General features: G+C 44.1%; 2 long non-coding RNA genes across 6 annotated transcripts; one reads left to right on the top strand and one right to left on the bottom strand.

Annotated features, from left to right (window-relative positions):
• The first annotated feature begins 19383 nt into the window (after positions 1–19383).
• LOC127664740 (uncharacterized) lies at positions 19384–64520 on the top strand. Of its 5 annotated transcripts, none has more exons than XR_007973239.1 (9): positions 19384–19479; positions 22650–22750; positions 26796–27227; positions 44163–44527; positions 45215–46867; positions 47800–48502; positions 50603–50769; positions 60916–61195; positions 61281–64520. It is a non-coding gene; the product is annotated as an uncharacterized LOC127664740 (long non-coding RNA). The 5 variants fall into 5 exon arrangements; XR_007973240.1 differs by lacking the exon at positions 19384–19479 and adding an exon at positions 19612–19847 and having other exon boundaries at positions 44163–44204; XR_007973236.1 differs by lacking the exon at positions 19384–19479 and adding an exon at positions 19613–19847.
• On the bottom strand, positions 33787–62121 carry LOC127664741 (uncharacterized). Its single transcript, XR_007973241.1, has 3 exons — positions 62062–62121; positions 34286–34339; positions 33787–34191 (listed from the first exon to the last, which is right to left on the bottom strand). It is a non-coding gene; the product is annotated as an uncharacterized LOC127664741 (long non-coding RNA).
• Positions 64521–72089: the final 7569 nt, after the last annotated feature.

Raw genomic sequence — 72089 nt, 5'->3', positions numbered from 1 at the left:
TGTGTGGACACACATATTCAGGAAATAAATAAAGAAATGTAAAAAGGTTAAAGAGAGTTTGGCTTTTTTCCTCTCGTGTCCATCTTGCTGTACAATGCCTCCTTCCACACCACAACCCAACTAAAGAAAATTTAACCAGAACCTGAGAGACACCAGCACCACAACCGTAGACTTTTCAGCTTTTCAGAACTATGAAAAAAAAAAAAACCCTTTATACTAAATCACTCAATCTATAGCATTTAGTTATAGCAGTAGAAAATGTTCTAAGCAGAGATATACAGGATATTGCTGAGCAGAGTTTGGGGGGGGCGGTGATTTGGGGTGGGGGTTGGGGGTTTGGATACATTGAGACATCACTGGAAAACAAACAAAAAAAAGCCAGACAAATCCAGTAGGAAGGGCGTGTCTGCAGAGGTGGGGGAGAAAAGACATAGTAAATACCACCTTGGACATCTTGACCTTGAGCTACCTAAACTAAGGTCACAGAGTATGTTTGAGCCCCTCTTTCCATACAACTTCTAGATATCACAACTTCCTCAATCAAGGGTGCAACTCTACCTACTCCATATCTTTCTAACCTAGACCTTGTTCCTTACCTGAAACAATATTTACATTTGAGTATGATCTATCATGGACCAACTGACCTTGTTCCTTGATTCTAGACTAAATCCTTATAGTCTAAACCTGTGAGGACAGCCCCATCCTAATGTTACAACTGACTACAGGCCCGTGAGATGGAAGAGGTGAAGGAATTCTGGGAAAATGAGGTGCTTGCTTGTCTGGAAGAAGAACCTCTCTCTCTCTCTCTCTCTCTCTCTCTCTCTCTCTCTCTCTCTCCAGTTATAGTGATACTCCAAGTGCTCAGAGCATCAGTCTATTTCTTCTGAGTCAGAATCCTTATTGCTTAGCCAACTCTCACATTTTCTATCAGTTGCCAGTGCACACATTTTATAATATATGGATATCTTCTGAACTGTAGTACCTAAGACCTCCCCTGATAATGTTCCAGTCTTTAATTTGTCCTCTCTGACTGAGAAAAGAGACCCACATGCATTAGAAGGCCTAGACCACCGATACTTTGGCTAGGTGAGAGACTTGGTCTCTGCAGGCCCTTGGATGATTCAGGGCTTCGAAGCTCAGTGCCTGGGAGCTGTAATGGGGATCTACAGCAGCAGTGAGCAAGCCACCTTCTTGGGCACATTAGCAGAGCATCAGCCAGCCGGTGTCTACTGTTTCAAGGACACAGATAGAAAGCAGCAGCAAAAACACCAGTACTGCTAGGGTCAGCACAGCACCATTTGCCCGTGGATCAAGATGAAGTTTCTTCGTGGTGCTTTACACTAGAGTCACCACTGCTGGCATCAAACCTCTCATTGCAGATGTTCAGGAAGACGTGTAAAAAAAATTAATAAATCCATTTTTCCTCCTGGCCACTTAGTTCCCAATAAAAACTACTTTGGCACTAATTATTTATTAATAAATGCCAAGGCCGTAATCTCTGGTTCATTCCCTACTAACTCATAACTTATTTAACCTATTCAAACTATTCCATGCCTTCTACATGGTTATTTATCTCTCCTTTAGCCTGGCCTACTTCTTTAATAGATCTTCCTCAGCTTTTCCCTCAGAACTCTTTCTGCATCTCCTTTCATCCTCTCACCATTTCCCAGAATCCTCTCTCTTTCTGACAGTGTCCCACCTCATATTTCCTGCCACAGCTTCATTGCCCACTGCCTTTTTTTTTTTTTTTTTATGGTCAGGTGATGCTTATAAGAGGTCCTCTCTACAAACATGGGTAAAGGATGCTGGTTCCTAGAGTGTGGGTGTCAGCATACTCACACTGTTAGGAAGAAAGAGTACTGGGAATTCTGACCATTCAGTTTCTTGAAAAAGAGAACACTGGGTTTTCTTCCCTGTCTCCCTAAGTGGCCTGGTTCACTACTGGAGCCATCAAAGGATAAAGGAAAGAGGAGAGAAGGAAGGAAGGGTAGGAAAAGAAGGAGGAAATGAGAGAGGAATGGACAGCATTGAGAATACATGTGTGTCTAATTTGCATCCTAATACTGCCACAGAAGAATACCCCAAGAAACCTTCCAGAAATGATTGTGATAGTTTGGTTCTCTTCCACTTGCAGTTAAAATTCATTCCAGTTTGATATGTGGCTCTTATAGAATCCTTAAGAGATGCCCAAAGAGACCTTGGGATGTTGGCCTTAAGTCTAGCTTGGCCATATAAGGGACAGTGTGACATGGTTCCCACCTCTGGAACACCCAGCAGGGCATGGGCATTCATGAATGCTGATGGTTGCTGTGGGCATAAGACTTTTTTGTATAATAATGTACATATTATACATTTCATGTTCCTCATTTGAGAAATGTCCTCTCTGCCAAGGTTAATGACTACTTGATAATGGGAGACAGCACAAGTTCAGAAGGTGAAGGCGTGTCTAATGTCTCACCAAAATGGTAAACACTGAGACCTTCAGGACAGCCCTTAAGGCTGTGGGAAAGAATTCTGAAGACATGAGTTCAAAAGTATATAATTTCTCAACTATGCACAATGGAAGGAATTACATGAGGGGCTTCATGAACCTAAAAGAACAGAGGCAGCTGCACTATGAGCTGACTAGTCAGGAAGATTCAAAGGCAGGAAGATTTCTGAGTTCAAGGTCAGCCTGGGACAGAGCTAGATTGGGCCCAGGCATGGGAGAAATGATAATCTCAGGATGAGATCCCACCCAGCTAGCTCATTGTCTATACTTACAAAGGCAGGCAGATTTCCAAATTCATTGCAATATTTATTTTAAAAATATGTGCTTGCTATTTTTTTTCTAAGAATTAAAGGACCAGGGTCATAGGATTCTGATTCATAGATAATCAAAAGGGAACTGGAATAATGACTGAATTGATATATAAATAAAAGACTAGGCTTTTGGTATGCAAGAGATGAGCTATCCAAAGAGTTTTTGGAATTTCAAGAGAGAGCTGTCTTGAGAGAGAGCTGTCTCGAGTAGAACATAAGCTGTCAGCTTATAACCCACAATTTGACTTTGAGTCATTCTTTTCACTGCTCCCAGAACCCCTCTCCAAACTGAGGTTGGTCCCTGGCATGTTGGGATATGTTAAAGACATATACTTAAAAAACACAAGTCTGAGGATACCAGCCTGGGTAGAAAATGCCAAACGCACCATGACTGTGGCTCACTCCAATAACTCAGTCCATATGAAACACAGCATCACAGGTGCATCTGTAGCTCACTTTCCTCTGCCCACCTTGGGGCAAACCAGAGCTCCCTAGAAAAAGTATAAATCACATTATTTATTCTCTTTTTTTCACCTAGTCTGTGTATCTCCACAGCATCATCATCTCCCATGACCAGGAGGGAATATTCAGATTTGGTATGGGGAGGTGAGAGGGTGAGGTCACTTGAATGGATCTTACTTTCACAAAGATACTAACCAAAATCAAATGTCCCATACACAGAAAAAGAAGTTGTGGAAACTTCACAAAATAGAAACGAGTCTAATTATCAGCAGTCAAATTGTTCAATCCTTATGGACTTTAAGAAGATCTTGGTGGCCGGGGAGATGGCTCAGCTGGTAAAGCATGAGAGCCTGGCTTCAAATCTTTAGCATCCACGTAAAAGTTGGACACAGCACACATCTGTAAGCCTAGCACTGGGGGCAGGAGGAGAGGCAGAGGCAGGAGATCCCTGTAGTTGCTGGCCAGAGAGTCTACTCCAACCATGAGTTTCAGTTTGTGAGAGACTCTGTTTCAAAAACTAAAATGGAGAGCAACTGAGGAAGACAATGTTACCCTTTCTTCTCCTCACACAGGAGCATACATGTGCACATACTTAGAGGCAAAGAGACAGAGAGACAGAGACAGATACACACAGAGAGAAAGAGAGAGACAGAGGGATACAGAGACAGAGAGAGACAGAAACAGAGAGACAGACAGAGAAGAGAGATAGAGAGAGTCAGAGAGACAGAGACAGAGAGACAGAAACAGAGACTTGGAATGCTTACCCAAAATTTTATTTCAATTGTATTAAATTCCTTTTCACCCCCAAAAACTATACATAAAATCCCCTGTAAAATGCAAATATTTATACCTTAATATAATCACTTTACCACATAATCACCTGAACTTGGGCTTTGTGCAAATATGTGAGCTATTCAAATGTAAGAAGAATCCAAGTTACTACCAGTAGGAAACCTGTCGCAGTCTTCATCACTGTGTGATAGAAACATCACATTAGCCTGCACATTCATCATCCAGGACCAAGACAAAGCCAGCACCACCAGGCACAAGGGGCTCTTCTCAAATACATGCAGTCCTCAAAAAAAAACCCCATAAACTCATTTAGAAAATTAATTTGTGGGTGTTTCTCTTTCGAAAGCCCGCTCAGTGACCCCATATTCCCTTCCAACAGTCAAGTGTTGGGAGGAGGGAGAGGCATGAGCTTTTTCCCTGGAGCACTGAATTTTAAAAGCTACTGGTTTTAAAACATTTTGCCAGAAATAACTTAAAGGCTTCCCTAGACCCCTATCCCGTCTCCTGTGGTAATGTAGTCACTCTCTATTAATGTTCCAACTTAAAATAACTAAGCCTGCTTTTTGTTTGCAGTCCAGATTTACACTGGAACACCTCTGGGGAGGAGACAGCCAGGTCATTGACCCCTTCCCCTGCCAACCCCATACCCCTGACTCCGGGGCAGGCATCTGACTGACAGGTAGGAATTGGAACCAAGTCTTTGCCTAGACACTGAAACAACAAGGCTGTTTCTGCAAAGTTCTGCACTGTCAATCACTCTGGGGTCCACCCAGGGCTTGATTAAATAGAACTAACTAGTGAGGCTCCCTCTGTCTCGTGATTTACTTTTCCCACAAATACTTGCTAGAGAAAAGCAATCAGCAAGAACAATTTTAAGGAAGAACAAAAATCACTTGTAAGCCCCATACAAGAGACAAATGGAATGTCTTAAGACTGGTCAAATATAGTGATTCCATACTATAGATTCTGCTATGTCTGGCCATAGAAAGGAATGAACTGCTGATAGACCCAAAGACTTGAACAGACTTTGTGATATTATGCTGAATAGGGAAATTCTCAGTAGATTTTTATCCCATATAATTCCATGTCTGTAGCAGTCTCAAGCTGACAAAGTCATAGACTAGAACACAAAATTGTAGTTGCTTTGGGTGTGGAATGATGGCTGGGACCTGGGTATAATAAAATAATAATGTTAACTAGTTTTCTATAGCTGTGACAAAATGTCTGGGATGATCAGCTTACACGGAGGAAAAGTCAATTTCGGCTTATGAATTGGGAGACTCTAATTATAGTCTAATTTAGCCATGTAGTCTTTGGGTCTGAGGAGAGGCAGGAGGTAGGTATTGTGAACAGGAAGTATTCATGTGTCAAACCAGCTGCTCTCATGATGACCAGGAAGAGAAAGAGGAGGAGCTGAGTTCTTGGTATCTCTGTGACCTCACTTCCTGCTACTAGTCCCCATCTCTTAAAGGTTCTACCTCCCGGTAGTGTCACAATCTAGCAGCCAAACTGTCAACACAAATCTTAAGAGATGCTTATCTGACCCATCAAAGATATGTTGGGGGAGAACTCTATGGTGGTAGTGTAGTTCTGTCCATTTAATTGTCTACACATGTAATAAATTGGCATTAGAACTGCACATGTGCTTTGTACCAACGCCAGCTCCCTGGTGTTCATGCAGAGCTAGAATTGTGTAACATGTGGCCTTTGGGGAAACTGGGTGATGGGTGCCAGAAGCACTACACATTCCCTTTCCTCTGGTTAGAACATTTGTCAAGTGTGCAATTACCCAGAATTAAAAAGTGGGCAGGGGGGATACCCAAGAAGGACAGAGAAGAAAAGGGAAAGAAACAATCTAGGATGGGTGTTGACAATTCCAGAGATAAAAGGTGACAGGAAAGATTTGGACAAAGGCACAGCAGAGTAAATATTAGAGGTCACAGTCAGGCAAGCTGACAGTCAGAGACTGTTTGGATTGTAAATTGCAAATGAACTCAGTGGACAGAGAAGGGGAAAGATCATTGAACTGTTACCCCTGAGTGACAAGGGTTGACATGGAGCAGGGGTGAACAGGAAGACGCAGAGTAGACGTGGCAGCCCCAGCTGCGGAAATGTCCTGGGCGGCAGGCAGGGGAGGGGAATGGGTAGGGGGAAGGGCAGCGGCTCCTCTTCAGGATGTGACACACCTCTGTGCCAGGTGAAGGATGGCTGCACAAGGTGTCTGCAGAGGAGGAAACACCAGGAAAGGGAGTCATGAAAGTTAGCAGGTCGAGGGAAAAAAAAAAAGAGTAATTTAGAGACATGAGCAGAATTACTGATAAAATCATGCTGATGTGATGAAAGAATACCGCAGGTGGGTGAATCCGAAGGAGAAAAGAACACACAGGTTTGGGGAACTCCAGAAAAAAAAATGTAAGTTTAGGGGAGGAATAGTGTGAAACTCACGAGACAGAACTCCCCCTAAATGGATCCGCAAGTATACAAGAACACATTTTCAATCTTGTAGATTCATTGAGCAAAAATCTTTACCAAATATATATGTATATTCTAGTGCCTACCAAATATATATTAAGCCTGCTTTTTACTTCAAATACACATGGCCTTCATGAGTCTCATTCATGCAAAACTAACCGGAAACTGCAAAAGCAGTTTCCTTCTGGTCAGCAGAAGGAAAGAATTGGTGTAAGTCAGTACCGGAGTACTGTATCTCCAGTATCTCCAGGTCCCCTGAGGGTTTGTCTGTGTGGGTGATTACAAACCCTCTGGGCTCTCAAGAGCATACTAGAATCTGGAAGTTAGTGTGGTTCTAAGCTATCAGAATGTGAGGTTTGGTGCTCTCTTCAATGAGTGACAAACTGGAAAGAATAAGATGGGTGGACCCCAAATAAAGGGAGGACAGTAAAGATCACTGGCTAATCCTCACAAATACAGAAGTTACAAGAAAGATCTGTTTCTCTTTGCTTCTGCGAAAATAGCGATTCCTACTGCTTTGGAAGCATGCACTTAAATGTGGGGAAAGAAATGATGTTATCCTGAAAAAGCAACTGGACACAATATCATTTATCTCCTTGGCTCTCTGAGCCTAGCCTCCAGCCTTTGATAAGCACTGAACAAAGAAATGAACAATTAGGAAACCCAAAGTACACAGTGAGCTTTGGTGGCTCCTGTTCCTGCAAGGTTGCAAAGAAGTTAACACTCAGCTGTTGTTACTCAAGTTACTCACAAAGAAAGATACACAGTATCAGGTGGACAGCTTGAGTCAGCTGGGTCAGGCCTTAGCCTCCCTCGGACCTGTCTGCAAAGGAGCAAGTTCTCCCTTCATTAACGCATTTCATTGTGGAATAGACTAAAGTGTGAAGTCCACTCAACGTTGGCACACAGGAGGCTCGTGGAACGGCTTAGCCTGGAGACCTGAGCTCCGTGGGCGCTGATCCCCAGAACCCATGTACAAAGCTGGGTGTGGTAGGACTGTGGAGGTGGAGACCAGAGGATGCCTGGAGTTCCCCCAGACATCTGGCCTTGCCCAGTTAGTGAACGCCAGGTTCAGTGAGAGGTGCTGTCAGAAAAAGTTACACGGAGCAAGACAAAAGAAGACATCTGTCTCTAGTCATCTAGTCTCTGCATGCTTGTCCCCCTCAACATGCATGTGCACCTGTATGCGTGTGTGCACACCTGCATATAAGCACAATGTACTCAAACACATGGACTCTTTCACATGAAAATACACACACACACACACACACACACATACACACACAGGGGGAAAGAGAGAGAGGGGGGGAGATTAGGACAAATACAAAACCATAGGCAGATGTCCTTTTAGTAACTATCAATCATTTAAGACCTAAATAAAGTACATGGGAAGAGATGAGAGGGAGAATAATTTTCATATTCTTTTATTAAATTCTGAAATCCACATACTCTATCTTAAACAAATCCTGAGAGAAATATGTGATACTGTATGGTTTATAGCAACCTTTTCTAGATTCCTTCCTCCTGGCCTGGTGTGGTGCTGCAGACCTTTAATTTCAGAACTCAGGAGGAAGACTCAGATGGGACTCTGTGAGTTCAAGGCCAGCCTGGTCTACAGAGTGGGTTCCAGGCCAACCAGGGCTATAGTGAGACCCTGTCTGGAAACAAAACAATACAAAACTTAGTAAAGTTAACAGGAATGCTGAGATTCCTCCCCCCCCCCCCATGCTTCTGAGCACCTCTTGGTAGCACGAAGGTCAGATTCATTTCTCTCAGTCTTTCCAGAAGCAGTTCCCTGAGTCTCCACACAAGTGGCATGCATTTCTTTTGTTCTTTGCCTCTCCCTGCTGTGGGATATCATCTGATCAGGGTTCATTTATAAAATACCACAGTTCACCCTTTGACCAGACTGCCAGTAACCTGAAATACTATTCTTTCCAGAAAGGTTGGTCATTCCTGAAGTCAGGGGAAACAAAATGAAGTGAATCAGAAAATTTTATCCCTTTACAATTACGTTCTATCCCAGAGGCAGGCTACACCTTACTCATATTCATGCTGAACCTGGGTTGCTTCTTTTTAAACAAAACAGAAAAAAAAGAAGGTACAACATACATGTCTAAAAGCTAGCTGTGTGGTATCTGTCCATCCACACTCATCTGTGAGACTGAGCAGGCAGTTTTGTAGAGAAGTTTTCTAAGCAAGGCAGGTGTCTGAGAGGTGGGGCCGGCACTGGTTTGAGGGTAATAAAGACCTATTTTCCAATCCTGGTTCTGTCTTAGTGACTCAGCGTGCTCAAGAAAGCATCCTCCTGATTGAAAAGTCCATTAAACAGAGAAACAAGATTTTTCCTTTCAAACAACAGAAACAAACCATAAGACATGCTAGAATTTGGATAGGGGTGAACCACTATGGGGTAATGATAGAACCCTTGCAAGGTAAGTCTTAGTGGGAGGACATCAGATTACTGGTGGTGGGAGGCAAGTCCCTTGAAGGGATACTGGGACTTTCACTCCTCCTTTTTCTCTCTTGGCTTCCTGATCACCATGGCATGAACAGTTTTGCTTCCTCGTGTGATCCCAATGTGATACATGATTTCACCACAAGCCCCAACCCAGCAGTGCCAAGTGACGAGGAACTAAAACCTCTGTAACTGTGAGTCAAGACAAACCATTCATGTTGCGTTGTGTTGTATCAGGTGTTTCAGACAGTGATGGGAAACTGACCAATGCATATCACACAGTGGATGCTGCGTCTGACACGGCTCTTTATCCTTGCTATACAAATCTTAGCCAACCAGACCAAAACAAATTCTAGTGCTACAACTGAGCTCACAGATGATCTGCTTGGTCGCTGATCCACTTTTTCCAGCCCTGTCCTCTGCCTCACAGTTCTTTCTGTCTTCTAGGGTCATTGACAGTCCTTCCAATATAAGAGTCTTAAGCTTCCAAATCCATAGAAGAAACAGCACTACATTAATTTTCCCCTGAGTGGACAAGACTCCTGAGCAGTATGATGTCAGGACACAGAGGAAGGATGGCAGCATGGATCCTGTCTATTGGAGGATAGTGACCCAATCAGGATGATTTTTCTTTCTCTATTATTCAAGGCCTTTGTCTTCTCTGCGTTTGCTTCTACCACACTTCCATAATAGTCTTGGTGAAACATCTCTCATCATGCTCGGCCTGCTCAAAAACCCATCAGCTCCCCACTCCATAAGTACCTATTGATTCTTAGGTGTTAGGCTCTCTCTCAACTGTCAGTCAATACCACAAGATGTGTTCTAACTCTGCAATAAAGGATGAAGGCAGGTGCTGCGTCCATAGCCTCCTTGCAAGTCAGAGAGCCTTGTTTTATCAGGCTCGCTAGCCTTCCCCTGACCTATAAAAAAACAGTTCCCATTGTAAGACACCATTACAACAGGTTATAGATTAAAAACAAAAGGTGAACGTTAGAGCTAGTCTTTTTGCTTTTCTATAGGACCTCAGTATGCTTTTGACACTAGCAAAAACCATGGCCTTTGTGGTCTGCAGGCATTCTCCTCTACTCCAATCTCTTGGCAAAGTCAATGCTGCTTTGCCTTTTCAGAGGCAGTAAGTTGAGAGTTTCGCAACCACTTTGCTCCTGTGTAGATCCACTACCTTGATTTGAATCCTCCTAGGACTCTCAGTGCTTTCGTTTGTTTCATTCATATAAGCCTTTGGATCACGTGACAGATAGGTCTGAAAGAGTTACCAAATGAAAACGCAAAAATGCTTAGGTAAACTCAAACTTCAGATAAACTCTTTTTAGAAATTGTGTGTGTGTGTGTGTGTGTGTGTGTGTGTCTAGAAAAGGGTGTCAGATCTCTGAGAGCTGAAGCTATAGGAGGTCGTGAGCTGCTTGCCCTGGTGCTGGGAGTCAAGCTCTGGTCCTCTGAAAGAGTAGCAAGCACTTTGAACCAACCACTAAGCCATCTCCCCAGCCCTCAGATAAACTCTTAAATCATTTTAAATGTCTGTATTAGCTGTTTTCTGTAGCCATTATAAAAGACCAGGACCAAAAGCAATTTAGGAAAAGAAAAGGTGGTGTTGACTCATGATTCTAGAGGGAGAATCCATAACAGTTGGTGGGACGGATGATGGGAGCGGGAGGCCAGAGCTGAAGGCTGAGAGGTCCAGTTCAAGGTCAAATGCAAAGCAAAGAGAGCCCGCAACCTGGAGGTGGGGTGAGGGTCTGAACTCTCAAAGTGATGTGCTTCCTCCAGAAAGCTGCCACCTCCTAAAGGCTTCATGGCATCCCCAGAGAGCGCCAGCTGAGGACCAAGTGTTCATGTATGGAAACCTATGAGGGATATTTCTCTTTTAAAGCACCAGACCGTCCCATGCTATATTCAGAACATAATTATGCAAAAAAGGCCTTATTTGTTTGAAATTCAAATGTAATTGGACATCTCGTGCTTTTTTTTTATCAGGAAACCCTACTGGCCTGTCATTCAAAACTGAGTATGAGATTAATCACCTGGACACCAGAGATGGTTTCAGTGTGGCAGAGCTAAGAAAATCCCTGCTTACAGAAGAGAGGAAAGAGAGAATATGCAAACTCTGATAGCTTGCGTACACAAACTGTCTAACTGATATTGGGAGTGTTGCCTCTTTCCATAAACTCAAGGTGACTAATTGCATCTCAAGTGTTAAGTACAAATCGAGAAGGCAAGGAGGAGGAAATTGTAGAAAACAATGCATACAACAACTGTTCTTCTTTAAGTAAGTGAATTCCCCCACAAGAGTCTCCAGCAATCCTGCCTTATAAGTATGTCCCAGATCATGCATGAGTGACACTAGACAGTATGGATTAATATGCTCCCTAGAAAGTCCCCACTGCTCAGGAAGCCATGCCAGTCCCTAGAGTTGCAACTATGGGTACATTTGAACAAAAAATTAAACAGTGATACCCAACGTTTGGGGATACCCCTGAAGACTGTGGACAACTCCCACAGTATCCAAGAGGGTTAGCCACATAGTTTCTACAGAAAAATTAGAATTTCCTCTTTGTAATATGATTGCTTGGCTGGAGAGGAACTCTTAGGCACCTGAGATGCTCTGTAGAATTGGAAGATGATATTGTATTGTATTAATGTCACTTAATGGTAGCTGTCAATGATAGTGATGAAATAAATATGGAAGAGGAAATTACTGTAATTGATTGACAGTCCAGAATCTTCCACATTCGACCTAATGAGAGAAACCGGTGAGCAGCAGCTTCCAGTGTAAGTTATTAATGCAAATCGCATGCACCACACTGGCATGCTGAATTATGCAATGCTGTGTGAGTGTCTAATCCATTTCACCAGGCTTGTCTTTATCCAGAAAAAAAAAAATATTTCACTGACATGCTGATTAGTATATTAGGAGAGTTTAAGAAGTTTGGTGGTAAAGTAGATGCCATCACGGGGTTATTAATTTAGTTCTGAACAAGACAAACAGGCCTGCACAGCCATCAAAATCACTACATAAGTCTACAAGATAACTTTGTCAAGACCGATGGAAATTTACAGAAAAGTCTTGTGATGTGTGCAAGGAATTAGCAAACAGATAAGGAGCACAACGCGTTTTTGCTTTTTTGTTTGTTTGTTTGTTTGTTTTTCCTAGAAAACTGCTGTCAAGGACTCAGTACCTGTGTGGAACTAGATGCCTGCCAAGACATGGACAGCACTGTTGCACAGATGTTCAGAAACTTGTAGAAACTCCTAATAGACCTAGACGTAGGAGGTGAAAGGAATATGAAGTCCGTATAAGGTTCAGGTCCTCCTTTGGGGACCCTGAGGAGATTGAAGTGCTATCCAAGAGCAGAGCTTCTCTGAGGAGAGATCTGTGAAACTTAAAACTAAGTTGTCAATCGCCCTATAATATCTCAGGAACTCATAGCTCAGAGAATTCTAGACCCTTAAGCTCTTAACTCTCTGCACATTTCAATCTTTAACACTTGGATCAAGGCTAGACATCATGGTCCGTGCCTTTAATCTCAGAACTCAGGAGGCCAAAACAAAAGCAGCTTGCTACATATCCAGTTTCTGGCCAGCCGGGGCCACGCAGACTCACCCGTTTCAAAATGAAACAAAACCTGGATCATTGCAGGAAGTGCCTGCAACTTCTATCTTCTACCACTTCCTGAGATTTGGTTGTTGACAGTGACACATGTTCCCAGGTTGGGAAGCACAGGGCTGAGAGCTTATACTCTGCAGTTTTCCACTAATGATCACGTTTTTAATTGGAAAATAGAGGAGTTTTGCGGAATTCTGCAAAAACGCTGATCATCTCTTATGGACCAATCACTGGGCTAGGTTTTGGATATACACTGTTCTTGCCCCCTTAGAGCTCACGTTTGTCTAGTGGGCAAAACCCTGTGAGGTGGCCCTAAGAGAGTGTCAGAGGCCAGGAGGCTGGGCTGACACAATCCAGAAGCTAAGAAGGCTGACACTGAGGAAAGGGTGCATGCCAGGACTCCATAGGTACCAAGTTTTCTTGTAAGTGATACATTTTTAAAATGTGTATCTTTAGCGGTGCAGATCTCTAAAAGTTCAAGGGCAGCCTTGTCTATAGAGCAAGTTCCAGGACAGCCAAGAATACAGGGAGAAACCCTGTCTTGGGAAAAAAAAAGTGTATCTTTATGGAGTTCAACATGTTTGATATACACAGCATGATATACACAGGACTGGCTAAGTCACACTAATGGACTTATCTGTGGTATCATATGCTTGCTTTTTTCTCTTTTTGCCTAGAGACCAGTTAAGGACTACTCTTTTAAAGATTTTCAGGAACACAATAAACTAGTAGATGCAGTAAACACTTGAATAATAGCTCTCTTGAGCTTATACTTCCTGTCTATTGAAATTTTGCCCCTTTGACCAATAATCCCATCATTCTCCACTCCCCAGGGCCTTTTCCGCCCAGCCTCTGGTCACCACCATTCTGTCACTTGTGAGTTCTGTTTTTCTGATTTTACATATGAGAGAGATCATGTAGAATTTGTCTTTCCACGCCCACTCAGGGCATTTAACAGAATGTGTTGAGGGTTCTTTAATAGAGTTATAAATTTCCTTCTTCGTGGCTGAATGAAATACCATTGCATCAGTAGCACATTTCCTTGGTGTGTTCATAAGTGACTGGGCACTTAAGTTGAATCTATGTCTTGGCTATCATTAAGAGTACCATAATGAATAATAGGGGTGGGGCATGCAGATCTCTCTTCTATGTGTTAATTCTACTTGCTCCAGATGTATGCCCCAGAAGTGGAGCTTCTGGGCCATTTAGTAGGCCTCCTTTTAATTTTTAAAATGAATCTCCATAATGTTCCCCATCATGGTTATACTTGATGTCACCTTTTCTTGACTCTTAATACAAATATATGTCAAAAATTATACTCATGATTTCATTGTTATATATACCAATGGAACTTTCCCCTTTTAAAACAAACCAATTTCTTCCAAATGAGGCAACTTAACAAAAACCATGAAGCAATGAATAAAGGAATTAGTCCTCAAATACACTAGATTGTGGGCTTGGTATGTAAACGACCAGCATTACCGAAAGAAATGTGAAGAGCTTCTGGGAGAAATGGGCCTGGGAGACCCGAAGTAGCAACACAGAGAATAAGCGAGCTGCCTGGGAAAGTTTTCCGGCGTGTTCACATGCATGGGTTGTTGTTTGTTTCTTTTTTCCTCCCCCCTTTCACCAGCACCAGTGCCCCGGGGAACAGAGCACTCTCATCAAGTTTTCTATGGAATAATTGAAGCCCTTACAAGGTTAAGTAAAACACTACAGGTCACCCAGCAAATTAGCAGCCCGAGTAGAATTACAACACAGGCCATCCTTCGCCCAACTCAGGGCAGCGTCCCTGGGCTCCAAAGCTCTGAGTGTGCAGCAGAATGGAAAATGAAACTTTATCTAAAGAAAACTGAGCAAAATTGAGAGCTTCTGCAGAAAAAATAGGGCTACCGCCGGCTTCAAAAAATACAGCCTCACTTCGGGTACCATATGACCCAGTTTGAAGGTGCTGGGAGAGGCTTGCTGAATATAGATTGTCTTCTCCGAAAAGAACCATGTCTCTTGTTATTGCTTGAAATGAAATGTCTCCCATGGACTCATGCTTTTGAGCTCTTGGTAGCCAACTGTTCAGGGAGATTATGGGACCTGTTAAACACAGCACCTGGGGCTAGTTTTGAGATTACAGGTTGGCCTCACTTCCTGTCTGTATCTCCGCTTCCTTGACTGACAACCACTTATAAGCTCTTGCTGCCCCAGCTGTGAGCCATTCTAGGTATTATGCCTTCTCTACCATGACAAACTCTGCCCATGAAGCAAAACATTCTTTCTCCCTTGTGTTGTTGCTATTGATACTTTGTCACCGCAATGAAAACAACTACAGGTCCCTGAATGGCAAACATGGACACACTAGAGATATTGTGATGTCCAGCTCTCACCAGAACAAGAAGAGATATTCCATGACGAGCGAGAATTTTGGCTATAATTGGGCTCTCCCTAACAAGATTCAACTTTCCTGAAACTCAATGAATGGTCAACTTGTCATCCATGGGTTTCTCTAGACTATAGGGAAGCTAGTCTCTTTCCAATGTCCACTCTCTTGGAGATCTTGAGGTCCGCAAGCAAGATACGAGCTCCACACAGCCTGAAACAGAAAAGAAGTGTCCCACCAAAATCTCTATAGGACTGAGCTCCTTTGATGCATGAGAGTCTGCCTCAGGGAACCCCCGCTACCCTACCAGTGCCTTCACACCTTGGCCAACACACCATACCAACTTGCTCCTGCCTCTTTTGGCCTCTTCCTTATCTCATCCCTGGGCCTTAGGTTCTCAGATATTTCCATCACCAGAGCTGCCAACCCATACATGACCCAGCCTTTGTCTCTTTGTTGGATCTTGAGAAACCACTCATGCTTCTTACCCCCACCGAGCTTATGCTTCAATGGGAAGAGAGAGACAAACAAGACAGCATCGACATAGGAATGCTAGTAGGAAAGGAAGTGGCCAACTCTATATTCCACAGTCAGGGAGAGCCTCTCTGAGCAGATTACACTCAAGAGCACTTTAAACTCTAGGACATGCAAGTGTTCTAGGTAGAAGAGACAGATCACACACAAGTATGAAGGAAAATTTAGACTTGAAGGAGAGTTATATAATGCAGCAGTGTTAGATACTGTAGTGCTCCCAATAGGAAGATCAATAATAGTCTTAGTGTAGTGCTCCCTATGGGAACATCAACAACAGTGTTAGTGCAGTGCTCCCTATGGGAACAACAACAATGTTGGGTAAGGTTGATCTTGTGTTTGGAATCGTCTAGTAACCCAGCCTCTCTTCCACTAAATGCCAATAAGTGCCTATTCTAACTGCCCGGAATGAATGAATTAGATCTATTTCTGAGCTTCTCCTCGTACAGTTTGGGGCAGCTTTGGTGCTGCCCTAGTGGGAAAACACTAAAATCACAGCACAGTTCCACAGGACAGAAGAGGACTATGAGCCCATGTCACATTTTAAGCCATGTATTCTTGTCCTCGAGCTACAGAAACAAAATACCGTAAACCTGGAAGTTTAAACAGCAATGGGAAATCTACTAACAGTTCCAGAGCCTAGGATCTCTAGATTAAGGAATCACACCACAAAGCTGGCTCCTGTTGTAGTTTGAAACAAGAATGTCCCTCAAGGTGCCTATGTGAAAGCCTTAGTCCTCAGCATGCAGGGCTCCAGGGAAGAAATGGAAATGTCTGGGGGTGGAGCCTAGCTGGAAGAAGTAGGTCATTAATGGTGTGCCTTTCAAGGCGATAGAGCTAGTCGGGCCTTTCTCTTCCTTTCCTTCCCAGCAGCTACAGATGAGCAGCTTTTCTCTACCAAACACCAAAGCTATAATGTTAGGTGGACAGAAACCATAAGCTACTGGGCCAAGAAACCATCAACTGAGACCTCTGAAACTGTGAGCCCAGACAACTTCATCTTTTCTTTAAGTTGGTCTTCCTCTGGTGTTTTGTCACAGCAACAGAAGAAGTCTGTGTAACACAGTTCCTTATGATGCTTGAAGTAGGGGTTTGATCCATGCTGTCTCTTAGCTTCTCAAGGCTGTGGATGGCATTTTCCACATGCCTTCATAGTGTCTTCCTTAATATGCATCTGCCTCTAAGTCCAATTTTCCCCTTCTATGAGGATGTCAGCCATAGTGGTTTAGGATGTATCCAACTAACTGCATTTCCACAGGCTTTATTTCCAAATAAGTTCACACAGACAGGAATTTAGGTCTTCAGCTTGTTTGATAGATTAGTTCGTTGGTTTGTTTGTTTTGGAAAGAGAAGCAATTCAACCTTTCATACAAGGTAAGGAATTTGGGATTTATTTTAGCAATATTGGGGATTGAATCCCAGCTTTATACCTGCTGGGCGAGCATTCTGCCACCAAGCCACTGCCACAGCCTTTGGACCCCCATGGTGGAGTATAAACAGGTGAGTGATGGACAGGATTTCTGCTACTGAAAGATCTTTCTGCTCTCGATGCGAAGACTGGGTTCAGACTGAAGGAAGAACCAAGAGCATCAGTTCAGGGCTTAGAGGGTAAAAAAGGCTTGATGCACAAGCCCGAAGACCCGAGTTCAATCCCTGAAGCCCACAGTTGAAGGACACTACTCAAAGTAGCCCTCTGACCTCCACGCATGAGATGTGACGTATGGGCATCCATTCTCGTATCAACACACATACACACACACACACACAAGCACACACACAAGCACATACAATAAGTAATAATGAGAAGTAAAACAAAAATGTGTCTTTAAGAATATCAAGTTGTATAAAAGTCCAGGCAGAAGGTGATGGTAGCCTATGAGGTAGTGTTATGATAAGTGTGGTCTGGTATGTCAGTATAGAACTGGATGGAGCTTCTGGAAGGACTGACCAAGGAAACAGGCTGCCCACAATGCAGAGAATGGATCAGTGGCAGTCAGTCTGTGCCCAGAGGTACACAGGGCCTTGAAGACCACCAGCATTCAAACAGAAACCAGGAAATGACTGGATGGCATTGTAGGCCCGCAGCCAGATGCTCGAACATCTGTGTGGGAACAGGCTACTAAGTGTCCACACCGTAAGGAAGCTCTCTGCCACAACTCAGGCCAAGAGGACACTGTGGCTCCCTCTCCTCCTCTCTCCAGCCGCTAATGGCACTCACTAGTGTCCACTCTCGGGGTTTCAGTTCAAGAGCCATGCTGAGGCACAGCCCTTCTGTTCAATTAATATTTCCATCTCAGTGAATGAGAACAAGTTAACACGCCAGTAGCATGGGCTACCTTCCAGGGTTTGTCTGCTGACAGATTAAAAAGTATGTCAACATGGCTCTATATTAACAAATATCCCAGGCAGGCAGAAGACTTTTATTTGCTCTGTCTTGCTTTGCTGCTCCAGTTTATTGATAATGCCGGTGAACCTGTGTCTGCATTTATGCAGATTCTGACCGGTAATTCTGGCCAGGTAGCGCTGGCTAGCCCTGCTGGGATCTTGGGGTCTGAAAGGGTCAGGGAGCTGCAGCTGCAGCAGCTGTCAGTCAGTAGTTGCTCCCTCCTGCTGAATAAATCAGTCAGGAAAGGAGCTATGGCCAGGGTGTGGGAAGTTTCCTTCTTACAATATGGCTGTCATGAGATGGACTTTCTTAATGTACAATGTGCTGCAGCAGGAGGAGTACTTAACAACTTTTCAGGAAAGGTCGATTTGAAGGAGGAGGAGGAGGAGGAAGAGGAGGAGGAGGAGAAGAATCTTACATGATGAAATTTTTATTCACGTGTAAAAAAGAATTATGTATTTTCATTTGCAGGAAAAATTGGAAGAACTGGCGATTGTCATGTTAAGTAAAATGAGCCAGACTCAGAGGGACGGCTCTTATGTTCTCTCTCATATGCAGACTTTTAAAGGTGAACATAAACGTGCAAATCATGGAAAGAGATGAGGAGGGGGAGTGAAAGAAACTGAAAGGGAGAGGGAAGAGTAGAATGAAAGAGGGGAGCTGGTAGGGAAGGAAGAGCAAGCACTGCCTGTTCTCCCTCACACGGAGTATTTTAGGGTGTGGTGTGTGTGTGTGTGTGTGAGAGAGAGAGGGGGGGGGGGGAACCACACAGAAGGACAACTATTTGAGAGGAAGAAAGGGAACAGAAAAATGTGGGGAGGAGAAATAGAGGAAGGAGAAGCAGATAAGATCAAGGTACAATTTTATATAAATTATACATATACATGTACATATACATATACATGTACATATATACATTCATATGCACATATATACACATATGCACATATACACATATGCACATATATACATATATACATATACTACCAAGAGCAATAACCCAGAATGTTTTTAGGAGACTCTTGAATAACACTGACCAGCTCGAAAGAGGGCTTTTCATGCCTGGTATAGGGGTTTCTGTTAGGTGGCCTTTGGTTCTTGAAGGAAACATTGTCAGTCTAGCTGAGAAATCTTTATTTAAACCATGCATGCATATTTATACACAGACGTAAACAAGCATCTCAGGCTTTTGTTGTTGCTGCTGCGGCTCTGTGGGGTTTTTTGTTTGTTTGTTTGTTTCACTGAGTTTAGTTTTGTTTTGAAGGATAGTTAATAGTATGCTTCCTTACGACCTTGTCAGGCATTCTTACTGGTACTTCTCCCTCCTTCCCTCCTGGGTTCATCTTCCCCCCTCTCCCTAGCCAGAGCGCCCCTCCCTTCTCCCAGTCCCCAATCAGATCACTTGCGTGCTCTTACTCTTCTCTTCAAATTTGATTGTTTTAAAGCCAGTAACTCTAGACGTTTTCTTCCTCTCCGCCTCGGGTGTCTGAACAGGGCTAACGGTCCCGAGCTGACTAGGATTCAAGGTCACAGCACAGCCAAGGGTTACACTGGAGCTGGGATTTCCCCGGGACAGCCCACAGGTCAGTTTGTCCATATCACCTGCTTTTTCTCTACAGTCTGTGAGCTGAGAACACCTTTCACATTTTTAAGTGGTTGAGGGGAAAAAAAAAATCAAAAGATTCATATTTCATAACATACGAATCACACTGTGTCACACACGAAAATTAAAACGACATGAAATACAAGTTTCGGTGCCTATAAATAAAGTCGCCTTGGAAAGAGGCCAGGCCCGCTCATTTGCATGTTATCTGTGGCTGCTCTGGGGAAACAACAGCGAAGTTGAGTCCTCTTGTCAGCGGTTATGTGGCCCACAGAAGTCTGAACTCTTGACTGGCCGGCCTGTTGGAGGAAATGCTTGACCATTCCTGCCACGGAGTTTAAGGGAAAGGTATGTTTGACCTTGTTGCATGGCCTCTCTGGATTTTCCGTTTCTCTTCTCCCGGCTCCTTGCGGACGGAGTCTCATTTGTTTGAAAATCTATTCCGAGCTTCTGCACACCAGACAGCATGCTAGGTCTGAGGGTTACAGAGGCACGAAGAGCAATAGTTGGCTCTGTACCGAGCCCAGAATCCCACAGAGGAACAGGCATGAGTCATGGAGGGAGAGCAAATGCAGTGTGAGAAAGATGTAACTGGCAAGGGCCGCAAAGATGAGCTTCAAGGAGCTAAAAAAAAAAAAGGTTACGGATTTCCGGTTCCACAATATCAAATAATGTATGCCAAAGTGTAGATGAACAGTTATCTGGGAATCATGGGAAAGTCTGAAGTTATCAAAGAAAAAGGGAGGAGGAAGAATTTAAATGCCTTCACCAGAACCCCTCTCTGCTGTCTTCTTCCCTCTAGTGTACAGGGATGGAGTGAAGCAAGGTGTAGGGTAAATGAGGTTGTGAGGATGAGGGAGGGGCAGGATGAAGATGAGGGAGAGTCAGAGGACCACGCCCCTCAAAGACTTTGAGATTTCATCTTTACGCTAAGCACAGAGGCGAGAAGTTGTACGAGTGTCTGGGTAACAGAACCCTAAAAGACCCCAGAACAGACAAGTAACTCATAGCGCGTCTGTGCAATAAACAGCCATAGGAATTGACAGGAATATATGCAGCAGTGTAAATGAATCTGAGCCACAGATCATAAGGCGAGAAAAAGAAAAGTCTGGAAGATAGCACACAGCATGACGAACTTCGATTCTTTTGTTTTACATTTATTTATTTATTTATTTTCCCTGAGTTGGGCGTGGGCAGTGTATTCATGCCAAGGCGTAGATTTGGAGGTCAGAGGATGACTGGCAAGAGTCAAGTCTTTCTTTCCACCGTGTGGGCTCCGAAAGTCGAACTGAGGTCCTCAGGCTTGGCAAGAATCAACTTTACCTCATGAGCTATCGTGAGGGCTCATGACCTTTTCACAAAGTTAAGTGTAACCAACGTATAGCACGATACTTTAGAAGCATATTTATCACATCTATATATTTATATATAGAGAGTTGCACGTGTTTTTATGAAGAACACAGTTTCGTAAAGGAATGAGGCTCAGCAGAGCCCACGGTCCACACAAGAATGGGTGTGTGAATGACGCTGTCATTCATGCTCTGCTTCTTGTGAGCAGTGAATGCATCAGGGCAGTAATTGAATTTTAAAATGATAGCTGGGCAGAGTGGCAGCACACACCTTTAATCCCAGTGCTTGAGAGGCAGGGCAGTTTTTTTAACTTTGAGGCTAGCCTGGTCTACCAAGCAAGTTCCAGGACAGCCAGCGCTGCCTATGAAAACACTAGCATGAAAGAAAGAGAGAGAGAAAGAGAGGGGAGTGGGGGGAGGAAGTGCCCATATGAAGTTATTAAACCAATATAGAATGAAGGGTAATGTGATTCAGGGTGGGTTTTTTTTTCCTGTATTTAAACTTTATTACAAAATTATAACGCAGAGCTCTGTAACAACAACAACAATACACACTTGGGCTTGCTTTTTGACACCCGGGTGAAATGGTCCTAATACGAGTCACTTAGAGTCACATTCCCATCTAAGAGATGTCAGCAAATGAGCACAATAGAAATCGACTATCAAACCCTTTACAGCTTGTTCATTTAGGACTGGCTACTCCAACCTAACAACCAGTCAGCTGCCCAAACCATCTCATAAAACAAGACTCAACTGAAAGGTGCGATGCAACGTGTAATGCAAAAGCCTCCCTCTAGTTTGTACGTGGAGCAGGGCAACTGCGGAGAGCCATCAGGGGCCTACTACAGAGCTGGGAGTGTGGCTCAGTGGCAGAACATTTGCCTAACATACAAAGGGGATCAATCTCAATCGTTACTCCTGCAAGATGGAGGGGAGGGGCTGCCATAAATGTACAGCCAGAGCTGATGGCTGTAAATGTACAATCTGAATAGGCAGATGGTGGCAGCGATAAAGACTATTGTCCTTTTGTTCAACCTGATTTACTGTCTATGTTTACATTTGAGGCATCAGTGTAAAAGAAATGCTAACATACCTTGGCCTTACGTTACAGACCTGCATCCCTAGCCACTCTGGGAGACTGAGGCAGGAGAATTAAAAGTTCACTTGCAAGTTGTCTGAGGGACTTAGGTTGCTTCTCAAAATAACAGCTAGGGGTAAGAAAATGGCTCAGGATATAGCTTAGTGATAGAGTCTTTACCTAGCACACATGAGGAGGTGGATTCAATCCGTAGTATGGGGGTGGGAGGAGGAAGAAGGGAGGAGGAGGAGAAGGAGAAGGAGAAGGAGGAGGGGGAGGAGGAGGAAGAGGAGGGAGGAGGACTCACAGCAGCAGCAGCATCAATTCAACATTTCCATAAATATATGGCAGAAAAGAAAATGAATCAGAACAGGGCTTTTTGACCAAAGGCCTGGAAAGGTTATCAGGAGAAGAACAGACTATGTCCAAACAGTGATTTGCATGGATTTGACTGGATGACCTTAGAAGCATTTTCAGCTAAGGAGAGCTCAAAATATTTCTCCTGTAAAAACAGCCAGGTTACGGTGGCCAAGAAGGGAAGTGAGGCCGGCTAACAGGTTTCCTGGTATTTTTACACACGGTCGGTTTTTGTCCTTTCTCAGCCTGAACCAGAGTTTGCCTTGCTTCTGTTGCTCTTATTCCTGCTCACTTATTAGCATATTTAACAAGCAGACGACTCAAACGGAAAAACTCAACTCAACCAGCCCCATTTCCACCTGCCAGGACCTGTCTCCTCAGCCAACAGGCCTTTTCCCTGCCGAAGGAACAAGGGCAGGGGCGTGGCACTGCCTACAAACCAGGCTTCACAGTTACAAGCCTTCCAAGTGAGTATTCTGACTCTGAGGATAGAAAATTTAAAAAAAAGAAAAAGAAAAAAAAATTGTCCCTGCAATAATGTGAATAATAAAAATGGTAATCTGTTAAAATTTCCAGAATGATGATGTCTGTGAAAGCCCTAAAGAGGAACCGGGTAGCTTGCTCAGGTAGTTTGTTCACACATGCGTACTCCAGCCGGGTTGGGGGGGGGGGGGCGCGGGTGAGGCAGGGTGTGAGTCCCACTCCAAAGCTTCCAGAGCACACACAATACAATTGTGTACCCAGCGGAAAAGGAAATTATGTGCTCCGGTAACCCTGAACGGTATCACCACTAACTCATTTCCATTGAAAGTTGAGCTGATTTGCCCCAAGTAACAACAGGTAAACAGATGTGCACTAAGAGTAAAATCTTACGCAGCAGAGTTAGTAAGGACCTGTGCATCATCTAATGAACCTCGATCATGGGACAAAAAGGGAAACTGAGGTTCATAGACTCCCCCACCCCAAGCATCTGCCTAGCCGTGCCAGAACCAGGCCACGCACGTCCCCTTCCTAACCACCTCTGCCTCTGAGCTTTAGTGAAATCATCCTGTTATCTTACTACAGACAGAAAAAGCAATGAGGGAGAAGAGATGGAGAAAAAAAAAAAAAGAAATTGAAACAGAGAAGGAAGGATGAGATAGGCCGTGACAGACAGACATTGCAGGCGAGACTGTCTGCCTCTGGCCTGTCTTTATCTGTCTCTGTATCTGCCTCATCTCATTCTTTCTGAGTCCCACGGGCCAGCTCCTGAAAACACAACTGCTATTTCATTCTTTCCGACCGCCTTCGAAGGGGGCCTGCAAATGAGCGAGACCTGAATGCCGGTGGCACTCTCCAAACCTGGGGGAGGAATTCTCTGCTACCTTACCCATCCCCCACCACTGCGAAGGAGGAAGTAACAGATCGTTTAGACTCATGACCACCCCCCTGACACCTTCATAGAAGCAGAATTTTGGTCCTGGCCACCCCCTAGACCTAAAGGACCTACATGTTAACAGGATGCTTACCTGTCTTGGTTGTACACTGACTGCATAGCTATTGCCAGTGTTTGGAACAGTCTGTCATGTGTGTGTTTCCTGTGTTCACACACCTCCTGGCCCCCAAGAGGAAGACAGGTCAGAGATCTTAAAGATTTAGATTTACACAAGTCTTTTAAATGCTAAAAAAATCCATCCCAGGATATGCCTCGAAGTGGTTACATTCATTTTGAATAGCTCCTTCCCTGAGAGTCGCATCTGGTTTGTCCTCTTTGGGCCAGGTGTCAAGTGTGACAAATTCATAAAATCCCTCTAACAAGATTGGTTCTACAAATTCTGAAGGGACGTGGGTATCCCGTTTTCCCCGGCTACTCCTCAATCAGAGGAAGCATGAGTGGGAAAATTTTAAACATTTTCAACTTGCCCAATCTTGGGGCAAAACAAATTCACCTCTGCCTTGTTGAAATGGAGGATTCAGCTGGTATGCATCAGAAAGACAGAGCAGAGTCATCCTGCCACAGACATGATCCTGCAGACCAGGCTCCTAATGAGCAGTCTGGTGGCACAAAAAAAAAAGAAAAGAAAAAGAAAAAGAAAATCACAATGCAAAACAAATTAGCCGGGGAATTTTTCAGGTGTCAGTTTCAATAAGGGAGGAAGAGACAAAGAGTAAAAATCATCACATGTAAAAGATTCCCAACTCTGAAGCTGCTCGGGGACTGGTGACTTCTAGCCTTATTTTTCCCAGGTGCGTGTCATCCCGCGTGTCACACTGACACAGCGAGAATTTCTTATGAAATAATCCCTTTGCCAACATCAGGGAATCACCCTCCCCTTTGATCAGGACAGACACCGATCTTGAAAGTTGGCCTACTTACATAGCTCCGGTGAGGCTGCTCAAAATAAGATCTCCGAGAGGGAAGGGGGAGGACAGTGTGCACAGACGTAGAGTGAGTACGCCTTTGAGAGGAAGAAAGAGGAGCACATACACGCAGAGAGAGAAGATTCTAGAATGGGCATCTCGTGAATAGATACTACCAGCGTGTGATACTTACAGACATCATGGTATTGCCTCGGTGGGTTTTACTTAACCTCCAGAGATTGCCAGTTGCCTTTCATATTTAAAACTGTGTAACCTACATTTCATGGCACAGGGGCCAAAACAAAAGCCCAAACTTCTATCATGAAGAATCTGAATTCTAAAGCCGGACAATGGTGACACCTACCTGTAATCCTAGCCCTTGGGAGGCAGAGGCAGGCAGATTTCTGAGTTCGAGGCCAGCCTGGTCTACAGAGTGAGTTCCAGGACAGCCAGGGCTACACAGAGAAACCCTGTCTCAAAAAACAAACAAACAAACAAACAACAGAATCTGAATCTCTCTGTGTCTCTGTCTCTGTATATGTCTCTATCTCTGTCTCTCTCTGTTTCTGTGTGTCTCTCTGTCTCTGTCTCTATGTGTCTGTGTGTGTGTCTCTGTGTGTGTGTATGTGTATGTGTGTGTATGTGTGTGTGTATGTGTGTGTGTCTGTCTGTGTATGTGTCTGTGTGGGTATGTCTGTGTGTGTATGTGTGTCTGTGTGTGTATGTGTGTGTGTGTGTCTGTGTGTGTGTGTGTGTGTGTGTGTGTGCCTGTGTGTGTGTGTAGGTACATATGTCTGTGGTGGCCAGAGGTCAACATCAGGGAACTTCCTCAATTTTCTCTGTCTTATTTTCTGAAACAGGGTCTCTCCCTAACCATGAGACTCACTGGTTTAATAAGACTGGTTGGTTAGCGAAGTGCAGAAGTTCTTCTGTTTGCACCTCCCCAGCTCTGGGATCACAGGCTCATGCTGCCGATCCTGGCTTTCTTGCTGGAGCTAGTACTTTACCAATGAGCCATCTCCTCCAGCCCGACTTCTTTCTTCTCGCCACACAAACCACCACCTCCATCATCCTACAACAGCTGGGTACCCATCCCAGCAAGGGCATCTCTGGATTATCACCCACAAAGATCCCAGCCACCTCGGCTGGAAGCAGCTTTTGCTCTCAACTCTAATTGCCTCCTGTCCTGTGGAGAAAAGCTTAGTTTTTTAAAACTCAGTACAGGCAGGGATCCCAGAAAAACCTCTAAAGTTATAGCATCACTTGTTGCAAGAGCAACATTAAAATAGCACACACATGTGCACATTCATACATGCCTATGCTCCATGGGCCTTCAAAAGACACCCTCCTCCATTTTTATTAGACTCTGAATCCAGCATTGGGACACTGTCTGAGGACGGTCCAGTCTGCTTTACCTTTGAGCCAGTTCTACCCTGCTGTAAAGACAAGCAGCCGTGGGTGCTTGTCTCTCCGTCAGGTGCAGGCTGATGGGAACCAGGACCCAGTCGTAAAGACCTGGGTGTTTCGCCTCATCAGAAGTTTGGTGAACACGAAGAATTAGAACAGTTTATGAACATGGAGCAAGACGTCTGGAAAGGAAAGCAATGGTGAGAGGGAACGCTTGGCTCACCGCCATTTCCAAATGCGTTTTCAAACCCGATGACTGTAATGCACCCCATCATGTGGTCCGTTGCTCCTCTGCCTGCTTGCTTAGGCTAGTCAACTGCACTGGGCTTTCTTGGAACCCCTCATTCTTGGGACTGGGGGGCCGGGCCAGGGAATGGACAGCTTTCTACAGAATCCTCTTGCCATAAGAAAGGATTTCTTTTTGAAAGTACATCTCTTCCCATCTGTTTCCTCTCACAGCACAGTTTGGGGTCAGTTCAGGTCTTCTGGCATTCCAGAGGATAATTCGGCCCTTTCCTGTGGATATCCAGACTGGAAAGGGGTTCCTTTTTACCTCTTCGTTCACCACAGAGAAAGAAGCATGGAGTGAGGAGAGTACTCCTGGATGGCCTGTGTCTGAGAACCTGCCACAAATAAATGGGGTGAACGACTTTGGAAGGGCAAAAAAAAAGGAAAAAAGGAAAAAGGAAAAAGAACACCCCCCAAAGGGGAGAGTGTTAATTGAATTTGGTTTCAAATTTTGCTAATTCCTGTGTCTGCTTGTAGTGGCTATTCCTGGTTGTCAACTTGACTATATCTGGAATGAACTACAATCTAGAATTGGAAGGCTCACCTATGATTCTAATCTGGAGGCTCACAGAGATAAGTTTCTGACTTGGATCTTGGCGTGGAGATCTTGAAGCATAGTGGCTATGAATTCCAGAAGATTAAGACAAGGAGATCTCTGAGTTCAAGATCATCTGGGATTAAAGGCATGGAGGCACACGCCTTTAATTTGGGCCACACTCTCTGCTGGAGACCTACAGCCTTTAATCTGGGCTACACCCTCTGCTGGAGATCTATTTAAGGACATTGGGAGAAGGAAGATTTACTCACTCTTCCTTGCCTGCTTGCCTCGTGGGACTGAGCAACTGCTAGATCCTTGGACTTCCATCCACAGCTGCTGTTGACCGTTGTTGGGGAGTTGGACTATAGACTGTAAGTCATTGACAAATTCCCTAACTATATAAAGACTACCCATATGTTCTGTCACTCTAGAGAACCCAAACTAATACACTGCTTAAGGCCAATGAGGCATTAGAGCCCATTGTGCCTGCTGAACAGGACCTCCTGATGTGGGTGGGGTAGGGATATGATGAAGGCCTTTCTTGTGGCTGTTTTGTCTTTTGGTTTGGTGAAAACTGGCTTCTCACTAGTGGAATCCAATGTGGACTGGCAATAGACACCCAGGAGCAAACAATAGCAAAATTTTATATTAATCTGGCCAGACCGTGTGTTGACTATGATGGTGTGTTGACTATGATGGTGTGTTGACTGTGATGATGTGTTGACTGTGATGGTGTGTTGACTGTGATGGTGTGTTGACTGTGATGGTGTGTTGGCTGTGATGGGGTGTTGGCTGTGATGGTGTGTTGACTGTGATGGTGTGTTGGCTGTGATGGGGTGTTGGCTGTGATGGGGTGTTGGCTGTGATGGTGTGTTGACTGCCCAGGAGCACAAGCCCCAGGACCTCTGTTGGGCTCGCAAGCCCCACCCTCCGTGTAAGGGGTTTCCCTTCTACCTCCTCTACTTCTGCAAACCTCAAGCACAGAGAAGCGATCCTCATCACTAAAGCAGTCTACATTTTTGTTTCCATAGACGGTGCTGAAGAAAAAAAGACTAAAAATCGTTTATAGTAAAATAGTCCTGGTCAGGATGTTGGTATGTGGATGTTCTGTGAGCATGTTTGGAACTTGTTATACTAAGACATTGAAAGGGCAATAGGGGGATGAAGAGATGGCTCAATGGTTAAGAGCACTGACTGCTCTTCCGGAGGTTTTGAGTTCAATTCCCAGCAACCACATGGTGGCTCACAACCACCTGTAATGAGATCTGATGCCCTCTTCTGGTATGTCTGAAGATAGCTATAGAGTCCTTACATATAATAATAAATAAATCTTTAGAAAGAAAGGAAGGAAGGAGAGAGAGAGAGAGAGAGAGAGAGAGAGAGGCAATAAAGGATTGATCTACCCAAAAAAAGCCCCAGGGAAAGACTACTCCTATGCAATTCTTTGTATCAGCAAAAAAATTTTTTTAAAAAATGAGTATTTGTTCAAACTAACAGGTACCATCAACTTCTAGATGGTGAAATAGGTTAAACTTCTCTAAAAGCACAAGGATAAGGGATAAGGAGAGACGGCTAGGGCTTGAGAGTGCTTGCTGTTCTTGCAGGAAGCCTGAGTTTGATTCCCAGCACCCACATCAGGCAGCTGACATATGCCTGTAACTCCAGCTCTAAGGGATCCTGCCTCCTTTTCTGGTCTCCGTGGGCACACACATGGTACATGCCCCATGTTGGGCACCAGATGTTGTGGATGCCCTGGACCACCCACTGCCTGACCCTACTGGTCCTTGGTTGTTGGGGGTGAGGTAGCTCAGAATCAATGCCTCAGTAAGCTTGTCTGAACAATACTGTAAGCTCCTCTAATGCCCTCCTCCTGAGCCCCATTGTCCCTAAGAAAGCATCTCTTTTAAATAGCATTTCCCGATTGGTTGGCTTTGTCTGTATCAATAATTCTTGGTCTCTCAGGCAGTCCTCAATTAGGACCTCCTGCAGGAGATGCCTTTGCGGCTGTCCTCCAACCCCAGCATTTATACAGAGGTGGTCGTGCTGTTCCTTTTATAACACACAAGTAAAATTCAAAAATAAAATAATAAAATAAAATAAAAACTTATGAAGTGACAAAAATAATTGGGATTCATAATCTGTATTGGAATGTGCCAAAATTGCATATAATATCTCATTATTAAATTAACAAGATAAACTAGGTATGGTTTATCAAACTCTCACAGATACTAGCTGGTGTAAGGACCGCTAGGAGGCATGAGGACCTCTCACGAAGGCATGAGTGCTTCTTGTGCTTTAAAGGTTGATGCTGACTCTACCCCAACTTCCAAATTGGAAGCTTGTCCCTCAAGACACTGTTATTTGAAGGGAGAGCATCTGAGAATTAGGTCAGAGAGCTGGGGCCCTCATAAATGGGATTCATGATTTTTACAGTTATAAAGCACCTGAGGGAGAGACTGCAGTCTACTTCTGTAGTATGGAGACACAGCAAGAAAGTGCTCTCAGTTCCTGCCGAGAAACACACCTGGCAAGGAGCCTTCTGCTAGGCCGATTCCTTAGCCAGAACTTCAGTGTCTGTGGTTGGAATGTTGTGGGTCCAGAGCCCTAATTACAGTATTTCTTGGGCTATCAATGGCCCCCTTGATGGCCATTCCTTGCCCACTTTTGTCTGACTTAACACCCTTGTGATTAACGTGTAGAACTTCTTAGAATGTATTAACAAAACCAGCCAAAGACTGAAGAGGTTATCGGAGTCTCTGCTTTGCTGTAGCCCCCTACCTGATGTCTCCACCAAACGAGTTTTAAAAGTGCATCGATTTATGACTTTATTTACTCTGTCACAATAAAAATTCCGTCAAGTTCTTACCATGTTGGAATGTTGAATTTAGTACAATCTGAATTTGTATTGCCAGGCCATGGTCACCCCTACTTAGCTTTGGAATAAATTGTCTCTTTCTTAACTTCTTTTGAGGTTATAAATGTGTTTTTGCATTGACGATGTCATCTTTGAAGTGGAGTTAGCCCTGACCAGAGAGTGGGCCAGCTCTCACCCTGGTTATAGATTTACTGGCTTCCAGAACTCTGAGCAATGAATTTCTGTCATTTTTAAATTACCTGACCCAAGACATTTTGTTACAGCAGCTGCATAGTCTATTCAGCCAGCAGAAGCTGGCTCCTCCCTCCAGACACATATAACTAGGAAAGTCCAATGGAATCTGTGGTGAGACAGTAGTCATCTGCCAAGCAAAAAAAGGGATCATCACCAAAGCATGACCATGCATGCAAGTACTATAGTCTAGAACTCCAAAACATGCCAGGCTGCTGATTAAGCCACTCTGCCCAAACTGACTAAGAAAATAGAGTGATCCCCATCTAACTCCATTCCTTCCTTAAAGCTTCCAAGCTTGACCCTCCCCACCCCGCTACCCCCACCTCCACCCTCATCGCACCCCACACTAAGTCCCCTTCCTTCCTAGTGGTTAAAAATAACCCCTCCTTACCCAGGCCTAACAGATCTTCATTTCCTTCCTTCCTTTCTTCCTTTCTTCCTTTCTTCCTTTCTTCCTTTCTTCCTTTCTTCCTTTCTTCCTTCCTTCCTTCCTTCCTTCCTTCCTTCCTTCCTTCCTTTCTTCCTTCCTTCCTTTGTGCCGCACATGGTAGAATTAAGCTTCTAGTTGCCAGAGCTGGGGAGAAGACTCAGAAACGTGTGTGTGTGTGTGTGTGTGTGTGTGTATGTATCATGTATGCATGTATGCGTGCTGTGTACACACAACACAGAGAACACCCTCATTTTCAAAGTCCCACCATGGAAACACTGCCTGAGCAAAGGTTTTAACTGACATCTTTCAAAGGAGATAGTGTTATGTGTATTTCCATCTGGACTCGGCATCCCCCGACAAGCTCTTTCTGACATGTGTGTCATGTCTGGTTCTTATAAACATCCTCTTGAAGAGGGTGAAAGGTCAGCCTAACTTTCATCAGCAAAAGCAAGAGGCCATTAGTGAAGTCTGTCTCCATTGCTGATGTATTTTAGAAAACTCCCAGCAATAGGCCTTTTTTGTTACCAACGTGAAATGTTTTGAGACACAAGACAAAATACACAAAGTCTGGGGACATTCAGACTCACAAAATTGCTGGCCTTGACAGTGCTGTAATGTTTCATTGAAAGTCATTGTGAAGAGGGTCAGCAGGGCAGATAACAGAGCGATAGGTCCCTGCCGAGGTGGAATTTCCACACACAGCTGCATCTCTAAGTGTACCCTGTGGTTACATAGCATGGAAAATTTAAATGTAACCACACTGGGTGATCAGCCTCGCTTTCCTAAGGTCAAAAGCATCATGAATAATGGTATCACCATTCTCTATCATGAGAATATCGTGGAGGATGTTATTCTAATTAAACCACTGTTATTGCCTCTCCAGACGCTATAACACAACCTAAAAGCATGAGGATAGAAGAGTGGGGTGGAAAAAGGAGTACAAAGAATTGTAGACAAGGGGCTAGTGTGATGAGTGGAGATGGGCGTTATCTCACTCAGAAGTGTATCAGTTGTATAATAATCTGCTCTATACTTCCCAGCCTGGGTAGTGTGTGTTCCTTGCCACTCACCCAATATTCTGGATTCCTGAAAGAAAGACATGTATGCAATATTATGTTTAATATGCCTTAACAGCACAATGGCTGGGCCACTCTCAAATTTCCACGTGCTAACACCTCCCCTCATGCTTGTGGCTCAAGGTGTATATGAAGACTAGAGTAGGTCAGGAAACAACCCTAAGTAGTCGGGGCCATCAGAAGTTTCTGAACATCTATGAGCATCATCAGAAGAGGATGAGGGAGAGGACAAATCCACACACTCTCTTAAGCAGTACCCCTGAATCATGTCCTGCTGTCACACAAGCTTTAAATGTCTAGGCAGGACATCCAAAGAGTAGCTGTTCTGGGGTTGGGAAGGTAGGTAAGCTTGTAGAGTGCTTGCCTAGGAAATGCAGGAAGTCCTGGGTTTACTTCCTAACCCTGCATAAAACTAGATTTGGTGGTACTTGCCTATAATCCCAGCCTTGGGGGATGGAGGTAGGGGATCAGAAGTTCAAGGTCTTCCTCAGCTATCTAGTAAACTCAAGACCAACCTGGATTATATGGGACCCCGTTTCAAACAGATCAACCACAAAACACACAAAGGTGGGATTTATCTCTCCAGTCAGAAGTTCCAGTGCTGTTTGACAGGCCAAGTAACAAGAAGGTAGAAGCAGGAAAGAACTCAAAGACATGAACAGAGCTTGCCCTGCCCTTCCAAGCATTTGTCTGTCTTGAGATAGTTTGTAGTGTTCTACCATTGTTCCTCTTGAGTTTTGGTCTGTCTCTGAGATATTTAGTTTGTTCCATTGGTTCATGAGTCAGCTTGTGTCACTCTGGCTTTGTTGTATAGTTTAACACCCAAGGAAGCCTTTTATTTCACTTGTGTTTTCTTTTTAATATAGACTAGGCTATTTCGTTAAAAGGATTTTGCTGCACCTTTCTTCTTTCAAAAATAAATTGAGTACCTAAAAAAATTATATATATATAATGAGAAGGATCATAATCTTTGTAATGTTAATTTGAACATGTTATTGTTATCGTCATATATATTGCTTATTAGAGACTTAAGTTCTATTCCACAGGGACTGGATTAGTCATAATTGAATCAGTTTCTAAATGTTACATTGTTTTTGTTGTCTTTTGAATGACATCTTATTTTTTAATTATTGTTTTATTTCCTAGACGAAGTCACTGTGAACAGACCAGTACAAGAGATGGGGAAGAAAAGCATTGTATTTCTTTCTTAGTTAATTTTATATTGCTATGATAAGATATTATGGCCAAGGCAATTTATAAAAGAAAGAATTTACTTGTGCCTTACAGTTTCAAAGGGTTAGAGTCTGTGACCACCATGGCAGGGAGCATGGCAGCAGGCAGACAGGCATGGCACTGGAGCAGTAGCTGTGACCTCACACCTTGATCCAGCATGAATCAGAGGGAGCTAAATGGGAAACTGCATGAGCTTTTAGAACCCCAAAACCCAGCCTAACCCCAGTGACACATCTCCTTCAGCAAAGACACACCTCCTAATCCTTCCCAAAGAGTTCTACCATACCGGAGACCAAATATTCAAATGTATGCGCTTATGAGGACCATTCTCATTCAAACTACCATATCCTCTAAGTTAATGATTTCTTTCTACCAATAAGGTGAGGGAGTTTTCCTCAGTGGAGACTCTTCAGGGATAATGTCCAGTAGACAAACTTTCTCCTATTTTTCTTATTGTCTTTGATTCCCCCCATTCCTATTTTTCCTTAAACCTTTTTCAAGTCAACTTAGAGCCCCCACCCACCACCTTTGCAGATTCCATGTTCTCTTGGCCAACAAGAGGAGGAATTCAACTTTGGGTTCCTGCTTGCTTCTCACGAATGCCAAAGCTTGTCTGCTCTAAAGTTGAGAAATTTGAGGGCATGAGTAGAAGGGTGAGCTCTAGTGCATGAGAAGAAAACTAGGTTCCAGTTCTGGTTAATATTTTAATCTCCACCAGGCGCACTCTGGAGATTTCCCAACTGGTTCCCTTCATTACTGCCAAAAGCATCTTGCCAAGTCAAGTATTAATATGCCTTGAAGCCATCACAACATAATCTCTCGGGAAGAAAAGACATCTCTGCAGATGAAATGACTTTGATCTTGCCCCTTTCAAGATAATGAGGTCTGGCAAGACGGTGTGATAGGACCTTCTATTCTTGCTTAGTTGAGCTTCTGCAAACCACAGCGCACACCACAGTACCTATAAAAGGCTGTCTGCCAATCCAAATAGACAGTCAGTCCTGGCTCTGCAGTAGTTTTGGCCTAGTTCATTTGGATGTCAAATGGTCCCCTAAGAGGTGGGGCACATATACGGAGGCAGTGAGAGCTGAGTCTTCTAGAAACCCTCCGGGGATCCAAAGAACATTATTGAAACTATGAGACCCAAACCTTCCCTTCTCTTTGTCATCATAAGACCAACATAGAAAAGAGTCCCATCCCATAATTAGTATGTACAGGTTGAATAAGGACAGGGACACTATAATAAAACATCCAGAACCCAAATTATCAACATAATACTAAACTACAAGCAGACGGAACTGCCTATAGTCTTGTTGTCCACAAATCAAAGTCTCTCTAAGTCTGGAAAACACGTTGCCTACAGAAGACATCTTCCCTGTTGACTCATGCCTGTTTCCTGCCCTTCCCTTCAATCACATATTTCTTCCTCATTTTTCCATTCCTTCCACCGATGACTCCCATACATCCTTCAGTGGTAACAAATGCTCCTAGTTAAGAAAAGATAAAACATTGGATTGTTAAGGTTTACGGTAGAATTCAGCTGGATCTTAAAAACCAAGTCCTTTGGGGCCCTTTACTTACCCTGTTTTCACAGCAGAATTTATGACTTCCTCCCTCCTAAGTCACTGTGTGCCACTACAAGGCAAAGGCATTCATCATACTCAATTAGGCAAAAAACCAGAAAAGTCTCAAAGAAATCCAAGTCTGTCCATCCACTCCCCCTCCCTTACACTAAGCTGTGGTTAAAAGCAGCACTGATATTGGAAATGGCTGTTTGAAACTTTACTCTCCCAGCCTTTGTCTTACGCACCCTTGCCATCTCCTCTTTGTCTTCTCTCTCAGACTGTGCAGTCCACAGAAGACCTAGGCCAGGTCACTTTATCCTTAGCTCTCTAACCTACGAGGACAGTAGCTCTCCATATATGCAGGAGAGTTTATTTTGTTTGGTTTGGCTGTTGTAGGGCTGACATGGAACCCAGGGACTCATTGCATTCTACCCTAATGGGAGTTCAATGGTTCTACCATTGAGCTATATATAGCCACAGCACATTGATAGGAACTGGTCAACTCCATGTCTATGATTTTCATGCAGATCTGGGAAGCCATAGCCATCCTACAGAAACTGTTCAACCTGGCTTTGCAAAAGAGATATCTCAAAGGCTGGGAATAACGGCTTGATAGTAGATGCTTATCAAGCACATATAAGGCTCCAGGTTCAGTCGACAGCACCACAAAAATAATTACAGTAAATATCATAAAAACTAATTGTAGCTTTGATCAATGGAGCTGCTGCATTTGTGATAGGCTGCCAAAAGCACAGGGAGCTCTTGGTTTGTGCTGTGAGTCAGTGCCCGCATCCTTTGGGTTTCATTTTTTTTCTCAGAGAAAAGGAAGGCATTTCTGTTCCTTATTTTCTTTCACTTAAGGACTGGTCCAGCCTCAACAACATGTGCCAAGGAGCAGACAGTGGAGCCCCTAGGATTTTTTTTTCCTTTGCCCCTAGATAAATGTATCATTATGCATTCACCACAGAGGGCAAGGTACATTGTTATATCTCCAACAGCCAGCAAGAAAAACCCCTGCTGAGCAGGATGAAGAAAGTCCCTGCAATTAATTGGCAGAGTGGAATTGTTAACCTTCTCCCAAGTTCCCAAGCACAGGGATCTTGACCAGACTGCTGGAGAAATTAACCAGGGGTTGGGGGCCTGAGGAAGGGTAACGTAGAGGGGGAAATCCCTCATTAAAATCCCAATCAAGCCCCGTTAGCACTTATTTTCTCTCCTGACAGTTGTTTGAGGCCAGGATGTTACACTTGTTGAATGGTATTATCATAACAAATCTCTGCTTTTTCCTAAAACCTGAATTCACTGGCTGTCCTTGGAAGAATTTTGTAGAAAGTGTGTACCAGAAATCTCCCATGATAGGTTCCCAGGACAGTACGTGCTTACACCAGAAGGTCTCTGATAATGTGCATGTCTGTATGTATACATATGTGTACAGATATCACTCTGCAGATATGTATGTTCCAAACAAGCCCAAACTATTATGACACATCCCAAACTGTGTGTGTGTGTGCTCAGTACTCTCTCACCCCTTCCCTTCTCTTTCCGTCCCCCCTCCCTCTTTCCCTGTGTGTGTGTGTGTGGTGTGTGTGTGGGGGGGGTATGGGTGTGGGTGTGGGTGTGTGTGAGTCTGCATTTCTCTGTCTCTGGCAGAGATGGAAAAAAGTCCGTTAATTCTCGAAAGCGATTAAGTCAATGCCTGGGCAGCTGTCCTGTGTCCTGTGTAAAGGTTGCAGCCATGTTGTGCAGTATATGTGTGTATGACTCTCCCTCTAGCTGCCCTCTACTCCTGCTGTGCTTTCAGGGGCATCCCAGTAACCATGTCTCTTCAAACATGGTGCAGTAGAGGAAGATATTTTGTTGAAGATGCTCGTTGACTGGTACTCAGATGGGAAGAGGCCACTGTGCTCAACAAAAGAAACAGAACATGCAGACAGAGACTGGAGAGGCTCTTACCCAAGTGCCCAAAGGCCCAACAAAGGAGCATCATGCGTCTAGGGCTAACTCGTTGAGAGTCCTAAGAAAGGACTCTCCATCTAAGGCTTCTGTGCCTCCTGCATTCTTTCTACCTCCTTCAGCAGCAGACTTCTAGCAATAAAATGAAACATCAGACACCCTTTATTTAGTATATGTATCAGTGTACTATCATCATAGTATTTGGCCCATATTAAAATAGTTACACTGACTCCTTATGCTGTGTTTATCTACCCACATTATTGAAAAACTTGTAAGGAGAAAATCCTGGAAGAAAAGGTGATCTGAGGGATAGATTCATTATAATACTCACATTTTACAAAGGAAACGATACCACTCAAGGTAGCATTGAAAGGTTTGCTTGCCCCAAGTATTCCTCCATTATCTTGTTCCCTATTAATACCATTCCAATACCTGTGAGTCCTCTGTTTCCAGATCTTTCCTGGAAACAGAAACCATAAACATAGAAGGATGTAGAAGATTTTATACACTCAACCAATAATACCAAATTCACTCACCAGATTATTCAGTTGGACTTAGACTATCAGAGGGCAATCTCTAATGAATTTGAAAACCACTCTTCCTCATCACAGAGAGCATTGCTGAGTCCTCATTATATACTTGACATTCTACTAGTGACACAGAACACGCGTGACCCTACTCCCTTCTCCAGAAGCTTAAAATTAAGTGGAGACCAAGAGAAAGATATATATAACCAGTGTTGTACTGTGATACATGCTGTAACTGAGGCTTGTACCTAATATAGTAGTAGCATGTTGTATATGATGGAGGGTCACAGAAGGGATGTAGTATGGGCTGGGTCTTCAGCATGCTTAGGAATCTATGAGGCACATGTCCTTTTAGCCAGACACCTACCTTACACACAAGTGGCATGCTGAGTAGATCTATGGTATGGGGCTTGATATAACTCTTCTGTCAGCAGAAGAAGGAAAGGTCTGGAAAGATCAGACAGGCTTGCTGTTGAAGCAGGCTCCTACACACATACACACATGTATATGCATACATATACACATGCATATACATGCACCTTGGCCTGCTCAGTAGTCCTGCCCCTGAGCCATAGATGTAGCATATAGGGACTGTCATCCCTAAAATTGAGTTGTCCCCATGTGGACATGTGTGGAGGACCTGTATAGGTGTGTTAGTAGAGGCATTTGGAGCAATGGGAGTTGAAGGTTACACAGGTACTCGTCAGTGGGGGGACAGAGATGCTGGAATAGTATGCAGTCATGAACAGCAACACAGAGCAGCACTGAGACAGGGCAGCTTGCTGAGAAGAACAAAATAAGCAGAGGGAAGTTTGTTTCATTTCATTTACATTTGCTATGTTTTGAGACAGAATTTTGCTGTGAACCATCAGCTAGCCACAAACTCACATCCTCCTGCCTCCCACCTCCTGAGTATGTGTGCATTACAGGCATGTGTCACTCGTGCTATCCACAAAGAGATAATTTAATATGCCATGTATACAAACATAAAACACACATGGTTTCTAAACACAAAATAATGCATGTTCGTAAGGATGCAGAGAGCACATATAGGCATGGTAAACTGGTGTCCTGCACAAAGGACAAAATAGAGATGGAAACGGGATTGAAAAGTCAGGATGCAAAGAAGCGCCTTGAGAAGACCAGCATTGCAGAGCGCCAGTCAGAGGCCAAGGGCACGGAAGCCGCTGTAGCACAAGGACCAAGAGGATGGAGAACAGTGAGCTCCCTTTTTAATGGCATGCGACAGACACTAGGTCCCATGCGACAGACACTAGGTCCCATGTTTGGGCAATAGCCACTTTTTGGAGTATGGATAGCTAACTAATCAATACATAAATAAACAAATGACTAAGAGGAACAATTTGTCTGAGAAAGAGTGTCCAGGAGACACCGAGTCATTCTCTGTAAATTAATTGTCAGCAGGACTTGTGTATGCGATGTGCCATGTTGACAGCTGTGTTATAAGAGAGGGACAGTGTGCCTGAGACACTGGAAAACAACTCCTGATCCAGTTGTGGATAGGAAGGGACCCCAAGAAACCCACACTAAGTCTAAAAAGATAAGTGAGTGGATGGAGGCAGGAGAGAATAATTCTTAAGAAGCAGGAGAAATCGGTCTGCAGTCTGAAACTGACTATGGCCGCTAACACTGGCTTCATCTAAGACAGAGCGCAACAGCCATTTTAAGAGGGGGAGCCTCACAACGTGGTTCATGTTCTGGAACCATCTTCATCACAGACCGATCCCCTGATAGGAAATACAAACAAAGGAGCGCTCTGTTCTCCTTCCGGGACAAGCATACAGCTCCAAGTGGGTAAAGCCTAGAGCGGTGGCCAGGAGCCAAACTTTCCTGCCACCCTGTGAAATGAATTTGGCTCTGCTTCAGGGTGACTGCCCATTGGACGGAGAGGTTTTTTGGCCACTGAGCTAGTTCTTGCATCTCTCTTGTTCCTTTGGTCATGATTGGAATCCTTCCTCTGCCCAGGAGCACAGATGCTCGCCACGGACACACTCGACAGGTCTCTGGGAGATGTTATCACGAGTGCATGAGGCTCTGGGCCTGAAAGAGCTTGCTGGACTTAGTCTAAGAGGCATTAGCAAGGCTGGTACGAGAGAGAACACACACCTTAGGGAGTCTGGACCTTGAACCAGCAACAGCATCCCTGAAGGGCTGGTTAAAGCCACAGGTATCCATTTGGCCATTCAAAACTAACATCTTCAACAAGGCTAGTGACCTTGTTGATGGTGCTTGGGGGAGGGGGGCAAACCCGTGAATTGTGCCATTTACAGATGACGATACTGAAACCCAGAGAATAGGACTCTGTAAAACCACAGCAATTTTTGGTGAGCTAACCCAGAACTAACAAGAATGTAAAGATAGGAAATAGAAAGCAGTGGAGACTTTGGACTAAGGCCTATACTATTGGTGGCTCGCTGATGCTCATGAGATAGATAAATAGATAGATAGATAGATAGATAGATAGATAGATAGATAGATAGATGATAGATTCTTCCAGTCTCACAAACACATTCTTCTCCCTCCTTCAACCGAGCTTGAGACATGCTGCCACGTGTTGGGGAGGGTCACAGCGGCAGCAGAGGAGAGAAAGGCAGGAGCTGAGCCTAACAAAACCCCTGCGACCATCATTGCAAGTCAGCCGGGCTATGCCGTGCAGTCGCCCCCTTCCCCCACCCCCACCCCTGTGGAGCTCAAGTCAAAACTACAAGAGCCAAGGAGACCTGAGTGACACCTGGCTTACGCTTCACAACAATCAAAGGAGCAGTTCTCCTGCTCAACCCAGGTGACAGTGTTCCACCTGTCAGCCCTAGTGGGGCCGCCGCTGCTCTGACCACACAAATCCCCCTCCCAGAAACCCTCTGAAACATAGAGGGATCCAGCCAGACTTCTCCCTTTGTCAGTAGGCCATTGTGTGGGTTGTATTCTGGGAGAATGATGGCCCAGGCAGTTGTAGGACTTTCAATGCTTTAAACAAATGGGGGTGTTGGGGGGGCATTAAACAAAAGGAACCACAGGCAGGCCTGTTTACTGGAGAGAAGGCTTAATTGGCTTCAGAGAAAGTGCAGGAAGTGTGTGCTTTCGCTCTCATTTGTCAGGCCCTAGTGAAGAGCTAGAAGGAACAAAGATTCTGGCTTGCCCCCCACCCCCACTACTGCCTCATTGTCTGGCCCCTCCCTCTCTTTTATGAGGAATTTGATGGAGGAAGACAAGTAAGTCATCAGACGGGGCCTCTGCCATCAGCAATGTCAGTTATTGAGTCTAAGGTGCATTGTTTGGGCATTAAGAGTTCAGAGGTCAAACCTCTCTGTTTACTATACCCAGGCCCCAGAATACTGCAGGGATCTCACATAAGGAGCTGAAGTTTTGTTTAGAGCAACTAAATCATTAAGACACCTTTTTCAAAAGGGGGGCTTTATTTTAATCATGTATATGCTTGTGTGTCTGTGGGGAGGGGTTGGGGGTACATCTGAATGCAATTGCCCTCAAAGGCCAGGAGAGAGCGTGGGAGAGCCCCGGGAGCCAGAGTGACAGGGGGTTGTAAGCTGAATGGCATAGGTGCTGGGAACTGAATGTAGGATCCTCTGTGGAAGCAGGACCCGTCTTAACCACGGGAGTATGTCTGCGTGCACTGCATCACCACATGCTATTTCCAAGAACGGGCATTATTCTGAATGTCATAAAAGCGTAGTTTTGTCCACTGAATTGTTCCCTACAGTAAGTCAGTCACGGGGCTGCTAAACACGCGTGTTTCTGGGTCTAAGTTTGCTAGGTTGCTTTTTGAGACTGTATAGATACTGCATATGCATTCCCCACCCCCACCCCCAGAGACTTTTTGGTCACATTGTGACTTCTGAGGAGGGTTTCTGCATTTCATTCCGATGAGTCCAAATCTTGGTTGACCAGGGTAGTTGAGCAAATCGCGTCAACAGTTACTGCATCTGAAAACGTGTCATCTGGTAACACCACAGCTTCATAAACAACACATATTTATTAGTGGACACTTGGAGAATGCAGGGTCAATAGCCAGCCAAGGCCTCTTTGTGCCAACAAGAGATGTGATGACCAGGGCTGGGGATATGACTTAGTTCTTAGAGTACTTCTCTAGAGTGTGAGAGCCTGGGTTTGATTTATATCACTGTATAAACCGAGTGTGGTAGCCATGCTTATAATCACAGTGCTGGCAAGGTAGAGGCAGATGAATCAGTCCATGCTTTGCTATGGAAGTCTGTAGTGACAAATTTGGATTTTTGGTTTCTTTAAAGAACACAGAAATATTGGGAGAATATGTTTTCATTCTGATCCCAGGTGCAGGGATACGGGCTGCTTCAAACTGACCACAGCAGCTGACTATGATTTGCTTCACGTGTGCCCTAATAGAGGCGTGATTTTGCCAGCTGCAGATGGTTTTCAAGATTAGGTGACATTTGTAATTCCGGGCACTTTTCAGAAGGCACATCATGGCTAGAGCCCTGAAAGTTGAGGTCAGTTGGCATCTTGTCATTGGTTGATGGTTGTTTTTTTGTTATTTGTTATTGGTTATGGTGCATTAAGTATTTGTGAGCAAAGAAGAAACAACAAGAAGAAATAAGATATCCTGACATGAAGATCAAACTTGCCCCAAGAAACTTGAAGCCCCTAATCAGCAGGAAGTAGTCTAAAGATAACACTGTCCCTTTTCTAACCCCTGACTTCATTCAGGGAACCTTTCCCTTCCCCTCTATCATTTTTTCTCTCTTATCTAGTGTTAGGGAGTTGAAAGGGTAGAAGAAAAGGGGTAGAGAAGGGTGAAAGGAAAAAGCACCCACAAAGTAACAAAAAGGCAGTTACAGAAGTCTCCTTGGGATGTCTGAGGTCCTGAAGGAATAGAGAGATAGAGATAGGAATAGGTATGGGGGAAGGGAGGAGAAGAGAGGGGAAAGGAGAGAGGATAGATAGAGAGATAGATAGATAGATAGATAGATGCCAGTATATGTATGAATTTGATATCAATATAATAAGATATACTATTTCTCAGTAAACTCCTATTATGAATATGCACTAAAATAAAAATAGAAAGCAACGTGGTCATTTATTAGCATTATCAGCATTACACATGGTACATAATTACATATGCTACAGTTTTACAGGGACTATAGGGCTAGTCACACAACAGGGTGTTAACAGCAGCATCTCCAGAAACATACGATGAGTTAATTATGCTGTGATGTCATAACAGCCACGCCATGCTCCATCAAGGGAGGTTTCCCACCATCCATGTGCCTTGTTGCTACCTGAATGTCTTTCTGTTATACGTGACTATTGTATACAACATTTATCAACTACTATATAAAACCAATTAGCAGGTTCACTTTGAGGACTTATCACTAATGGATCTTCATAGCTAGCTGACCAGCAGCCCAACCTATTACTCACCTGATCCTTGATGACCCCTACGAGAAAAGTTGATAAAATTTTTAGGCAGGACCACAGCCACTGAGCCCACAAAGATCTTCCTTAGAAAGATATTGGAAGCTATTATTCCAGACAGGCAAATTCTCCTTATTTTTCCTTTACTTTTGAGTCTTATCAGCTTAGGCTCAAACTTTTGAAAGCATGCTCTCAGAACAGCAGCAAATGTTGGGCTAAGCAATGGCTGTCCACTATGTTGTAAGAGAACTAGGACCTTGTGAAGGCTCATTGCCCCAGTGTAGGGGAATGCCAGGACAGGGAAGTGGGAGTGGGTGGGTTAGTGAGCAGGGGAGGGGTATGGGATAGGGGATTTTTTTGAAGGGGAAATGAGGAAGCAGGATAACATTTTAAATGTAAGTAAAGAAAATATCTAAGAGAGACAGACAGACAGACAGACAGAGCAGACAGAGAGAGAGCATGAGCGCTAGGACCTGACTCTAAGATTAAGTCTGTTCTTATTGGTTGAATCCTTCACCCTGCCCTTCTTGGCCCTCAATGTCACACACACTAGTGAACCTCTTTGTCCTAATCTGAGTGTACCCACTGGAAGTGGGGGATACCCTTCATCATCCTGTCACTTCATAACCACACATAACCACCACATAAGCCTCGTGGGGAAAAAAATGTCCTCTACAAAATCATTTATTTTTAATTTTAAGAATGACTAATTTGCTCCCAAAGAATGTCAGAGATCCTTAGGGCTGTACAAGATCCATCATTACCAACAATCGCTACTAAGGCTAACCCCTATGTAAAATATCATGCATATAAATGGGTTAATTTTGAACCAGTTCAGACTATTAAAGCTTGAGTCTGCTGTGAGCCTTATCCCAAGGCAGTGCTCAGGAACATCATGATAGCAAACACCTTGGCTATATGTATTCCTATTTGGTAGGTTCGTTTTTATATCTTTGAATGTTTAAATAGGCAATAGGAATGCTAATTAAAATGCAATCATGCAGATAAATTATACCATGTTCCTAAAAGGTAAAATGAAAATCTTTTTGATTTCAAAATCTTTGCAGTATCTAAGGCAAAAAGCACAGTGTGAACTAAGCCTAAGGGAACCTTGCACAATTTTTGCATGTTTAAAATATTCATGCAGTATTCATCCCTGGGTTTCTCTATTTGTTGTATGTGAAATGCAGTGTGTTAATTATGAGTCATTTCTTGGGAGAAACAGGACTCAGCATTTCTAGTACAAATGTTCAGGATTCAGGCCCTTGAATAATTTGTATTAGCTGTGTTCTGCCTGTAAAACAGGAAATGTAATATAGAACACAATGCCTATTTTCAGTCTAGGCACAGGGGAAGCTTCAAAAGCAATGGTGGACAATGATCCACTCGTGGGTTCTTCAACAGTCCCGTTGCTTTCCAGTCCACAGGCCACCTTCAGACCAGTAACACCAAACAAACACAAATGTTTTAGTGAGGGTTTCCATTGCTGTGAAGAGACACCATGACCAAGGCAACTCTTATAAAGGACAACATTTAACTGGGGCTGGCTTGCTGGTTCTGAGGTTTAGTCCGTTATCATCATGGCAGGAAGCAGGGCAGCGTCCAGGTAGGAACAGCACTGGAAAAGCTGAGAGTTCTACACCTTGTTCCAAAGGCAAATAGGAGAAGACTGACTTCCAGGCAACTAGGAGGAAGTCCTCTCAAAGCCCACCCCCACAGTGACACACTTCCTCCAACAAGTCCACACCTCCTAATAGTGCTACTCCCTGAAAAAAAAAAAATTATACCAACATCTAGCAGTTCTTTTGACTGTCTGATGCTTAGTTTCTTGTCTTCTGGGATTTGCTTTGGCTCACAGTTTGAAGGACACAGTGCGTCATGGCCAGCATGGCGACAGGAGCATGAGTTAGTTGGTCACATTAAGGAAGGAGAAAGAAATGAGTACTAGTGTTTCACCCTCTTTCTCACTCTTTCCTTTTCATCCAGGCTGAGATACCTGCTCATAGTGTGATGCTGTGCAAACTCAAGGTGATTCTTCTATCAACAGTTGTCCTAGCTTGCTGTTATCATGGTGAAACTCTGACCATAGCCAGCTTGGGATGGAAAGGCATTGTTTGGCTTACAGGTTACAGCCCATCACTGATGGAAGCCAGGGCAGGAAGTCAAGGCCAAGGACTTGAAAAAGAAACCAATGGATGAATGCTACTTACTGCCCAGCTACCTTTTTTATACACCCAGGAATACCTGCCCAGGAGTAGTTCTGCTAACAGTGTTCTAGGCTTTTCTGTCATCAATAATCATTCAGGAATCACCATCAGGACCAATCTGATGGAGGCATTTCCTCAATTGAGGTATGTCAAGTGTACAACCAAAACTAGCCATCACACTCAATTAAACCTGAAACACACTCCTAGAATTCCCAGAGGTATTATAAAATAAAGTCAATGGCAATTAATCATTCTTTTACAGCGAGACTTATTAAGTCACTAGGGTTTGGGGTTGTTTGTGTTATCACTACCACAACCAAACAAAAGTTTTTGACCTTGGTCCTTTTTTAGCCTTAAGAGTGTGTATATTAAAGGGATGTACCACCGCGCCTGGTTAAGGAATGGCTGTCTGTTGAGGGAATGGATCCATTGACAAAGTAAGTTAACACTAGCACTTTAGAGAAACAGCAAATGGTTTGCATCCCACAAAATAGTATACATGCACCCATTACACTGCTAATATATGTCTGTGCAGCTCACCATAAGGATCTCAAGGCCCTACCAGCATGAACAACCTATATGTCTTCATTGAGACCTTGTTTTAGACTATACACAGAAAGCAATCATTTTTGTAATGTGTGTGTGTGTGTGTGTGTGTGTGTGTTAGTCTTGATTCAGTGTAAGGATATTTTGCTTTGTGTATCATTTACAGGTCAGGAAGTACCTAAAAAGTAGTAAACTGTCTTAGTTACTTTTTATTGCTGGATAAATATCATAACCAGAACAACTTATAGACAAAAAAAAAGTGTTCATTTTGGTGTATGGTTCCAGGCTGATCAGAGTTCATCACAAGCAAACAACCAGAAGAGGAAGTTGACACCATCTCCATGGATACTCAGGAAGCAGGGAGAACAAACTGGAAGTAGGGTGAGGCTACAAACTCTCCAATCCACTGCCCTTGACAAACTTCCATCAGGAAGGGTCTCTCCCCAATTAGGGATCAAAGATTTAAAAACCTGAGCTTACGGGGGACATATCTCATTCAAATGACCACATAACCCAATTTTTTTGTTACCCCTGGAAGCATGAAACATCCTAAGAGTGCTTGTGCACTCTGAAAAGGCACGTGCTCAGACAACTGGCCTTAAGGCATCAACTCAACCTTGTTTTTCCCAACATTATAAAAATTTATATTACTGTCCAATCATTTTTTTCCTATTGCGATATTGGCGCACACTTGGAGAAACTCGGCAATCTGGTTTCCATCATGACCTCAGCCAGAGAACTCAATAAACTTGACTCAGGCTCTCTGTTTACCTCATTCACTGTCGTCCCCCTTCATTGAAATTCCACTTGGTTCAATGATCTCTAGGTTTTCCCCCTACTTTGCCTGCCGGTATTGTCCATCCATCAAGGTCCATGACCCTCCACTAGGGGCAGTTCATTTCCACAGTCCCTTTTTTGGGATTCACAGTTCATATTTGCATATAAAAAGGCAGTCACCAGCCTGACCAAAAAATAGCTTCCATTGTCTGCTCTTCAAATGAGTCTAAATAGAATCTTAGCCATTTGGAGCTGAAAGAGCCCTGTGAGATCCCCTAGCCATTCTTCTAACTTTATAAATAAGAGAACAGAACTAAGGGATTCTGTGACTTGATGGGAAAAAGAGCACAACTAGATTTTCTGAGTCCAGTACAGAGGCCAGAGGAGGCGGTCAGTGTTTGGAGCATCCTTCAGGCTCAAGGTATGTAAGATGGAACCACAGTAGATAGTAAATGTATTGCCGTCTCGAGGAATGAGATCAGAGATCCCTCCCACAGATGCTGTCTTGGTGGGGATGGACTACTCAGAAGTGAGAAAGATTTTAAGGAAGTGGCATCTGGAGAGACCTCTCCATTCGCTGGGCAGGAGGCCTGGGAGGCCAATCTAATTCCCATTCTTCCATTAAACAGCTGCAAGCTCCTAACAGCCCTGTGCCCCATCCGGCAAATGACAGACAGAACAATTGCCTTTATATCCCCTTAGAGCACACTTGGAGATTCTGTGGTTTAAGTCTTTTCTTCAAAAGTATTCTGTCTTCATCTTTAGCATCTCTTCTCTTTGGCATTTATTGTTTGAGACAACCTATGTAGCCTCAAATTCAAGATCCTCCTGCCTCAGCTTTCTAAGTACTGGAATCTGAGGTATACAGCACCCACCTTGCTACCTTCCCTCTTATTTTAAACACACAAAGTACCAGCCCCTACTCAGGAGCCCCTTGATCCATGAGCATCCAGGTCTTGCATGAGAGGGTGGGGGATGTCTTCTTTGTCCTGAGTGTTAAGTCTCCTCGAGATTCTTAAATATAAACATTTTAAAGAACTAATAAGCTAGAGAAGGCCTCATGGTGTAACCTAGTAATCTCTGCTACTTGAGAGGCTGAAGCAAGAGGACTGGAAATTCAAGGCCTGCCTGATCTCTGAAGCACAGTAAAAAACAGCTCAGGTAACTTGGTGAGACCTTGAAAAATTAAATGTGTGTGTGTGTGTGTGTGTATACATGTATATATATATATATATATATATATGTGTGTGTGTGTGTGTGTGTGTGTGTGTGTGTGAGTATGTGTATGTATATACATATATATGTGTATGTATGTAAATATATATATATATATGTACATGTGTGTGTATATCAGTCAATAATAGAGTACGTGTTTACCATAAATAAAACCCTGGGTTCAATCCTCAACATACACATACACACACATACACACACACACACACACATGCACAATAAAAGTGAGCCAACCCAAGTATCCATAGCCTGCTCTGGTCTTAAACAAATATCAAATTCTATTCCCCTCCTGGAATGCCTGAAAGCATATAGTTTTTTATTTGCTACAGTCTATTATTTGCTCCGTTTCTATAGCAAGAACTCTCAGTGAGTACAGGTTCCTGGGACAGCACCAGGACTCCATCTGGTTGTCTGCCTACCAAATCACAGCAGCATCCCCTTGAAGTGTCACAGCAGGATCCCCAGCTTCAAGTCTGTGAGATTATTTTCAAAACACAAGCATTCAAACTCTTGCCTGTAGTTAAAGAACATCCATAGCCCCCAGAGCCTCTGGGCGTGGGTACAAAATCCTGTTCAGAGGGGAGCCCACGGCAGCTCTCCCTGGTCTCCTTGCCGCTCATTAGCACACTTTAACCAGTGAGACAGAGTGCGTCAACAAGGACCAGCTATAAGAAACATATGATCCTTGTTCACACTTACATAAAATAGTGACAGCGCTGTTAGTAATTAGTCACCAGATCCTCTCTGCTTTGTTCTTTGGCATTAGTAATACGCCACATGAAGTTTTACACCAAATTAACATGATTCCCCATTTGACTGTTTCAGAACACTTAGAAAATGTGCTGACTTCCTTTCTACAGGAGGAGACGCGCCTGGCTGAGGATGTGCTCTTGAACTGCTTGCTTCTGGCCTCCGAGAACAGAAATATTCCTTTCGGCCTGGCCCATAAAGGTCCAGAGTCATACTGTCTTGACCTGATGGTCTTTGGTGACGGCGCTTGTCTAGCACTGATAGCAGATTATTTCATTACTCAAAGCTCTGTTGCCCTGCCTGGGGAACACAGAGAGATGGTTCAGCAGGTGAAGGCTACCCACCAAGCCTGAGTCCTGAGTTTGATATCGAGCATCCACATGACTAAAGAGGAGAACTGATCCCCGTACCTTGTCCTCTAAGCTGCATATGTGTTCTGAGAAATGGGTGTGCTCAGGCAGGTACTCACACACCTAATGCTAAATAAATGGTATTTTTAAACTTTATTAACACGTTACTCTGTCAAATAATCCCTTTAACAGATTAAAGGGATGGAGGTAAATTCGGGCTATAGCAAGGCCCTTTGCATCCCTGGGACGCGGTCCTGTCCCTCGCTCAGCTTGAAGATAGAAACACGAGCCAGCATGCGTGGGATTAATGATAAACTGCTTCGTCATCAATGCTAAATCCGTCGATTCAGTTTTTGGTTTCCTGTCTGTACAAAGCCATGTGTGGTAGCACAGGCCTGTTCCACCAGCTCTGGAAAGAATGAGTGGGAAGATAACTACAGTTCAAGACCAATCTGAATGCATGGTGAGTTAGAAAAGCCTGGAAAAGAGGAAGGAAGGAAGGAAGGAAGGAAGGAAGGAAGGAAGGAAGGAAGGAAGGAAGGAAGGAAGGAAAAGAATGATTATCCATTGACACCCAAACTCTTTATGACAGTGAATAGAGTGGTAAATATATAGATTACTTCCACTTTAAAGAAAGAAAAATACTTTAGAGATTTGTGAGGATTCAACAGGATCCCAAACTTAGCTACAAGTTCTGTTCCCAGAGAGTGGTTTTTACATTAAGTAAAGGGAAAAACTGAGTGTAGTGACCCATGCTTCTAATCTCAGCAATGAGGAGGATGGAGAGTTCAAAGCCAGCCTGGGCTACATAGTATGAACCTGTAAAACAAAGCCACAAAACCTTATCCACCTACGTTTAATTCAGTTTACTTTACAAATGGCTCAGTAGACAAATATGTATATAATATTTAGGGATTTTTCTTGTTTCCTCTTGATGTTATAACTAGAAATTTTGGATCCAAGGCTTCTCATAGCCTACTATGTCTGCAGACTTTCACCTTAGTTTTCAAATTCATCTGAAACTCCCAGATCTTTGGCCATTGGTTTTTAACTGAAACATGAGCACATGAGTTATCCCCCTGCTGATACAGGCTGTGTTGTTCTGTACAGTTTTGTCATAGGATCAAATATCTTTGATGCGGTAAGTGCAGATCCTAGAATATTTAACCCTTTTCTTTCCTATATTCCAATTTAATCAAATGATAAGCTGCTATTGAAAATAGAAATTGTCAGACTGGAAAAATGGCTCAGCGGTTAAGAGCACTGACTGCTTTTACAGAGGGCCTGAGTTCAATTCCCAGTAACCACATGGTGGCTCACAACCATCTGTAATGGGATCCTGATGCTTTCTTCTGGTGTGTCTGAAGATAGCTACAGTGTACTCATATACATAAAATATATAAATAAGTCTTTTTGAAAGAAAGAAAGAGAGAGAGAGAGAGAGAGAGAGAGAGAGAAGAAAGAAAGAAAGAAAGAAAGAAAGAAAGAAAGAAAGAAAGAAAGAAAGAAAGAAAGAAAGAAAGAAAGATGAAATGGAAAATTTTTCCTGATCCGCCAACATAAAATCAAGGTTTTGAGGATTTTCTCCTCTTAAAGGGAAATTCCATTATTTCTATCACCATCTTTACCAAGTTTTTCTCTGACTACGTGAAGACAATGTTACCTTAAAAGAGCCCCTCTGTAACTTAGGAAAGGCTTAGGGAGAAGTTGCATTAGGAAACATGAAAGAAATTTAAATTCATGATCTTTATTCTTAATGCCATAGTCAAATAAATTGAACGAACCATCTGAGATATTATAAGAATGTAATCATGCATTTATTTGAGAGATATTACCTTAAATCATTGTTGAAATAATGTATTCTAGAATCTAATAAGATTTTACAGTATTGGCAAACAGAAAGGAATTATAGGCTTGGACACAACTGTTTTGGTTCTGCAAGTAATTATTTCACTTAAAATACTCAACACCCCATCCCCCTTCTGCAATGTAAGCTCTTCAATCCTTTCAGATAAAAGGCTTAGATGACCTGTTGGCTGTAGCCAGAATGACTGCATATGTTCAATAATATCTTGGTTTCAGCAACCACCATACAATAGGCACATATGACAGTAAATCATCTTGGGAACTTCCTGAACCCCAGCCAAGTTGTAGACAATAAAAGATCCTGCTTGTAAAGTCAGCTATAAAAGTTAATTTCATACAGGTTCCCCAGAACACATGCTACATTCAGTTCCAAACAGATGTGATCTTGGAAGAGCAATGGAAAATGGCATGAAGCAGTTTTGCTGACTTTCTATATCAAGAGAGCCAAACACTTAGTGTTTTGTGTAACCTTTGGCTATGAGCACATTGCAGCAGGTATGAAATGTAAATTCTTCAGGCTTCCCTAATGCTCAAGATACGGTCTTTTCCCTTTCCTCCACTAGAAAGATTATTCATCTTTCAATTAGATTATTCACCCATAGAGCCAGAAATACAAAGACTTAGAAAATATTCTCAGGGAAAAATAACAGCATATTCTAGGGTCTGCTTTTTGAAATAAATTATTATGTTTTTAAAGACAGGATCTTATGAAACCCAGGCTGTACTCGGGCTCCCTACATAGCTAAGGACGTCCTTGAACCTCTGAGTCGTCGTCTTCTCCTACCACAGCAGTGAGAGGATGACGGGAGTGGCGAGGTTCTATGCAATGCTGAAGGATTGAACCCAAGACCTTGTTCATGTCATGTAAGTACTCTGCCCACTAAGCTATATCCCCAGGCCAAGACATTCTTGGAATAAAAACTTTTCTACATCTTCTTATTTGGCTTTGGTTGGCTGTAGATGTGTTAGCAGGTAGCTGCAGAGACACCCAGCCTTTTCACTCACCCATAGATCAGAAGAGGAGACAAGGAACTGAGAAACCATTAGCCATATTGGTCACGTAAGATTTGCTGACTGAAAGTTTGACTATTTATCAAATACACAGCGTCTCAAAGGCTGCTATGAACTACCCTGCCAAGGCCCACTGTTCACTCTTATTCTTTCCTTAGATCACCCACAGTTCTGAGCTCAAAGCATGTTTCTCCTCTTCTTAAACAATACTTAGGTTCCCAGGAAGCCATACACTTACAGAGTTTTGTGATTTGAGCCCTTCTCTGAGCGCTGCCTGAGCTTCCCATTGACAGATCCCTGGAAATGAATTGCAGCAATTATCATCCATCTCTGGCTTCTCTTCTGTTGCAACAGAGATTTTTGGAAATGTGATAAAAACAGACCATCTTCACAAGAGCTTTACCCCAACCCCCCACTGAGTTCCAGTTCAAAGCACAACCCCAGGTGAAGACATTTTAGGACAGTGTGATGCCAGGGGAAGATTGACAACATTATTAACATATTAATCATACACCTGAAATCAATTAAAGCTCACCAAGGAATTAAGGAGTGCCAGGCCAAACAAAAAAGTAGCATGATGATGTTATGTGGTCACTATTTATACCATTGTATATTCCACCAGCAAAACATGTCACAACAATTGATGCCCCCCAATCATCCTTATCAGGAAACAAGTGCTATAGTTTGTATCTTTAATGTCTCTCAAAAGTTAATGGGCTAACAACTTGGTCTCCAAACTGTGGTGCTATTGGAATTGGTCAAACTTTTTAGAGTTAAACCCTACTGGGAGAAAGTTGGGTCACTGGGAATTTAGCCATAAAGGGGATATTTAAATCACAGCCTTACTTTTCTCAGTCATTCACTTCTGGCTCCTAAGATCAACTGTACCCTTATCATGTGCTATGACATTATAGGTCTAGAGCAATGTAGACAAGTAAGTAATGAAGGACTGAAACCTTTCCTTTCTTTCAGTTGTATGTCTCAGGCATGTTGTCACAGCAACAGAAAGCTGACTAACACACCGAGGCCTGGTGACAATTATGTAATTACCTTAGTCCAACTCTGCTGCAATAGCAAAATACCTTTGAATGAAATAATTAATAAATAACATAAACTTATACAATTCTTTAGTCTGTGGGATGAAGTCGAAGGTGATGGCACCAAATGACTTGGCTGTGGATGAAGGTCACTCAGCCTACTGTGTCCTCATGTAGACCGGAAGGACAAAATGGGATAAATGTGTGCCCTCATAGCTTTTTATAAGGGTACTGATAACATCTTCGAGAATGGGGCATCAGTGGTCTCATCACCTACAGTGACCTCATCTGGTCACAATGTCACCTTAGGGTTTAAATTCCAAGAAGCATAAGCATTTAAACAACAGCAGTGATAATCCCTGAGAAGACAAAGGCCATGATGCCAGAGACATGTCCTTGGGATGGCAGGGCTAGGAAGGAGAGATAGCAGACAGCTCCTAGTCATCAGCCACATCACATCCAGGGACCACACAGGACAAAGAGAGTTCTGTCATTATAGTCAAAGACTAGCTGTGGTCTTGGCAAGCCACTCTGCAATTATGCCTCCCCCAACCCCAGCACTTCTCATTCTTGAGAGTGAAGAAAGCAACCCCGGCTTGGTAGCTCATGTGTATAATCCCAGCAAGTAGGAGGGTAATGTAGGAAGATTGCAAGTTTGTCAATACAAAATAAAATAAACTAACACACACACACACACACACAGGCACACCCAAGAAGAAGATAGACCAGAAATGAATTTTAGGTCCATTCTCAATTTTACATGAGGCCTTTAGGTACAGGTGATAGGGAAAAAACTGGATTTGTTGGCAAAACATGTCAGAGATGGATTTTGCCAGCCTTTGCCAAACTTTAACATCAGTATGTTGATCACCTTGTCTGGAAATAGGCGTATATGGGCTGGGGAGGTGAGTTGGCAGAGTGCTTGTCTAGCACTCAGGAAGCTCTGGGAATCATTTCCACTCAGCATGAAGCCAGGCATAATGGTCTGAATCTCTAATCTTTGCAATGGGAGGTGGAGGCAGGAGGATTAGAACTTCAAGGTCATCATTACCTATTTAAGGATTTAGAGGCCAGCAGGGAGCTACGGGAGATTTTGTGGAAGGAAGGGATGGAGAGAAGCAAGGAGTCAGGGATGGAAGGAAAGAAAGAAGGAAGGAAGGAAGAGAGAGAGAGAGAAAGAGAGAGAGAGAGAGAGAGAGAGAGAGAGAGAGAGAAAGAGAGAGAGAGAGAGAGAGAGAGAGAGAGAGAGAAAGAAAGAAAGAAAGAAAGAAAGGGAGAGAGGGAGAGAGAGAGAGAGGGAGGGAAGGAAGGAGGGAGGGGGAGGGAGGGAGGGAAGGAAGGAAGGAAGGAAGGGAGGGAGGGAGGGAGGGAAGGAAGGAAGGAAGGGAGGGGGGGAGGGAGGGAGGGAAGGAGAAAAGGAGGGAAAGAGGGAAAAAAGGAGGGAGGGAGGGAAGGAAGGAAAGGAGGAGGGAAGGCAATCTAATACATCTTTATCAAGTTATAGCTGGGATGAGCTCAGAACCTGAGAGGGCATTTGTCTTCATAACAGGGTAAAAGAAAGGCTAGGCCAGTAAGAGCGCCTGCTCAGACTTCCCAGGTCCTGCAAAACAGTCAATCTCTTCTAGAACTGACTCTTACATTATTTGTTGATTTTCTCACAACCAAGTACATATAGTTTGGCTTTACCAACAAGGTTAGAAACCAAACATCTGGGCGGTGGCTAGCCTTAAGCTTACCAGGGGCTCTAAGCCTATCAGGTTATGCACTCTGCCCCGGCAGGAATAGTGCCAGGAACAGGAACAGTCTTCATCTGGGATGTTTGTTAGGGTCCTCCACTCGCCTCAATTTGAAATTCAGAGCTCAGCAGGTCTGCTTCAGTTCTGCCCTGGTGTCAAAGATCCCAACTGTTGAAACTATAGTCTTTGGCACGGATAGCAGGGCTGCTATCCAGACTCTACAAGAATGATGCCTTTGCCTCCCAGCCCCTGAAGACCCACAGGCCCATGCTGGAACACCTACAGCTCAGAGCCATCCCTCTACCAACATCTTTTGTCATCAGGCAGACTAATTGACAAGTGTTTAGAGCCAATTTTCTTTGTTTACATCGTCTTTGGAGACAAACCAGATATCATGTAAGATGTAAAATGAGTCTTGTGGCAAGGAAGGTCTCAGATCTGCTACGTCCTAGAGGGTGTAGAGTGTAAAGGAGTCTGTGACTCTACTGCACAGGATCTGAAACCTCTGGCCTCCTGGGGCACCTGGTTTCACATGCACATACACACATGTCTTCACATGGTTAAAAATAATACGAGGAAACCTTTGGAGTGTATGCTTTGGGATGGGACAAGATGCTTCAGAGGACAAAGTTGCTAGTTGGCATAAGGAAAAACCTGAGTTTGCTTCTCAGAACCCACATGCTACAAGGAGAGAATGGACTCCCACAAGCTGCTCTCTGACCTACACACACACACACACACACACATACATACACGCGTGCGTGCACACATAAAACATTTTTAAATGTACTATTCCACCCAAAACTGCTGCATAAATCTTATGACTTGGAAAAGAAAAATAAACCCTGAAGGCAAGACCAGGGAACAGTGCAAACATTTTAGAAAATTATTAGACAGAAACCAGCTTGGGGATTCCTGCCTTACTTCTCCTGGGGAGACGAACAAATGCTTGTTGAGACAGACCAAAGGAAGGGGGGGGGTCCCTCCATCTCCACCTTCGTGACCGGATACACTTATAGGACTTACAGGAACATCGGTGAAGAATTGCTGGTGGAGCTTGGGTCCCCCAAAAAAACAGCTGAATCCCCACAAAGTCCCATCCCACTGTACACAGTGACTTCATGGGAGCCACATTCTAGAGTTCTTCCCGGTTAAGTTCCACTTCCTGTGCTCTCCAGTGTTACCCACCATTCTTTAGAGATGACAGGAGCAGGTAGGAAGGAGTACTGGCTGGGATCTCAGGTCTTGTGTCCTGCCCTTCTTTGTCCTGGGGAGTGTCGACAGCTCCACAATCGTTACTACAGACCTAGCTGGTACTGTATCAGTCTGCTTCCTTCATGACCTTGATTACTGGCTAAAGTTATCTCTACTTCATGATGATTGTGGGTATACCAGAAAGAAGAAAACATATAGTAGATACCTTTACAGCTTTATACAATTAGTGGTTGGTCTTCAAAGTGCCCAATTTTTATGCCAGGCCATTGAAAAGTTGTTTCAGAGCAAACTGACACTGGAATAATAACAAACCCTGATACAATCGGCCATCTGTGTAACGCTAGAGAGTTGGCCAAGCACTTTCACACCTGTCATGTGATATTTCCCCTAGCAAATCTACATTTATCACATATGCATTGCATGACCTTCCTAATCCTCATTTCATAGATTAATCACCATAACCGAGGTGGTCATTGGTCACCGTATCCAAGATGGCCATAGGAGATTCATATCCTCTTCTTCTGAAGAAAAATCTAAATCTCTGCCATTATACCCAAACACATCTCAACAGTGTCTGCCCTTTTTACGCTGTGTATTGAAAAATCTAAGTTTAGGGCCAGCCAGCTAGCTCAGTGGGTTAAAGTACTTGGCATGGACCCTGGCAACCTAAGTTCTATCCCTGGCTCATATGTAAAGGTAGAAAAAGAGAACTAACTCAACAAAGTTGCCCCCTGACCTCTACATGTATCATGACATGTCCCTCAACCCCAAATGATATTGTTTTTTAATTTAAAGAATCATAAATTTTTACAAGTATCTTTCTGGAAGTGTTCATGAACTAATTTTTAATGGGTAAAGAAAACATCATCTTGAAACTCAAAAGACTAGTAGTTCTCCTTGGGACTGCAAATTGTTGTGTCCTGTCTGTGATGTGCTCAATAGAGGCTGGAGAGATGGCTCAATGGTTAGAAGTACATGCTGTTCTTACAATGGACCAAACTTTGGTTCCCAGCACCCAAGTCAGGCCACCTGTGCTTCAGCTCCAAGAGATCCGATGCCACTGATGTGCTAAAGTACCTACACGCATGCGCACGCATCCACACGCACAGACAACACACTCCTATATTATCAAAAATAATAAAAACAAATCTTTTAAAGCATAAAAATATTAGTAATATATTCAGCCACCAACCATATCCACTCAACTTAGTTCTCTGGGGTTAAAACTCTCCTACAGTCCACCTCTGTGTTTCAGGAGATTCCATTGTCTAACTACATCGTCTCCAATATGCCTCTCTCTAAGGGAAGTGATATCACATTCTGGGTATATAGCTACTGTGGGGGACTGTAAGGTCACAGGTGGTTTTCTTAGCGTGAACAGGAGTCACTTTTTACCAAGAAACCTATCACCTTGTAGACCACCAAGAAATACCACTTAGGACTTCCCTGGTTAAGTCCAGCAAGGGAGGGCCTTGGCCTTCAAAGAACAAAGATGGAGATGTTTGGCCAGCAACTGGCAGTTAATTGTGTCCCCATTTAGGACTTTAATCTTTGGCCACCCCTTATTTTTCTCCAACTCCTAGGTTCCTCCCTGGCAAGTAATCATTTAAAAAAAAAAAGTCTAATAAGAAGGGGAGGAGAGGTGAGAGGAGGGAGAAGAGGGGAATGAGCAAGAGGAAGGAGAGGAGCAGATAGGACTTGTTGCGCTCCTAAGGCTGCCTCCACAGTTCCCCGGAAACCAGCTTTCAAAGCTGGTCCCTCTACCCTTCTCTGTAAGCCAGCACATCAGTTTAGATCCGTCTGCATCACAAATGGGGATATCTGCTACTAGCAGGGACGGCCATCATCACTGTGGAGGAAATCTGCCTCTGTGTCTAAACCCCTCCAACTTCCTTCACACGTCCCAAGAGCCTCTTCAGCCCAGGGACTGCCGTCCTGCGAGAGGCCGGCCATCCAGCTTCCCTGGAGTCTGTTCCTTCTGTCCTTCCTCCCGGACATGCTGCTCTGGATTCTGAGCCAGGCTGAACTCTCCACTTTCTGCCTTGCTCCGGAAGCCAAGGGACAGATGGACTGAAAAAACCAAACCTGCTGCCTCCAGGTGCCTTCCTTGTCTTCCATGTCATTTCTTGAACCTTTACCTAGTAGGTTCTATTTCCAGTTTCTAGTAGGTCCTGCCTCCCTAACATTCTTAGACTCCTCACCCAGCTTGTTCAGATATTGTAGTCTCTAGCTCTTCAGCTACCTGTTGATTAATTTCACTCCTACCCATCCAGTTCTGCAGGGTCCTGGGAGGTGCATTCAGAGGTATATTTGTCTGCTGTGGTCAGGACCTAAGCCTTGTGCCCAGAGCCTGGTCTTGCAGACAGCTGGCTTTTGTCGATGTAACAGAAACTTAGATGTATCTGGGAAGAGGAATCTGATTGAGAAAATGTCTTCATAAGATTGGCCCATAAGGCAAGTCTCTAGGGCATCATCTTGATTGACAACTCAAGTGGGAGGGCCCAGCTCACTGTTGGTGGCATCCCTGGGCAGGTGGTCCTGGACAGTACAGGAAAGTGGGCAGGACAAGTCACAGCGGGCAAGCCACTAAGCAATACTCCCTCATGGTGTTTACTTCAGTTCCTGCCTTGAGTTCCTGCCCTGACTTTCTGTGGTAATAAACAGTGATGTACAAGTGGAAATGAAATAAACCCTTTCCTCCCCATGCTGCTTTTGGTCATGGTGTTTATCACAGCCACAGAAGCACAACTAGGACACAGGATGACACTAGTCCCCTGTTTTGCAAAGGACGAGAGAGGAGAGAGTGTATGCGGTTTCACTAAGCAATGTCTATGAATGAGAGCCTGCACAAGGTGTCTAATCACTACATCTTCCTTACTCTTGGGAACAAACCTATAGAGGGGAGGACTGGGATAGGATCACCCACACTTTCCCAGAAGGGAAACTGAGATACAGAAGAACTGACTGGTATAGTGGTGACCACATCGCTGACCCACAGTGGAGCCCACTGTGAATGTGGAGCCCTTTAGCTCACTCCTCAGAGACTTTCCTCCACTCGACCACTCCTCTCACTCAGTTTCTCCATCTTTGTGCTCTTGTATCAGCCTGTCTGGAGCAGCCGAGGAAACCCTTGGCAGGGTATTTTTTCTATAGCCACAAGATTTATGAAGAATGACTATCTTTCATATTTAAAAAAAAAACAGGAAAACTGGCTGACCTGTGAAAATTAAAATTCCCTTCTATTTGCAGAATTGTAGAAATTACAAATGAGAGTCATCTTGTCAAAGTAAGCTAAAACCTACCCCATGCATAGTAGAAGTCTGGCTCCTCTCACGATCTGTTTTGCAGCTGATTCAGATTAAGGAAAGGCTCAATGAGAAATTTAGCTTAGAGACTGTATTAGAGGCCACTTTCTTACAAGTATCTGTTCTCCACACTTTTAATAATGGAACGCCTGTGCGTAAAAGACTATGCTTTCAAGTTTTCCCTTTGTCTTGGCTGTGACCCCATTATTGCCAATAGACTGTGAGCAGAAGGCTCAATGCCACTTTCAAGTCTCTGTTCCATGGGGGAAGGAGGGGACATGTCACCTTCACATTCTTTCTTCTTCCTGCTTGCTGCATCAGCAGTGACTGCCTTGGACCCAGACCAACCTTTCTGACTTCTCGACTGGCACATAAGAGAGTGTGGAACTTCTATTCTCTCTCTATTCATATATTCAGATTTTTTTTTGTTTTAATCCCTAGCCTGTGCTTTAACAAATACAGGAGCTCAGAGCTTTCCCTTTAAGAGGACTTCAGGGACAGTGTACACCTAAACCATGAATTATTTAAGGCTTTTGTTCAATCAGTGTTAACTAAATATCAGTTGACTTAATAAACAGCTAATATTTCTGAACATCTGCTGCATTCTAGGTGCTGCATCAGTACCATCTGCACCAGTAGCCTCAATAGTGATCACACAAACTTTGTTCTTCAATCAATAACTAACTTTCATCAATAACTATGCCCTGGTCCAAGATGCCTTCCAACTTGGGGCAAGATCTTATTATACTCAAATCTTTTCTCCCTATCAAATTACTTCCCATGTATCTCAAATTTTCCAGTTATGAAAAGGTCCTGATGTGCCTATTAATGTCATTAGCCCTTTAAGACTTAGGCTCCCTAATAACTCCAACAAATATCCCTGAGTCTGTCTCTGGTCCTAGAATTTATGGAAGAGAGCTAAGCCACACCCATGAAATAAATCATGTGTGCTTACCTTGGCCTTTGAATGTCTCCTGCCAAATGTCTTCTAGGAGCTGGTGAGAGGTATCTGAAAATCTTTGGCTATCCCAGGATATCCAGGCATAAAGCTAAATCATCCAAACAAACTTAGGAAATGAACTGATAAATATAGATTGGTTCTAATTATACGGCTCTTCAGATTAGTCAATTGGTTCATTGTTTGCTGAAGTAAGGCATAAACTCTGGGTACAGTATTGGCTAACATTAAAGAAAACATACACGGAATGGAATTCTAAGCATTTGGATTAATTATACCACCAAGCTAGCTAAATTTCAGGAGTGGGGGAAACCCTAAAGTGTATGTGAATTTGAGAGTGCCCTCCATCTACCTATGAGTGAACCATATATAAGAGAGAGAAAAGAGACCTTGTCTTTAGGTTTAAATTATAGCTTATGTATCCAGTGCTAGTCTAACTTTGAAATGGACTGTTTATTTGATGAGGTAGAGTCTCCTATAGCTTAGACTGGCTTCAAACTCTTTCCATAGTTGAAGCTGGCCTTGAACTGTGGACCCTCCAGCCTCCTCCTCTTAAGTGTTGGGATTACAGGCATATGCTCCTATGGCTGGCAAAGATTAGTAGTATTTACATGTGTAAAACTGGAACAGGTACAGGATGTTTCCAAGTCCTTGATAAAAGCATACTACTTAACCTGACTAAGTAATACATATTACTAACTTGCCTGACTGAGCACCACCTGTTAACTTACCAGTAACTGAATGAAAACAAGAACCCAAGGCTGGGTATGAAATTGACAGAATGTTTCCCTATCATGCAAGAAGTTCGATCCTTAGTAACATTTAACCAAGGGTCATATAATACCTATCTATAAATCTAGCATGGGGAGGAGAAGCAGTGGAACTGGAAGTTCAAGGCCACTCTTGGCTACATCCACTGCCTACATGAGACAATGTATCAAGAAAGAAAGATGGAGAAGAAAGGAAGAAAAGGAAGGGAGACAGAGACAGAGAGAAAGCGAGTGTTGTGGAGGGAAAGGCTGCCAATCTGTGAGACACAAAGACAATGTTTCCAGTTCAGAAGCCTCCTTCTCTTCAGGGCAGATTCCAGAAACCAGCAAAGATAGAACATGAAGTGAGGGCATGTGTGGGGATGCTTGGAAAGCAGGGATCCACAAGGATGTCAAGTCAGGAAAGAAAACCAATAATTCACTGCACTGCCCTGTGAGGACAATGGAGAGGGCACAGCCTTCTGGCTACACAGGGTTAGTCTCAGTTTAAGACTGGAGTGGTCCTCAGTGCTCAAGGAGACCTGTGAGGAGAACCTGTGAAGGATAGATAACCAGAGAGTCTTGCAGAGCAGGGGTAAATTGCATTAAAATTAGTGCATGATTTATATATACCTATAATCTGCCAAATAGCTATAGGCTTGGCCAGGATATTTCCATATGTTGTGGTAAATCACTTGGAAGGCCAACTGAGCATTTGTGGCATTTCAGAGATGCCAGCTTTGGCTAGGAGGTTGGCGGCTGCTGGGGGCAGTAACCTACCTTGTGCAAAGAGAAAACTGGAGTCTAACTCCAAGAGAACAGATGGCAAGACTGTGGGAGCCTCCATGCCGCCTCCCTTCTCCAGAGATGCATTGATATACCTGTGCTAGCAAACAGACCAGACTGTTCCCTACGCCCACGCAGCCAGCCTGGGTCTCCCCTTGGCTTTTCACTGACACAGGGAAGGATTAGGACATCCGGTTTTTTTTTTTTTACCAGGTCCCACTCGGTGTTGCAAAGCAGTTTCATCACAGTGGGAGCCTCCATCTATGGCATGAGGGACACGCAGAAGGAGGAATCCACAGAGTTCCTACAAGATAGGAAAGAAGGAAAACATTCCTTCCCTGAGCCCCTGACATCTAGGCCACGGCTGGGTGCATAGGGAGACGGATTCTGTCATGCTTTCTCTTGTCTGTGAGCAAACTGAGGGTGTCAGGGTCTTTTCAGAGCTCACCCCAGAGGACAGGGCGGCATGGAAAACTCAGAACAGAGGAGCAGGGTAAGTGGTTTTCATCTGAGTCCCCCCTCCCCTTCGCCTTGGGCTCACCCAGTATCCCCATCACTGCCCAATCATGTCCTTTAAGTCCTACCCCATCAGAGAGAAGAAAGGTGACAGCACTGTGCCTGCAACCTGAAAACAAACGGAGCCGAGCTGCAATAGGACCCACCCTGGTGACCAGATGGCTCCTCTTCCGTCTGTACTTCCCCAGGTGGCTCTGTAAGCTCAGAAGTACCAGCAGGGAAATACCTCATGGCTGGCAAGTCACCGACCTGGCCCTGGCCATCTGACTGTGTACAACAAGACTGTAAGAGCGTGTATGTTTGTTTCTCTGGACATCCAAAAAGCTCAGCTGGCCATTTTCCTTTGCTTAATTCCCTCCTTTGGCCACCAGGACAGCGAGAAATCTGAAAACCTGTGGTCAGCACAAGACAAAACAGAAGGGAAAGAAGCCAAGGCAAGATGTTTTCCCTCCCGGCAAGTCGCCTGGGGAGAGCGGCCTCTACTTTCACATATGCTGGAGGTGTGGTGTCCAAAGAAAACCTTTTGAACTGGTTTTCTGGAATCTCCAAAAAGACCCTGCACATCAAAGGGACCCTCGATCCCTCCCTCACTGTGCGTAGCAGGCATTGTTAAGCATTTTTTTGCATGAATCAACCACCTTCTGAAAAGAAAGGAAACACAAAGCACATGGCCAGGCCGTGGCCACAGCGGCAGCCCCAAGCACGTGCGGCACACATGGCCTTGGCGGGCTCAGGAGAGTCAAATGCCGCTGCAGCTCCAAGGACCTTTCTCTCCGGTCTGCCAGGCCAGGATACAATGGAGTCGATTGTTGGAGATATCCCGTACCCCTCCTATAGACCTACCTCTTAGGAGTCTGTGCAAACTCTGACTCCAGTCACGAGAGGATTCCTGCTGGGCCACCTAAAAGAAAAAACAAAAAAAAAGTCAGGTTGAGATGCAGTCTGGGCCGAACAGAGAGGCCTGTGTGAGCCATTGGCACTGGGCCCGGAGAGCCACAGTCCTGAGCATGCTACAGTGCTGCTGGCTTCTGCAGAGGATTCCGGATCCTGGAGAGATGAAGAGGTGGATTCCATTCGTGGCTTCAGACTTTTGTCATCTACCTTCATGGATTTGTCTGGTCCCCTAAAGGTGGCTACAGTGATGCGCAGAATATACCTTACCCTGCTGAAGGCCACTGATGTCCCCTTGGAGCCTAGATACTGAGGAGATTGTCTTTTCCTGGCCAATATGGAGGGAGGTATCTCTGGGCCCTTACTGAAGATCCACCCACTCTGCAGCTGTGAGGGTGGCAGGACGGAATCAGAGGGCAGAGTAGGAGGGACCTGAGCCATTTGTCCCTGTCTGGCTCTCACTAATGACCTCCCCAAAGGAGGAAAGAAAAAAAATGGCCCTGAGATTTTCCTAGAGACAAATGGAAGCATTTTAAAGGGAGATGCTTTTTTTTAAAAGAAGCCACCCTCTCTGATAGCAAAGTTCTAGGTTCAGGAAAAAGGAAAGGGGGTTAAAACCTATGACTACAACTCAATCGGTAAGTTTTAATTAGCAGTTCAAAACTGCCCACATTCTGGCTTTCTAATTAATAGGCCCGATTTCTGTTGAGTCCTACTTCAGCGGGAGCTATATAAAACCAGTGAGCGGGTGACATCATTCCATTCAAAAAGAGAGAGAGAGAGAGAGAGAGAGAGAGAGAGAGAGAGAGAGAGAGAGAGAGAGAGAGAGAGAGAAGGAAAGAGAGGAATGCTGAATTAGGAACAGAAAACACAAATGATCCATCTCTCTTCTGTATCTGTATAAATAAGCTCGTTACCCACATCTTCTCCTAGAGCTTGTCAATCTATGACCAATCAACACCCGGAGCCAATTTGATACCAAAAGTCCCTGAACCATAGGCCAAACAGTATGGATCCCAGTCAGATACCCACAAATACTGAGGGATGAAGAAAAGAGGATATTGGGGGTAGAGACATAGAGCCATAAGCATTGGCAAAGCCCTAAGTCACCTCCCGCGCCCCCCCCCCCGCCCCCGCACCCCCGAGGGATACGCAGTTATCTATCTCTGTCCTTGAAAATGAGGAGAAGGCCCCAAAGGGCTTCAATCAAAAAGAGATCAGGAAAAAAACAAAACAAAACAAAACAAAAAAAAAAAGCCAGACTTTTTTTTTCCACTTCTCTTGTGGAGAGAAAGCATTTCTGGAAGCTTTAGAAACAGAGTGGAAGACACCAGAGTAACACGGTTGTGGTTTAGTGGGCACGGGACTGCAGAGCACACAGGAAGCAAGCTGTTCATCCTGGAGACTCAGGAACCAACGATGGATGTAGAGGTGAAGAAAGAAGGCCTAGGAGCTGCTGGTTCCGATGATAACGTAAGCCTTAAAGAAGAAGTATTCCATGGATTTGCAGTGTCATGTGGAGCCACCCAGTGTGTGTCCTAATGTCCAAGACCTCAGGCAGGGCCTGGAAAGGCAAGTTCTACTACACTGAGGTTTGCACGGGTCCCCCCACCCCGCGACCCTGCCAGAGTCTCATGTGTACACGCATGTGCACACTTACATACCCATACCCCCCAGCAACATTAGGACCCTGATCCCCTCTTATCAGAACATTTCCATGTTTGAAAAAAACCTGATGCTAACTCAGAAGACGCTGCAGAAAGCAGCTCATGAGTAGAAGGTGGAGTAAGGCCATGATAAAGCAGATTCCAGTGACGGCATATCAGCCCTGTGACTGGAACGTTTTAAACAGCAAAACTGCCTAACAAAAGCACACACACACACACACAATAAAAGGACACGGCACTAAATAGATTACAAAAAGAATTCCCATTTTTGGGAAGAGAATTAAGAGTGTCGCTTTGTTCCTCTTAAGCTGAGAACATGCTTGTCCAGTAGCTCAAATTGTCCTGAGCTCTGTGCATGTCCACACACGAATGTGAAGGCCCTGGCGGTGTTGATCCACGGGCTATAAATAAAAGTTAAGAAACAGCAAACCCATAAGTACATAGTCTGTAAATATAGGTGTGGATGTAGGCCGAGGTGCAAGTCTCTCCTGTAACACAGTAGCTTCTTTAAAGAATCCAGAGCAAACTAAGTGTGATGCTCCTGTCACTCCAGCCCTCCAGAGGTGGAGACAGGAGGATCAGCATTTCAAGGTCATCCTTAGCTACATAATGAGTCTGAGGTCAGCCTGGGCTACATAGCAGCTTGTTGAGGAAAGAAGAAGAAGAAAAGAGGAGGAGGAAGAAGAGGAAGAGGAGGAGGGAAGGAAAGAAAGAAAGGAAAAGAATAAAAAAATCCAAACCGAATGCTCAAATATTTTGTCACTTATTAAGATACTGACACTACTTTTACTTTTGAGATGTTGTTCAGTGTGTGTGTGTGTGTGTGTGTGGTCACCCAGATTGGGTTGGAGGACAACTTAGTGGGATCAGTTCTCTCCTTCCACTTCTCTGTGGTTCTGGGGATCTAACTCTGGCTGCTAGGATGTGCAGGAAGTGCCTGACTCACTGAGCCGCCCCACCAATCTGAGATGTTAGCATACTTGAGCTAAAATTAAATAGGAAATTGCCCAACATGGTGGTTGAAGCTACAGAATATTCTGTTTGTATCTGACACTGTAAAGTGTCAGATAATGAGTGAATGTAGCAGCACAGGCGGCAGCCTTGAGGCCACCACAGGCAGTGTCTCACAGTGAAGGCATGACCACTACGATCTCAGTTCTATGAGGCGATCATCTTCCCAGCTCGCATGGAAATGGGAAGAGGGGACAGAGGAAGTCACTTTCAGTTTGTTTCTACTAATTTACATTAAAATGTATATGTGGGGATGGCTAAGCAGGGCTCCAAACCCACACACTGCCTCAGGCCTACTCTATGGTTCTATAGGTCACAGCCTGAAAAGGCAGCTGACTTAGGAAATGGACAAACGCGGACAGACTTGACATTTACTTTTGTGAAGTCTCTTTGGCCAGCCCTGGCTTTCTCTTCTCCAGCATTCTCCTGATGTCCTTCGAAACTATATAGGGAGGGCCAGAGGAGACTGACAACCAACCCGGAAGGTGGGGCTATAGGACATTTTAAATTTGAGGAAAACACGTGAATATCAGCATCATCTGTGGCGCAAAAACTACGGCCTTGAACCGCAGCTGGCTCGGCAATTATCCCACAGTTTGTGTGGTATCACTAGTTTGCATTTTTGTCCTCAGGTGGTGCTACATTCCTTTCCATGATGTCATATCTCTGCAAAGCCAGGTTTTCAACAGCTGTAATGAGATGAAGTAAAAACCGCCTCAGAACAACCTGAGCAGCTAATAGGGGAGACCATTCCCAACACCATTCCAGTTTTCATGAAGAACAGCTTCTACACCTTTCTGTCATGACCTCAGAAGTGTGTCTTCCAATTTTTCTAACCCCAGAGACCAGAAACTTGCTTTGTGAAATTTCTAGAATCAGTCAGCCTGACAAGAACTAAGTGAACTATATCTGGTGAAACTTGGCTGAGTCAGAAATACGAAAAATTCTTTTATTCAATCACGTGTCCAACGTAAATGGCGCTTCCCTAACTTCTGGCCAGGCTGCCAGGGCTTCTTTGTTTTGTTTTTAAGTCCATCAGAAGTTTGGGGTTCACACACACACACACACACACACACATACGTCTCTATGTGTATGTATGTGTGTGTGAGTATATGTGTGTGAATGTGTGTGCATCTAAATATGTATTATGTATGTATATAAGTGTGTTATGTGAATGTGTGTGTGCAGATGTGTGTGCATGTGTGAGTGTATGTGTGTGTGAATGTGTGTATTCAAATGTTTAATTTGGCTTTCTGAAGAACTGGGAAGGCTGGTTATGATATGTATGTCATTATATGATAATGTATGTCATTATATGATAATGTATGAAGGCTGGTTATGATATGTATGTCATTATATGATAATGTATGTCCATCATACATGCTACACACAGCCCCCTCCCAAGGCCAGGCAGCCCCCGCCCAAGGGCAGGCAGCAGGCTTTCTCCCTTTACCTGCAATCAGAACAACTTTAAGGAGCAACGTACAACTTTTATGTTCTTTTCAGTTCCTGGTACTCTTCAGGATCTGGTTAATGCCTACATAGAGGGCAATATAAGTAAAGCATTTACACATTTTCCATCTTGGTCATAGTGAATAACTAGGTAACATACTAAGTGCCCAGAGAAAGTACTGTACATACATACAACACATACACACACCCAAACACATGCACACACATTCACAAACATACATGTGCATCTAACATATATGCCAAACACATGCAAACATGCACACATATACATCCATGCATATATGCATACATATACATCCACACATGCATATATACACACAGAAGATGTAAGAAATGGATACATTAAGAAATAACCCAAACAGACCTCTAATAACATGGAAAAAAATCATAGAAGTCAAGTTAAGATAGAGCTGCCTGGAAGGTCAACCACGGGCCTTCAGGAGCACGGGGTACTGTGAAAGGGCATCTTGGGAGGAAGGGAAGCGAAGGCCAGGGTGTACACAGCGACCCCCTCAGAGTGAGCAAAAGGCAGCATGCTCCTGTCTCTAACTCATCTCTGCAGGCCTCCTCCCTCCACTCCATCTCTGCACTGACCGGGAGCTGCTCCTTTAAAATGCAGTTCTCTTAAAGCCTTCGGTGCCTACTCTGAGCATGGCTTTGAGAAAGCTCTCAACAGTCTGAGCTCCCTTCCCTGTCCAGTCCCAGCTTGACCATTCAACAGCTGACTTTGTTTCAACCACCAAGCCTAACTCATCCTGCTCAGCCTTCTAGGACTTACCCTGGAGATAGCCCCACAACAGGCTCCCAGCCGGGTTAGCGGGTTCCCATATGTGCTCCTCTAGAGCATGTATTTATAATGTGCTCTGCAGCTGTGCCACAATAACCTGGCTCTTGTCGCTCCTCTCTAAAGCACTGTCACTACTTCATAGTAGCAACTAATAAATGTGTGTGGGAAGGATGAAGGAAGAATCGAATCATGAAAAAAAATCTTAAATGCAAGACATGCACTGAGGAAGAACTGATTAAAAAAGAGTCAGGAAGGCGTGCTGAAACACTAGTGGAAAGCCATCCTGTGGGAACAGCAAAGGCAGCTCTGTGGTAGCAGGCTCTAAAGAGAAATAGTCTAGAGAACTAAGGCACAGTGGGTAGCCTTAATTGTCAACTTGACACAATCTAGAGTCATCTGAGAGAAGCAGCCTAGACTTCTAGGTTGGTTTACAGAGATGGGTAATAATCATCCTGATTATTAACTGATGCAAAAGGCCCAGCCCACTGTGGGTGGAGCTATTCCCTTTAGCAAGCTAGTTAGTCCTTGATGCAGCAATCTAGAAACTCAAGGCACAGAGTGAACCAGCAAACAGTATCCCTCCACAGTTTCTGCTTCAACCTCCTGCCTGGACTTCTCTCCATGATGAACTGTAGCCCAGAAGTGTAAGCCAAAGAAAACCCTTCCCCCCTGAGTTGCTTTTTTTTTTTTTTTTTTTTTTGAATGTTTTATCACAGCAATGGAATAAAAATAGAACATAAACAACTAAAGGTTAAAATGGGTTTCTTTGCTTGCCCACCCCCAACCGCCCCACCCCCCATAGATCTCTTTGGCAGTCTATTGGATATTATAGACACTTCTCAAAATAAGAGCAGTAAATATATAAAATAAAATATAGGGAGTAATAGCTAAAACTACATATAGCAAAATATGAACGCAGTACAATATTAAAACATTATCCTATAGGCTTATGTGTGCATCTTCATTAATACACTAAGTAACAAGATCTAACAGTCACTTTACAAACCACTATAATGTCTCAGGAGGGATGGAAGAAAATGGTATTTTAAGATACATGCAATAACTGTCATGTTAGCACCAACTGTGGTTTGTTACAACACCGTTGACTAAAGGAAATGCTAACTTTCAGTTAAGGGTTACAATAGTTATTTTTTTCCCTTCCCAATTCAAGGTCCCCAAGTTAAGGTTAACACTAACCCAAATCACCAAATTGGCATTGAGGTTCTTTGTAATTTTTGCCAGAGCAGTGTCAGGCAAGGGATTGGGGTAAAATGGGTGTTTTTGCAGTCAAACCATTAAAACAGCCTGTTTCATTGCAGAAGCTGTGAAGGGGCACTGACATGGAAGACACTATCTCCTCTTGCCCCCAAAAGTGGTATCTGGAAGGTAGCAGAATCTCTCTCAGTCAAAGTGATTGCTGCCCAGTGAACACAGAGCAGGAGCTCGCTCCAGATAGGGAGTAATTAGCATTGTTTGGTTGAGGCAGGGAGACTGCATAGACTGTGGGGCCAGAACTTTAGAAAAAGGACACATTTGATACCTCAGGATTATTTTTCTCTGAAAAAAATAACTATCATTGCTCTGAATCAGACATAGCGAGTCTGCCTCGCTCCATTTTTGCTTGTGATTCTGGCAGGAGCAAAGACCAAAGAATTTTTCTAGAGAGTAGGGGAGACAGAAACAACTAGAAACCTGTTCTCAAAGCAGCCTTTCTTGCTCCGCTGCAGACCACCATGGAAGTTATGCAGCGTCCTCTCTGTGTTAAAATTAAGTGTGGTCAACAACAGGTTGTTGCCTCAAAAATAAATAAATAAACAAAAATATGAGAAAGAGGCATTGGGTGCAAAAATGAATGTGGTAAGTCAGACACAAACATTTTTTTAAACAGAACACATCAAAACAAAAGGAGAAACCAAGTGGGTTTCTTAATAACTGGCCTTTTCTAGCCAAGGACAAAGAACTCTAGCTGACTGCTGAAGTCAGCACCTTTTGAAATCCAGGAGAGACCTGGACTACAGGAAAACTTCGTAGATATGCAAATGTTCCATTCAAATGCAGCCCCGAAAGTGAGGTGATTCAGAGGCTAGAGAACTACATTCAAACCTCCTTTCCAGCTCAGAAATGGTCCAGACCTATTGATACTTTATCTCTCACAACCCAGACCAAGATAAATCAAGTTGAAAGTCCATTGACACCAGCACTTAGGTAGGAGAGATTGTGGGTTCTGAAGTCTGGAATTCTCGCGAGAGGCTGTGCACTCTGAGACTGGAACTCCTGGGTGGGTCTCTGCGCTCTGGCTGGGCCTAATGGACCAATTACACCACTGCTGAAGAAATCCTCACTGTGCATTATCTTGCTTTTCTGTTAGAGGAGTTCAGGGCTTTCTTTCCTGAGGTGATCTCTGCCAGCCACTGAAATGCTCTGTGGGATATCAGCCCACAGTCCCAGTGAGTAAAGGGATTAACTCAAGGTCACCCAGCAGATAGAAGGTTGTGGCTTGTGGCTTGGGTAACACTAATGACTAACCTTCTGTCTTATCGTTCATGGTCCTAATTATCTCAACCTGTGGATTTCTGGGATATTGCATACACACACACACACACACACACACACACACACACGCCAAAGAGGCCCTTTCCAAGAGCATTCAAGGTTGGCCCTGATGAAGCTCACTCATCTGGAATTATCAAAGGATCTAGCACAGTGGTTAAGATTTAAAAATAAATAAATAAATAAATAAATAAATAAATAAATAAATAAAACGGTCCCAAGTCTAACAGCTCAGATTTCTAACAAGGCACCCACAGGGTTCCTGGAACCGTGTGGCTGGAAAGCTATATATAAACGTTGGAGTTACTGCCTCTCAGGAATGTGAAGTCCCATCAACCTCCGCTTTTGGCTAACCCCAGACCTCAGGGATCAAGTCCCCATGGGCGCACAGGTGTACTTTGCTCCAAAGAGCTCTTCAAAACCTCACTAGAGTTCTCAGCTCTCTTTGGAAATTAACAACCCCGGGGTCCAGTGCTCCCTGCCCCAATTAGCAATCAGTTTGTGCCTGTTAGAAATGCAAACAAGACAGACTCCAGCTCCTCCCTCCGGGGCCAAGTTCCGGGCTGGAAAGCCACTGCCAGGCCGCTCCCAGAGGAGATTTCGGGAGGACTTTGCTCAGGTTTGGCATGTGTTTCCTTCCCAGACCAGAACAGAGGGTTCCCATCTAGCAGCTGTGAACTCTGACTCACCTGCCTGCGGGAGAATTTCTCCATGTGACAGAGTATTTAACAAGGGCCTGAGGAGCAGGCGTGTTCTGCCTGAGTCTCTGAAGCAAGAGGACAGCTGTGCTTGGGAAGAAAAGGGCAGGTGAAGATAGGAGTCTGTGCTCCCCTGAAGGTCCAGCCTCCTATTGTTCTCTCTTCCCACTCAACCCCCAACCCCCAGCCTGCTCTGCTGCTCGATTTCTCCAGCTAGGGTCCCTAAAGGAGGTCACACCCACCACACCCACACTCACGCTGGGCACTGCCTGTGGAGGCTCACACTTGCTGTCCTGTTGCTTTCAAATATCATTTACTGTATCTACGGGCTTGGCTTTTGCAGGCAGCCAAAGTCACCTTGTTTGTAGAAACACACCCTTGAGGTACATTTGTGCATCGCTCAGCCATCACCAAAGAAGCTTCTTCTCGTGGTAGATGGGGCTTAACCAAGAGACCCACAACTGGACAATGCGCAGAGGATGAGAGACTTTGGAGCACCCAGTCCTACATCGGATGCTCCATTGAAGCCCTTCCCCTCAGTGCTCAGGGATCAGCGTGGAAGAGGAACACAAAGGCTTTAAGAGCCAGAGGTAGAGGGTGACTCTAAAGAAACAAAACAAGACCAATATGAACTCACAGAGACTGTGGCAGAAGACACAAGACCTGCACACATTCAAACCAGACAAAATGGCCGCACAGAGAGTGGCAAGTGGACTTAAAGTCCCACCTCTAACCATCTAACCGAGAAGTCTTTTGTAATTGATAACTGCTGGGAGAGGGGAACTTTGTTTTACAATGGCGTGTCTCAGGGTTTAACAACAACACCAAGGCAGGCTCTAGGCCCAGGAAGTGGTTGGCCAAGACAAAACAGACTCCATATTGTTGGTTTAGGTAGATGGTAGGAAGAGTTTTTCGTTTCATTTTGTTCTATCTTGTTGGGTTTCTGGTTTTTTGTTTATTTCTTTTGTTTTAAGAAGAGCTGGGAACTAGTGAGGGGAGGGAGAAAAACATGATACAGTATGAAGAAAAAAAGCAATTTCTTTAAATGCCCATGAAACCTCGTGGGTAAAAGTATCTCATAGAATTAAGAAAGAACGCAGGGAGGTGGCAGAGGCTGTGAGGTCCCGAGGAGGATTCTGAGGCTGTGGAGTGACTGTACCACCCAGAGAGTCACTTGGAAACCCAGTAGCACTGAGAACAGAATGGGGGGGGGGGGGAGGGAAGCGGGGAGGGAACCCCAGAGGCCAGTGGCCAACGGGAACCAATCCCCCATTTCAACATCTGCCCTTAGGAAATAAGCAGTTGCTTGAAGACTCTTACAAAATGGTTGCTGAGTACTCGAAGAAGCCAGTTGGAACCTCCCCCTTGGCCATCGCCTTTCCAGAAGCATGTTGACTCCTTTAGGCCATGGCCACATCTGGAGGGTCAGTCACACCTGTGAGCACCTCCATTATCTTCTTATTCCTATGAGGTAGAAAGCCTGGTCAAGACATTCATGTGCACAGCTTTGACTACATCGGAGTCCCTGGGCTCCATTCACCCCACCCACCCTCACCCCCACCTGAGTTTCAAAGCTCCCCTCTAGCCTCCTATCTTCCACAAGCCAGCTTCTCCCTCTGCGAAAATTCCATCTGTCTTCTTGTACAGCTAGTTTCTCCAATTAAAACACATCTCATGGAGAGAGGAGGGACGCTCACGAGACTCAGAAGGTTCAGAAAGACAGAAGGCTCCTCGGACCCTTTCCTAAGGTTACTGACACAGCAGAACAATCGTTATGCAGAGGAGACTCTTCCG

The sequence above is a fragment of the Apodemus sylvaticus genome, chromosome 14, assembly GCF_947179515.1.
Source record: "Apodemus sylvaticus chromosome 14, mApoSyl1.1, whole genome shotgun sequence".
Taxonomy (NCBI): domain Eukaryota; kingdom Metazoa; phylum Chordata; class Mammalia; order Rodentia; family Muridae; genus Apodemus; species Apodemus sylvaticus.
This window is presented reverse-complemented; position numbering and strand designations above follow the sequence as displayed.